Genomic DNA, 72,089 nt, shown 5'->3' with positions numbered 1-72,089 from the left:
ACCCCCTTGGGACTGCCACCTCATGTGCTGAGACTACCTCTGAGTTTATTTTCCCCGGTAGCTTGGGACTTCAGTACCCTGTCTTGTTGAGCCAGACACACTAGCCTGCTACAAACAAAGACCCAGGTCTGAACCATGTCCCCCAAAAGCTGCAGGCTTAACTGAAACAGCTTAAGAAGTGCTCCTGTCTCTAGCACCCAGATACCCATTTCCCAATGGGATCCAAACCCCAAATAAATCAGTTTTACTCTGTATAAAGCTTAAACAGGGTAAACTCATAAATTGTTCACCCTCTATAACACTGATAGAGAGATATGCACAGCTGTTTGCTCCCCCAGGAATTAATTACTTGCTCTCAGTTAATTAATAAGTAAAAGGTGATTTTATTAAATATAAAAAGTAGGATTTAAGTGGTTCCAAGTAATAATAGACGGAACAAAATAAATTACCAAGCAAAATAAAACAAAAAACACGCAAGTCTAAGCCTAATACAGCAGGAAACTAAATGCAGGTAAATCTCACCCTCAGAGATGTTCCAATAAGCTTCTTTAACAGACTAGACTCCTTCCTAGTCTGGGTCTAGCAATCACTCACTCCCCCATAGTTACGGTCCTTTGTTCCGGTTTCTTTCAGGCATCTCTTTGGTGTGGAGAGGCTATCTTTTGAGCCAGCTGAAGACAAAATGGAGGGGTTTCCAGGGCCTTATATAGTCTCTCTCTTGTGGGTGGAAACCCCTCTGTTCTCCTGTGTAAAATCCCCTCAACAAGATGGAGTTTGCAGTCACCTGGGCAAGTCACGTGTCTATGAATGATTCAGCTTTTTGCAGGCCGATGCCATTGTTTACATGTTAGTTTGAATGTCCCCAGGAAAGCTCAGATGTGGACTGGCATCTCCCAAAGTCCATTGTTAGTTAAGTGCTCCCTATTACTTGCATAACCCCTTCACATTATGTTGACCAAATCTACCTTATGTGCTTCCTACGGCAAACATTTTAAATACATGCAGAGTCAATGCTCATAACTTCAGATATAAAAATGATACACGCATACAAATAGAATATATTTAGTAGATCATAACCTTTGAAAAGATATGTTACATGGCATATCTAGCTTAAAACATATTTCAGTTATGTCATATTTACACTCATAAGCATATTTCTATAAAGCATTATGGGGTGCAACGTCACAGTCACCACCTATTTGTCTTTAAAATGTGTTATTTTCTTTCACTCATTACTGGTGAAATGAAAATTTGTAAACCACCATGAAAAGTCATGATTATATATTTCAGGGGGGTACACCAAAAATCCCATGGGGCAAAGAGTTCTGTTTCATGGCGCTCTCTCTCTCTCTCTCTCTCTCTGTAATACACCCATCATTGCTGCATCGAGGCTGTATCATCAAATATTATAAGAGTTATGGTTGAGACAACCATGACCCAAAAATCCAGCCAGGACAGACACACCAGTGAAATATTGCTCCTCCCTCCCCCCGCAAAATAGGACTTAAATCTGACAGTTTGTTCATCTTTAACCAACAGAACTGCAATATGTAAAGTTCCCTAAATCAGTTGTATGAAGACTGCCTGCATCATACCTGATGTTGCAATCCCATCACCCATGACAAATTACACATAACTGTTGTGAAATTAAACTCTAAATAAATAAAATGCCTGGAAGTCTTTTTCTTGAACAAACAGAATCTTACATAAACTTGCAGATGGCAAGAGGGAGAGAGTGTGTGTGTGGTAGTTTTTCTAATTAAAATCTTGTGTTAGCCTTTGAGTATGTAAAGCACATCACAGGAACTGCTCGGACTAAGCCTCTGATTCTGCAAACACCATTAACTTCAATGGGCTTTGAAGCGGACCCTTAAACATGTATAACTTTACTCAGACGAATAGCATCATTAAAATCTTTACTTCGATTGTAAGCTCTTCAGATCAGAGACCATCTTTTTGTTCTGTGTTTGCACAGTGCCTAGTAAAATGGGGTGCTGATCCATGACTGGGCTCCTAGGTACTTCTGCAATACAAATGATAAATAATAAATGCTTAAATATTTGAAGGATTGAAGCCCAAATTTGGCCCTAAATCTCTCTCATTTTATGATGCCATTTGCACCCTAACCTTCAGAGAACATTCCCTTCTACTAGAGTATTTTGTTGTCCATGCAGAGCAGATTTTATATTCGAATTTCATCAGGAACTGACCTTAAATTATAAAAATCCATTTCTCACAGAATTTAAGCAGGATTTAATCCAGCTTTGAGGAAAATGAAATGTATTAATCTACTTCAGCACCACAACAACTGTGCTAGGCAGATAATCTATTAAGCATAAATGAAAACGATGGCATGATTTTCTTCTTATGGCCTTAATCTGAAAAGGTCACCTAAAAATTCCACAAGCCTGGGTCTCATTTGTCGTGTTAGATGCTTCTAGTATACCTTGAAGTAGCAATGTCAAAAATGCAGTTCAGTGTGTTTTGTCAAGAATTTTTTTAAAACCTTTGCCTTTCAGTTTTATCCAACATACTGCAATACTCATTAGCAAGTTACCAGATATATGAGAGCTGAAAGTACAAAGACAGAGCAAGGAAGGATTTGGGAAGATCTTGTTTTAGAGCTGCTTCTAACTTTCAAGGTTTAGAAACAGATATGAGCAAACAGGTTTGTAAAAAAGAAAAATACATTTCTAGAACCAAATTCAATTTTTTTAAAGTTCTGAAATGTTTGGGTACATTTACTTGATTCCCCATTTCTGGCTAAATATGTGCTAAAGTATCAGGAGAAAGGCTGTTGTCATAATATTTTCAGTCATGAGCCATGAGATTTCCAGTAAAAAGCCAAGATCCAGAAACTGGATCCAGGTGGGTAGCAATGGAGTTTTCTGCTGGCAGAGTCGCCCTCCCACATAGATACAGCTGTTGCCTCAGGATCTAATTTTTCATACATGAGAGGTTTGGATAGGCATCAGAAACAAGCCTTGTGATATTTTCCCCCATTGCCATTTAGAAACCAGCATTGTGGTTCTTGCAGCAGGAATCTGTACTGCAGACACATCGCATCATACATGCCCTCTTACTATGTCCAGCACTTATAAACCAACCCTACATACCTTAAGCAGAGTTGCTGATTCCACTTGTTAAATAGTGTACTGTATTATACATATGAACTGTTTAGACCTGTGGGGTATTTTCCTGGGTTGTTCGCACTATGACTGAGGAACCCTCATAAGGAAGCAATTGATATGCATGTGAGCAGGTCTGGGAATAATTTGACTGTTTAAAAATAAACATTTTAATCTCAAATAAAAATGTGAAATTAGAGGAAAATATTGTAGTATGGGCAGATTTGCTGGCATCAACATCTATTTTTTTGTAAAAGATGACAAAGAGTCCTATGGCTCCTTATAGACTAACAGACGTATTGGAGCATAAGCTTTCGTGGGTGAATACCCACTTCGTCAGTACCCACAATCACAGTAGGAAAAACCCAGAAACTAGAGATTCATGTAAATTCCTCTGTTACTATTTAGGGAATCCATCAAGCTGAATTGCAATCTGTAGGCTTTAGACACCTTGGTTAATAGCTTTTCTGAAATAGCTAACTTCCAGCCATACGTCTAGCATGTCCCATTAAATCTGATCCTCAGGCCTCTCCCTGTGGCACCAACTCCACTCTCTCCTCTCCATCCTCTTCAGTGTCACACAACCTGAGATTGTTCTTGCACTTCCAGTGGTGTAGTCAATCCCCTGAGTGGCCACAAGAGCCTAACTGGTTCTGGCTGTCTCTCTCTCATCCCGCTGTTATAGTACTGCCAGCCTGTCACCATTTTATCATAAATCTTGCAGTATTTTGTGTGTTTTCTTAAAGTCTCTGCACCTGGAGTCAGATGATTGTGAGAATCTCAGCTTTTATTTGGGAAATAAAAGTTTCTGGCCCTTATGGTTGTGGAGAAAAGCTCAAAACTCAGAAGATGAATAACAGACCCAAAATGTATTATTTTTTAAAATCTCATGATTTGGGGGATGAGGTGGCTAGGCTCATTAGTTTTGTATGCTTGGGGTAGGCCATACTGCAATTGCTGCAGAATGCTTTGGGCTAGTGTTCTTGTACTAGTCAATTGTAACCTCATCTCCCCCACAATTGCTAGAGACATTCCGGGTTTTTCACCCCTTGATTACTGCTGTATTAGGCAAGAGACAGAAATGCAATCTTGACTGGTTCTTTCTCTTTGCAAGATCGTGATGTGCCATCACCATCATGGTTGGCAACCTTTTTGGCAGTCACAGAGCAAGGATGAAAAGGTGGATGGGGTTGGACACAGAACTTTTCTCTCAGTCTTAGTGCTCTGCAGGTAGGATCCTTTCAGAGCAGTGTTTACAAAGAATGTTATATTAAAACAACAAAAATACAGTCATACCTTGCAATTTCATTACATCTTTGAAGTACTACCCAAAATGCCAGCCTAGAGCAGTGGTTCTCAACCTATTTACCATTGTGGGCCGCATATGCGTTTTATGTGGGCTGCATCCAATACTACCTGTATGGCCCTGAGGATTTGACATGGGCTGCAGCTCTGTGCTGATTGGGCCGCAAGCGGCCCTTGAGCCACAGGTTGAGAACCACTGGCCTAGAGTCACCATTGAAAGTGTATCACAACAGAGTTGATGTACATTGTGAGGCCAGTGTCGGGACAGCCTGCATTACCCTTACTTGTTGTTGTACCTTTGTAGATAAACAACTAGAAGATTGCGATTTCTAGAGTTCACTTCTTGCATGTGATGTTGTGGTGATAGATACTTTCGGATCCCTGACCAAGACTTTGGAAAAACTGCTCCACAATAAAACATATATACCTCTCTAATGACCCTCAGCTGATTTGGTTTAAGGAGCTCCCAGTCACTTGGGACATGCCATTGAACAAGCACCAAAACACACAAATTAAAAAAAAAAAAAAAAAGACATGAGCTATAGCCCCTTTAGAAGTCTTCACTGATACTCAGTCAGCTGGAAAGAAGTTGGTCTTACCTTAGGATGGATGGTGGGTGAATATTTTACTGAGCGTGCTCATTCTAGTTCCCTTCTACCCCATGGTCTTCAAGTACAGCAGGCTGGGCAGAGTCATATACTTAACATTTGGGAAAAGAGCAGGTATAAACAGGAGCGGCGCCAGGGTTTTTGCTGCCCTAGGCGGCAGTGCTCCACCTCTGAGCATTCGGCGGCGGGGGTGCTCCCACTCCGCGTCTTCGGGGCACTTCGGCGGCGGGTCCCGGAACGAGTGAAGGACCCGCCGCCGAATTTCTGCCAAAGACCCGGAGCAGAAGGACCCCCCGCCACCGAATTTCCGCTAAGGACAGCAAAATGCCGCCCCCCAAATCCTGCCGCCCTAGGCGACCACCTAGGGTCGCCTAATGGAAGCGCCGGCCCTGGGTATAAAATATCTCTTTGCATAGGCACAAGTTGAAGGGCTTCCCCTTCCACACACAACAGCTTCTATGACTGGAGAGCTCAGGAAACAAATGGAATTTGTTTGCCCACCATAATAGAGGTTATTTTTTGGACAGACTGGTGCAGCAAGTTATCAGAGAGGATTTCAGTCTATGAAGTTATATTATAGTTTACTGATCTGAACTTCATCAAGTTACCCATCAGGATTTCAATATGTTATTTTCTTTAAAATATTTTCACTACTTCAATTTAAACTTAATTCAGGCTTCGTTGGTGCTCAGAGAACTTCAGAGTGGGGCATGATTGGCCAGGTTCTGCCAAAACAGGAATTTAACTAGAGCAGTGGGTTGGGTGAGCAAATTGTTGCTATTTAATAGCAGTATTAGTGTGCACAGTATGCTATGATCCAATGCAACAAAGAAAACAATTTCTCCCTGGTAGTCCAGTTTCCTTGGGCAGGGAGCATTGAAGTAGATGGCCAGTTTTCTTTAAATGCCTCAGTCAGATAGAATGAAGCCCTATAAGTTGCTAAATATTCTTAGCTCCCATTCAATTTGATGGGAATTGAAGTTACTCGGCAAGTTATTCAGCACCTTAGCATGGAGCCCTTAATCAGGGAATTTTAAGTGCAGGTCAACCGCTTGTCTAGCACCAGCAAGCAAATTTTGTGTGTGTGCGCGCGCGCATTGGTTGGTCTCAAGCTGCTGAACCATAGGATTTTCCTAGGCTGCAAAGACTAGTATACTAATTTGAAGATAAAAAAAGAATTGCCCCAAACCACTTTTTGGAAGATCAAAATGCAATAACGGTTTTGTTTTTGTCGTTTGTTACACAACTGTTTACTTTCTGTTTCTAGCCAGGAGTCGCAGCACGAATTTAAAATACAGAACAAAAGGGTATTCGTAGGGTGTTATCAACATGATCAGGAGTTGGGAGTACTAGACATTTTATAGACGACCCTGCTCTCATATTTCCTGTCCAATTGTGTAGACTCCAAGTTATGCAAGATGTTCACATTTAACCTGTTTAAACTGAACCTGTGCATATTTTGCCCATCTCCAGTTACAAGTCACCATTCAAAGAAAGCTTAAATGAGTGGTCATGTACAGGAGATACTGCACACATGATAGCTATGAATGTTGAATGTAACCTGTGCTATCTTGCCTTTCTCAGCCTTTTGATTCCCCCCTCCCCAAGCCACTGTACTCCTGTAGCAGAACACATTGTCTACAAGAAAACAGTCTTAGGGCTCAAGCTCTCTTTTAAACCATGAGACATGGCATGTCAGAATGGCACAGCCGTTCTAACTTAAAAATCAAGGTTAATATTCTTTTCTAGTTAGTCTCCTTCTAAGCTCATTGTTCGGTAACATCTTATGTACAATGCCATGATGCTACTAAAAAGCAACCTAAAGTAAAATACCTGTAAAGGGCTGGGCCATGTGTTTAGGTGCTTATTTCCCTCTTTCCAGCAAGGAAAATAACTTTACAGGAACTGAAGTTTGCTTTGGTTCTCTGTATTAAGTCAGTATCCTCAGCTATTGGACAATGTTGGCAAAACATCCTGTAGATGGCACCTGGAATTTTGAGATGTTTTGTGGTTGAAATCCTGGCCCCTCCAAAGTCAATGGGAGTTTTATAACACTTTCGTGAAGCCAGGATTTCAATCCCAGATGTTTTGTAAAAACCACAAAGTGACCTGGTTTCTTCCCCCTCCTTAAGTTAAACTCCAAAACACAGTAGAAACTTTCAGGAACATTTTTTAATTCAGCAAGGTCCCATTGACAACGTATTCTCTCAGAACTTGATTCCAGATTTGCAGAAATGGGTGAAGCATATCTTAAGCTTTTAGAAGGGAGAAATCCACCATGTTCATGGATAAAGGATGAGAGATTATGAAAAGAACAGCTTAATGTTTTATTCTCCCTGCCCCCCACTGTTTTTATCAAGCTTGTCCCCTTTAGTACTACTCATCTGGGTAAAGTTAGGCATGTGCTTAAGTATCTTGCTGTACTACGACCTCAAAAGTAAGGAATGGTGGGGTTAGGGGAGTTACAGGATGGAAGACAAGTGGCTATATAGCAAATGTTTAGTAACATGAGACAGCTCCAATTTTAACATCTCTCATGCAATGTTGCTCTTTCTGAAGCACACACACTGATGATAACCTTCCTTTCATAGAATCATAGAATATCAGGGTTGGAAGGGACCTCAGGAGGTCATCTAGTCCAATCTCCTGCTCAAAGCAGGACCAATCCCCAACTAAATCATCTCATCCAGGGTTTTGTCAAGCTGACCTTAAAAACCTCCAAGGAAGGAGATTCCACCACCTCCCTAGGTAACGCATTCCAGTGCTTCACCACCTTCCTAGTGAAATAGTGTTTCCTAATATCCAACCTAGACCTCCCCCACTGCAACTTGAGACCATTGCTCCTTGTTCTGTCATCTGCCACCACTGAGAACAGCTGAGCTCCATCCTCTTTGGAACCCCCCTTCAGGTAATTGAAAGCAGCTATCAAATCCCCCCTCATCCTTCTCTTCTGGAGACTAAACAATCCCAGTTCCCTCAACCTCTCCTCATAAGTCATGTGCTCCAGACCTCTAATCATTTTTGTTGCCCTCCGCTGGACTCTTTCCAATATTTCCACATCCTTCTTGTAGTGTGGGGACCAAAACTGGACACAGTACTCCAGATGGGGCCTCACCAATGTCGAATAAAGGGGAACGATCACGTTCCTCGATCTGCTGGCAATGCCCCTACTTATACAGTCCAAAATGCCGTTAGCCTTCTTGGCAACAAGAGCACACTGTTGACTCATATCCAGCTTCTCATCCACTGTGACCCCTAGGTCCTTTTCTGCAGAACTGCTACCTAGCCATTCGGTCCCTAGTCTGTAGCAGTGCATAGGATTCTTCCGTCCTAAGTGCAGGACTCTGCACTTGTCCTTGTTGAACCTCATCATGGTTTTTTTGGCCCAATCCTCTAATTTGTCTAGGTCCCTCTGTATCTGATCCCTACCCTCCAGCGTATCTACCACTCCTCCCAGTTTAGTGTCATCTGCAAACTTGCTGAGAGTGCAGTCCACACCATCCTCTAGATCATTAAAAAGATATTAAACAAAACTGGCCCCAGGACCGACCCTTGGGGCACTCCGCTTGAAACCGGCTGCCAACTAGACATGGAGCCGTTTATCACTACCCGTTGAGCCCGACGATCTAGCCAGCTTTCTATCCACCTTACAGTCCATTCATCCAGCCCATACTTCTTTAACTTGGTGGCAAGAATACTGTGGGAGACCGTATCAAAAGCTTTGCTAAAGTCAAGGAATAACACATCCACTGCTTTCCCCTCATCCACAGAGCCAGTTATCTCATCATAGAAGGCAATTAGGTTAGTCAGGCACGACTTCCCCTTGGTGAATCCATGCTGACTGTTCCTGATCACTTTCCTCTCCTCTAAGTGTTTCATAATTGTTGATTCCTTGAGGACCTGCTCCATGATTTTTCCAGGGACTGAGGTGAGGCTGACTGGCCTGTAGTTCCCCGGATCCTCCTCCTTCCCTTTTTTAAAGATGGGCACTACATTAGCCTTTTTCCAGTCATCCGGGACCTCCCCCGATCGCCATGAGTTTTCAAAGATGATGGCCAATGGCTCCGCAATCACATCCGCCAACTCCTTTAGCACCCTCGGATGCAGCGCATCCGGCCCCATGGATTTGTGCTCATCCAGTTTTTCTAAATAGTCCCGAACCACTTCTTTCTCCACGGAGGGCTGGTCACCTCCTCCCCATACTGTGCTGCCCAGTCCAGCAGTCTGGGAGCTGACCTTGTTTGTGAAGACAGAGGCAAAAAAAGCATTGAGTACATTAGCTTTTTCCACATCCTCTGTCACTAGGTTGCCTCCCTCATTCAGAAAGGGATCCACACTTTCCTTGACTTTCTTCTTGTTGCTAACATACCTGAAGAAACCCTTCTTGTTACTCTTAACATCTCTTGCTAGCTGCAACTCCAAGTGCGATTTGGCCTTCCTGATTTCACTCTTGCATGCCTGAGCAATATTTTTATACTCCTCCCTGGTCATTTGTCCAATCTTCCACTTCTTGTAAGCTTCTTTTTTGCGTTTAAGGTCAGCAAGGATTTCACTGTTAAGCCAAGCTGGTCGCCTGCCATATTTACTATTCTTTCTACACATCGGGATGGTTTGTTCCTGCAACCGCAATAAGAATTCTTTAAAATACAGCCAGCTCTCCTGGACCCCTTTGCCCTTCATGTTATTCTCCCAGGGGATCCTGCCCATCTGTTCCCTGAGGGAGTCAAAGTCTGCTTTTCTGAAGTCCAGGGTCCGTATTCTGCTGCTCTCCTTTCTTCCTTGTGTCAGGATCCTGAACTCGACCATCTCATGGTCACTGCCTCCCAGGTTCCCATCCACTTTTGCTTCCCCTACTAATTCTTCCCTGTTTGTGAGCAGCAGGTCAAGAAAAGCTCTGCCCCTAGTTGGTTCCTCCAGCACTTGCACCAGGAAATTGTCCCCTACACTTTCCAAAAACTTCCTGGATTGTCTGTGCACCGCTGTATTGCTCTCCCAGCAGATATCAGGGTGATTAAAGTCTCCCATGAGAACCAGGGCCTGCGATCTAGCAACTTCTGCTAGTTGCCAGAAGAAAGCCTCGTCCACCTCATCCCCCTGGTCTGGTGGTCTATAGCAGACTCCGACCACGACATCACCCTTGTTGCTCACACTTCTCAACTTTATCCAGAGACACTCAGGTTTTTCTGCAGTTTCATACCGGAGCTCTGAGCAGTCATACTCCTCTCTTACATACAACGCAACTCCCCCACCTTTTCTGCCCTGCCTGTCCTTCCTGAACAGTTTATATCCATCCATGACAGTACTCCAGTCATGTGAGTTATCCCACCAAGTCTCTGTTATTCCAATAGCATCATAGTTCCCTGACTGTGCCAGGACTTCCAGTTCTCCCTGCTTGTTTCCCAGGCTTCTTGCATTTGTGTATAGGCACTTAAGATAACTCATCGATCGTCCCGCTTTCTCAGTATGAGACAGGAGTCCTCCCCTCTTACGCTCTCCTGCTCGTGCTTCCTCCCAGGATCCCATTTCCCCACTTACCTCAGGGCTTTGGTCTCCTTCCCCCGGTGAACTTAGTTTAAAGCCCTCCTCACTAGGTTAGCCAGCCTGCTTGCGAAGATGCTCTTCCCTCTCTTCGTTAGGTGTAGCCCGTCTCTGCCTAGCACGCCTCCTTCTTGGAACACCATCCCATGGTTGAAGAATCCAAAGCCTTCTCTCCGACACCACCTGCGTAGCCATTCGTTGACTTCCACGATTCGACGGTCTCTACCCAGGCCTTTTCCTTGCACAGGGAGGATGGACGAGAACACCACTTGCGCCTCAAGTAGAGAAATGAGAACCTGTGAAAGACACCATTATGATAAGATTTGACTATGCTGTCATTGTCAAAGGACCAGGAGGGATAAGAAAGGCTTCAAAAAAACCAAACCAAAACAAAAATGTCATTAAAACAAGATCTAAGGAAACTAAATGTTTCTTAGAGTAGCAATTGAATAACTAGTAACACTTTATGTCACCTATCAACCAAAATATTCTGGGAATACAATAGAAAATACAACCCAACACATTAAAACAAGGTGGATTTGGAGCTATGCCAGATTACAACAGTAGAGAATTTGACCCCCCTCCTCCCCCAACATTTAATGGCTTTTCCTCATCTTTTTCAACTGTGGTATTTCTCTCCCATACCCCTTTTTCTTCTGGTAGCAGGAACTCAATACATATTTATTACACTCTTTCAAAGTGAATGTTGATAATACCACATGCTGAGGTGATCAAGATATTTTTGCCTTTTTAAACAAAAAAGTTTATAGAATACTATTAGAAAAAAACCTTGATTCATCATTTCTGTAATGGAACATGTGAATTATTTATACCCAAGACTGAATTATTAAAAAAAGAAAATCACAGTTGCAAACTCCTCAGTACATTATTGGCTCCATTCTTCTCCTAAGACCAGGCTTATTTGTATTTTTCCACAGTATATGTGATAATTAAACACAAATAGAACACTTTTCAAATAAATTCTTAACCCTGGAAGCTTTGAATGATAATTTTGCTTAATAAATGCACAGCTTTCCTCCTGTGCAAGCAGAATCAAAGTTTACTGAAGCAGAACATTCTTAGCAGTCAGCAGCAGCCTGCGCTTAGCAAAAGAATGAATGATACAGGATAAATACAGACACCGCATTTAAAAATGTACAGCCCTGAGCCATGTTATAACTACTGTATCTACATAAATGTTTATTAAAAACACTGCACTCTTTATAGGATGGTCTCAGCTGAGCCATTCCTATAAGTTTTCAAAAAGGTATGCTGAAGCAATGCCAAAGGCAGGCAACAGTTCTTGTGTCTCCCCCACTGTGTGTAATCTCCTGTGACTCCAGCTGAGTTCCTCTCCCTTCACCACGATTCCCCTTCCCCTAGTTCAAGTCAATTAGCCTCCCTCATTTTCTTGCTGTAGAAAAGGCTCTTATACACCCTGCATTCTCCTGTTTCTTTACTACCTCTATTGGAGGTGATCTGCCCATTCATAACAATGGAGGGGGATCTTATGGCACTATACCTTTTGTGCTGTTTCGAGGACTGGCTCTGTTTTTCCCACATCCCTTTCTGAGGGGGCCTTCTTCTACTCATAACCCCGCCTGATCTGAGTCTAGGGGAGCAAAAAATTTGCACCTTTTCCAGTGCCTTCTCCTTACCTGCATTGAGAATTTAAAAGCCTGAGAGTTTCCTCTTGAGTGAACCCCACAAATTCCAATCTGTGCTTTTGCTACCACTCTGTATGTACTCCTGGAATAAAAGTGGTCTCAGTAAAGGACTCTACAGAAAGGGCACAATGGTAACTTAGTCAGCTATTGATTTTCTTTAAAAGAAATGGGAGAAAATTCTAAGGGCTGTTATCAATGCATCGAGGGGAAAATTAATCTCCATTTTCCACAGCTGTAGAACACTCTGTAGGAAGAGAACCATTACAGCTCTGCTGTGCAATGGTGCATGGGGAGGAGAGAGGGGAACAGAAGATAGGGGGCTGAGGATTCATTGAAAGAGGACCTGACCATGAATGTCTCTACCCAGATCCTGGTGTGGCTTTTCAGGGTCTGTGGCCTGCATTTCCCTTTCATAGATAACCAGGTTGGGGAGACCATCCAGTGTGAAAGGTGCCTGCTGGTGGAATCTCTCAGGAACCAGGTGGGGGAACAACAGGAGGAGGTGGCTAGGTTGAGGTGCATCCATGCCCATGAGAAATTCATAGAGTGTATTCATATGGAGACCTCCAAGTCTGAGGAAGTTATCCACCTAGAGAGGGTTGCTGTCAAACCACCCAGGGAGGAGGGTATGGCTCTGTCACAGGGAGGACATTGACTTCTGGTGGCAGGCAGTGCTCCACCCCAGCTCCCAACCCACTGACCATAGTGATGAAGAACTGTAATGCTATCCGGGCAAGGAGGGATGAGGAATCTCCCCCAAAGTTTGAGGAGGAGGAGGAGAAGCTCTGTACTTCCAAGGATGATCGCAGCCACCACTCCCAAGAGGAAACAGAGTAGTGCTGGTCAATGACTCCCTTCTGAAGGGGCATAGGCACCTATCTGACAGCCTAACCTGGCATCCTGGGAGGTATACTACCTACCAGGGGCCCGTGTCAGATGTTACAGAGGGATTGTAGAGGATTATCTGACCTTCTGACTACTATCCCATGGTGCTCATCTGTGTGGACAATAGTGATACTGCGAGGTTTGACTAGGGATGTAAATACCATTTAAAAAGTTAACTGTTTAAATGATTTAAAATATTTCATTTAAACAGTTAACCAATTAAGCGGTTGGGGCTGATCCTGCCAGCCAGCATGGCTGAGGTTGGAGCTGCTCCAGCTGGGGCCAGCACTGCTCCCACCAAGAGGCGTGGCTGGGCCCACTCCGGCCAGTGTGGGTTAAGGCAGGTTAACCGGTAAGACTAATGCTTACCAGTTAACATTTTACATCCCTAGGTCTGACCCTGAGCAGATCAGACCTGATCACAGGACTCTGGGAGTAAGGGTGAAGGAGCTCGTGGTGCAGGTGGTGTTCTCTTCAATCCTTCCAGTCAAGGGTAGGGGCCCAGGCAGAGACAGATGCATCCTGGAGGTGAATGCCTGGCTGCAAATATGGTGTTGCATATCATATATGTACACACTTGGACTGAGGTTGAGATGGAAATAGGAGACAGACTTGTTGAGAGTCTCTGCATAAGGACAAAAGGGGTAAAAAACCCAAAAAGGATGTCATGGCAGGTATCTATTATAGACCACCTAACAAGGAAGAAGAGGTGGATGAGTCTTTTTTTTTTAAACCTAACAATGTCATCCAAGACTTGATGGTGATGGGGGACTCAATGACCCAGACATCCATTCGGAAAGTAATACAGCAGGGAACAGATTATACAATAAATTCTTGGCATGCATTGGAGACAAATTTTTATTTCAGAAGGTGGGGAAACCAATTGGTGGAGAGGCTGTTCTAGATTTGATGTTGACAAATAGGGAGGGAAATGGTTGAGAATTTGAAAGTGGAAGGCAGTTTGGGTGAAAGTGATCATGGAATGATGAGTTCATGATTTTAAGGAATGGTAGGAGGGAAAACAGCAGAATAAAGATAATGGATTTCAAGAAGGCAGGCATCAGCAAACTCAGGGAATTGGTAGTAAGATCCCATGGGAAGCAAATCTAAGGGGAAGAACGGGTCAAGAAAGTTGAATTTTTCAAAGAGACATTAAGGGCATAAGAGCAAATTAGCCCACTGCTTAGAAAAGATAGGAAGTATGGCAAGAGACCATCGTGGCTTAACCAAATGATCTTCAATTATATGAAATGTAAGAGTCCTACAAAAAGTGGAAACTAGGCCAAATTACAAAGGATGAATATAAACACATGTAGGGACAAAATTAAAGAGGCAAGGGGCAAAATGAGAATAAACTAACTAGAGACATAAACCATTCCCAGAGAGTAATTATTTGTGGCTCACAGTCATAATGAGTGGGACCCCTCAGGGATTGGTTCTGGTTCTGGTTCTGTTCAATTGTGGAATTTCCATCATTAGCGGTTTTTAGGAGCAGGCTACAAAAACACCTGTCACAGATCATCTAGTTATTATTTAGTCTTGCCTTAAGTGCAGGGGACTGGACTAGATGACCTATTGAGGTCCTTTCCAGTCCTACACTTATGAGTCTATGCTTGCTACAAGGATGTAAAAGCCCTATGTTGGTGTAAAAGGATGAGGATACCTTCCTTATAGCACCCTCCTCCTACCAGGACAAGCTTTGCTCTTTCTGAGTCAGCTCACTCCCTAGGTTAATTCTGTCTTAGCATTCTCAAGGAAGCCAGGAAAGCAGTTTCCAGCAGGGTTATTTGTTTTATTTAAGCCTTCTTAAGAAAAAAATCAAAACCTTAGAGACTCTTTCCTCAGAAGTCTGTGCAGGGCAAGCACCCCCCAACTCTGTCCCTAGTAACACTAATAACCAAAATCCCACCCAAGTTCCTGCTGCCCTCTTTTATAAGGGTCAGCTAATTAAGTTCCAGCTCATTCTCAGGTGCAGAAGGTGGGCCAGTCAGCCAGGTGCATTCCTCTGAGGCTAGAGGAATGGTATCCCTGCACAGTAGGCTATTCCTAGACAGGAGTAGCCTCCATGGTACTGCTCTGCAATTGCACAGAGGCCTGTAGGGGACAATTACTCCCTCCCTTCTCATTACCCAGCTGCTCAAGTCAGGTATGCAGGGCTGGATTTGCCCCTAAATAGTTGTGTGCTACCTTCTATCTTTGAAGGTGACCAGGAGCTATGAATAACATTTTAAGTTCAGGTATTAAATAATATGGCCCTAGGTTTGGCTCTGTGTAATGCTTTCTGAAATGTTCTGAAAAGAACTGAGGTTAAGTGAAGAGTTAGGCTGAAGTCCAGGAAGGTGAATGCATGGCAGAAGTGATATATAATTTTCCCTGATGTCCTAGTGAAGCTGGCCTTAGGCACCTATTAGAGAAGGGTGGGCTGGTAGAGCACAGATGCATCTTCCTGCCTCTGCCTAGCCCTGCTGGCCAAGCCATTAAGCATGTAGAGCAATCACTATGGTGTTAATGTAACTGGTTGAGAGAAAGCCACATGCAATATCTCACATCCAATCTCCCTGGCTCCATCTCTTTTCAGTGTTGGAATTCAGCTGCCTAAACTGGAATGTGATGGGGATTGGATAACATGTTTTGTCCTGGACATTTGGGGCTTTATTCAAAGGACATTGAAGTCAGTGGAAACACACACAGGCACTTAGAGAAGAGTTGGGCAGAAGGGTGTAGAGTAGGATTTCATGGGTTTACTTGGACTATGATTTACTTGTGAGTATCTTCGTAGATTTTTATTTTGACATGAGTTTTAATTGTTGTGAAAGCACCTGGAGCAACTGGATGGGCACCTGTTATTACAAATCTGAATAAATAAGGGCCATTGACTTCAACTGGAGTTGAGTGTTCTCCACCCTTCTGAAAATTAGACCCTAAGTAAATAATGTTAAAGCAGCATTGATTTGGAGATGAAATCACAAAAGCAAGGAAATTGAGTGAAGGCAGTTTAATCTGTTATGCCTATAGGCACTGAAATGTAAACTTGGGTCAGATTGGAGTGAATTGGCCTACTTCCACTGAAGTCAAGCAAGGTAGTCTAATTTACACGAGTTGAAAATCTGACCTGATGACTACTCTGTTATTTTGTTTGGATTAGACACTTATGATTAAACTTTCTCATGAAAAAAGGGGAGATATAATATTTTTGCCCATGTACGTTTACCAAAATATTACACCCAAACTCAGACTTTGACCTGCATTAGATTGATTTGTCATGTACGGATGGTGATGTCACCTTATCTCTTGATATATAAAGACAGCTACCTCACAATTTCTTGTGGGGGCAATCCAGAGATATATGCTGGCTTTAATGAGACAATGAATAATCCCTTGAGCTGACCTTACCACATGCCTGGAAGAGGGTGAAGAACCTTCACAGACGAAGGAGAAGCAGAAGTGCGCAGGGGGACAAGGAGCAGATGTGGGGTGGTTGGGGCAGTATTAATTGTATCTGGGGAGAAACACAAAATTCATGTGGGGGTGTATAATTGATATAGCAGCTCACGGGCTGAAATGGCATCCCTCCCTACAAAATTGTGAGAGTTGGCAACACACACACACATACACACACACACGGCGGGGGAGTTAAAATAAATCTGAAGACAGGCCTGTGAAAGGGTTTGCCTTCACACTGACAGAGGGGACTAGCAAGCTCCTCTAGGCCTGTTCAACACCAATGAGGTGCACTTGCAAGGCTTGTGTCCCCTGGAGAATAGGGAGCTTAAAAGGAAAAACCTACCACAGGCAGGGGTGGTAAAGAAGGAGAAGGTTACCCTGTGTCAGACAGGCCTGCCTAGAGGGAGACAAGAACAAGCCTCACTGCTCCTGAAGCTGTATGACCCAGCCTCAGAGGAGCATGCCCTATGAGAAGGGGCTGGAGGTGGATTCCATGTAGACTAATCACAAAGGGCTGACCCAGGAAGATGGCCTGAGTTCTAGGTCACCCTTGCTTCTTTTCAGTTTCCTATGGACTCTCTCTCTGATAAGGGCAGAAAGAGGAGAGAAGACTTTTCTTTTCACTCTAAGAACCCCTTCGGTGTCTTTTGGGGGGGGGGCAGAGAAAGACAGTACAAGGACCTGAAGTGGGGTCTGGAGGAGATTTGAGGGGACCCCTGTCACCCACAACGCCAAAAACTATTATGTAGTATATTAAAACCATCTCAAGGTTGTTCGGGCCAATCTCATGATATTGTAGAGTCTGATTCTGATTTTTGAACTTTTGGGGCTGGGAACACAGCTGATGAGTTTCCCCAGCTAAAGGGCCTAGGAGGGATTTTGGACAAGGGGAAATCACGCTGAAGAAGAGTGGGTGTTTAGGACTAAAAACCCGAGACAGCTTGGAGAGAACAGTAGCTGCTTAGGATTCTCCACTAAGGGGCTGTGTAAGAAGCTCACTGGTAAAGGACTGCCTGTGAGCCCCTAGACCAATGGGTATGAGCCCCTGCATTGTAGAGTAGAGGGTTTGGAATTGTTGCTTACTTGGGAAAGGAAGACATTTGAGTTGGGCTGGAGGCCTAAAGTCTCTCACTGGAGAAAGAAAAACAGAAGCAGCATCCACACCTAGTGCTGGAGAGGTAAGCCACTGCTATTGCATCGACTATCCAAAGGGCCATTCCCCTTGGAGGACATTCCTGTTATTTAAAAGTAGCTTATTATTTGCACACACTTGCTAAAGGCAACATCTGAGTCATGTTTACCCCCCTCTCCCAGTGTCAGTTTAGCACATTCAAATGAAAGTAATGCTGCACATGTGTACAATGCGAGGGGATTGCCATGGCTTGTTTTTCTTTACTTTGAAGTTTGTAAGATCACCACAATAGCCTTGTGCACAAAACCTTCAGAGTTGATTCTGTCACTCAAAAGGGGGAATTCCATATGCACGGACAATAAAAATCACATCCCACATCTCATTCACTAACAACATTGTCTGTGAAACAAGTGGTTGGCTCTGAGAGAATCCACCATAATGGAATCATGTCTTTGAATATCATTTATGGAATCTGAGGTCTGAGACTTTTCTTGTCTAGGCAAAATTCTGAGCTCCTTATTCAGGCAAACTCCCTCAGCAAGGATCTTTGGAACTGGGCCATGTAAAAGCCCTGTAGAATTTAATAGGAATGAACCAATAGTGTACTATAGAAATCACTCGAAGCTTACAAAACTCATTTCAAAACTGTTTCTCTGATATACAATTGTATAGGCTGAATTTAAAATTCTGTGGAAGGGATGTCATTCTATGCTAAATTCTGCAGGATTTTTCCCTAAGGAGCACAGAGTTAGAACTCTCTGTTCTGTGTGCATCCTCATTACTTTTTAATGTTTGTCTAAATATAGTGTGTAGTTCACGGGCACCATTATACTAATTTAAGCCCTGATCTTGCATTTAGATCTGCTAAGACCCCTGCCATGATGCACAGCTTCATTGATTGCCACTGCTCTCCATGCTTTGTGCCATCAATGGGACTGCATGAGTCCAAGGTCAGCACAAGCTGGTCCTGCTGCAAGACTGAGGCCATGATCAGAAGTGACTTAAAATCTGCACTGTGTTGCTTAAATCCTGTAGTCTGCAGATGCTGAAGTTGCATATTAAAATGGCAGTAGTGTCTTTTGTTATAGAGGCGAGATGAGTGGGAATGTATAAGTTAGGCATGAGTAATGCAAGTGTAGGTTCTGCATGTATAAAATATTTGGCTTTAATAGTGATACATTTTAGAAAATGTGTTCCCAGCTGAACCATTCTGTTTTATTTCATGAGCAATAAGTGAGGCTATGGCACCTTCTCCTATTAGTTGGTATTATGTTTCTTTTAAACGCTTGCATATTATTTAGTGTTGATTAAAAGTCAGTAAAATACATTGGCACACACACATATCACACTCAAAGAAATGAGCCATCATATGAGGAATTGAGTGACTCTAAAACCCTCCAGCAGATTCTTGTGTAAAACATACCTGAGCATAGAACGCAGTTGTTGCATGACAATGTGGTTGTGTGGAATGCCATTTATAAATATTTATACCAAATTCCTTTATGTCCCTGGCACTGGGGAGAGTGAGCACATACAGGGCTAAATACTAGGACTCAAACACACACAAAATTGGGGCATGCCACCCTCTAGACCCATTAATCTCTGGGAGCTGGAGACAGGAGATTTGCAGGAAGACTTGCTTTCACTCTGCCCCTCAACCCTCCATGCAGCCCCTGAACTGCATAATTTTTAGGTCCGTTTGTGTGTGTGTGCGCGCGTGTGCACAACTTCATGAAGAGGCTTAAAGGAATACCTGTCACAGAAACAGCTCTCCCCACTTCTGTACCTCTGTAGCCTGATGACCTTTAAGTGTGTATACAATGTATAGCCCAAACCATGACTCTGCTAGCAGCCCTGTTGATGTGCCTCAACTGTAATCTGAAGAGACCACCTAAGGGTGAGAAACTATTTCGGTCTCCATGCCAGTTTAGTCATTGGACAGTCTGCTCAGATTGCTACCACCAACTGTACATGAGTTTGCTTGTGCCATGTGGGCCATTGATAGTTCAGAGCTTAAAATGCCAATTAGTGCCAAAGGTAGTGGCGTTTGTGGTGTGGGCCCTTGTCAGTTGGGAATGGAATTGTGTTAAGAACAACTCAAGAGATGGACCATCATTGTAGCCAGCTCAGTGAAGGCTCAACATGCAGCTGTGATCAAAAAAGCAAACGATATTAGGTAGCATGAGAAATTGGATGGTGAATTATATGGAGAATATTATGATACCTTTATAAACTCAGTGGCGTTGTCTCGTCTGGAATATTGTGTGCAATGCTGGTCACTCATTCTCAAACAGGATAGTGCAGAACTAGAGGGGGTTCAGAGAAGAGTGATAGCAATGATCAATAGCTTGGAAAAACTCTATTAAAAGAGAGAGAGAATCCCAGCCTTTTCAATCTCTTAAAAGGAGTGAATAGGAGGGGATATGATAAAAGTATACAAAATAGTGAGTGGTCTATAGAAAGATTGGGAATGTCTGTTCTCCCTGTCATAACATTAAACACAAGGAGACTTTCAATGAAATTGAAAGGTAGAAAATTCAACACTGATAAAACAGTTTTTCCACACAAGGCACAATTAGACTGTGGAACTCATTACCACAGCAAGTCAAGGTCAAAAACTTAAGATTCAAAAAGGTATTGGAAACTTATGGATAATTAATAACAAAATTTGTGTAAAGGAGGTTAAGCCTTATGCTTCAGGGTTTAAGCCAATCTCTAACTATTAGAGAACAGAATGAAACTGTGTGTGGGGGGGGGGGGGGGGGGGAGGCGGGAGGGAGGGGGGAGATTACCACACATCTGCCTACTACAGGGTTCATTTTCCTCTGAAGCATCTTATGTTGGCCATTGTTGGAGACAGGATAGTGGTCTAGCTGGACCTCGGATCTGATCCGGTCTGTCAATTTCTATGAGTCCATCCATTCCACAAAGGCAATCAAACAGCCACCAGATGAAAATATATGTAATCTTTACTCGCCTTGGCTGCATTAAAGTTTGATCTAATAATAGGAAAACTTTTATTATGTTTTAGTGTTGCAAATTGCTGTTTTTTTCCCCCTGGGGGACTATATTTTTGCAGAAGGCAAAAATGCACACAAATGACACTCCTGAGAGGATAACAAAGGTGCTGTTATGGGATCAAGCTTTAGAGCCAATAAGGGGTGGGTGGTCTGTGTGTATGGAAGACTGATACAATAATGACTTACATTAATACTCATCAACATCAGCCAGGAACACCAGATGGTCACCAGCTGGGAGACAAAAACTCTTCATTTCTAAAAATGTGCATCTCTTGTAAAATATCGTAATCACTATCAGCCCCTGTAAACTCAATTTTAACAGTCTGCTGTGGTGACTGAGTATAACACCGCATAGTGTACTGTGTATGGGAATTATAGATAATGCTGCAAATCTAGCCAAGGCATAACTGGACAGTCATATTTTAAGGTCAATCATATTTTGTTTATGACTAAAATCACAACTGAAACTATGCACATGGGGATAAAAGTTCACTGTAGTTACGTGCTCTAAGCACACAGAGGTATGAGGCAATGCTAGGCAGCATTTTGGAGTAGATAATTTTATCAGGGGGTTATTCTGTCCTTTCTTATCATGGAGGAAAACTGTTAATATTTCCTTTATGCTTAACTACATTGCAGTGGCTAACATGTTAGGAAAAACAAAGTAATCAGAAATTGGGTGGTACATTCCCCAAAGTAAAATAAAGAGCCTACAATGGAATAGTAATAAGCCATGTGATGGAAACACTAAAGGTTAGGAATGTTTTTGAAAATAGGAGGAAATTAGCTTAGAGAGACTTGTATTGTTGACACAAGATTTGAAACGACATGGATTGTGGAGGCTCAGGAGCAAACTGATGGTATAAATGTGACTGGTTGACTCGACACAACAGGCCAAATTCACTTCAGCTACAAGTGGGCCCAGCTTCATGAACTTTACTGAGATTTGCTCTGGTTTATGTCAGTGATGGTTTTGACCCATGAGATCCAAATATAAAAGGAGTTTACCTGGTAATCAGAATGTGAGCATGTGGCTGAGCTGCTATGCGTAAGCTCAGTTTTTTTCCCTTTTATTCCTTCCCTGCTGATATGTGATGACACTGGCGATAACCATGAAGGGAGCAGCTCGCCCCTGTTTAATTATAAAACTGAAGTTACAATTGCAATCAACAGAAGATGGGACGGAAAGGAGTAAAATACATAAGAATTATGAGCCAGATTACTTTCCCCAGACCTGCTTATGGAGGGCACTCTCAGCAAATGGATCTGTTCATACTCATGTGGAAGAGCAGGGTTCAGCTGCCCCCATCTCCTCCTCCTTGGACCCCACAGAGAGCTCTCCATGGGGTCACAGGAATGGGACAGTGGAATGGTTGGGACACACATTGTCCTTCTTTCAGCCCCATAGGGAATCTACTCAGGAATTAATATTACCTGAGGAGGAACCTCTCCATACAATGGGATCTCATTTTAAAGGAAGATTCCAGGGCCTACTGCCTTCAGAAGAGGCTCTGTGGCCTAGGTGCCACAGGTTAATTCCACACTGGAACCATACCGACAGGAAGCTGGGGTCAGAGGACCCAGGGAACCCGTGAGAGCATAGATCTTCCGCATGAATGGCTCCTGACCTCAGCCTCCAATGGATCCACTGACATATAGCCAGATAAAGGGGAATCTGGCAAGTTTCTTGGTTGAACCCCCTGCTTTGTTCAAAGAGAGCAAATTTTGTTGCTTTCTTGGAAGCATTTGGAAAAACATGGAGGGAATTTATTTAGGTTTTCCCTGCAGGATGAAGCAATTGGGATCCATAAAAATAAGGTGAGAAGAGACCTACAGCACTGGTTTAATATATTCAGATCTAGATTAGGTCAAGAATGACCAGAGTTTAGATATTCCAATATATTCAGCAATAATTATGTAGCCATATTACAACACAAACAGTCTAATACATTTCAGAACAAGTGACAGTCCCTGCTTAGAAGACATCTGGTAATAGGATGGAAAAAGGTATTACAGATCAGGACAGAGGTTTGTTGGTAAAACTGTGTGGAAAAAAAAAATATTTACCATCACCAGCAACAAATTTTTGCCCGTTTTTTGTGGGCAATGAGCCCCAGCTTGAAATCTATCTGTATGTCTCAAGGGTTAAAAGTGTTTATTAACAAAGCAGAGTCAGACAGATAAAGCACAGCTTCTGTCTAGTCATGTCCTTGGAAAAATTTCCTTTCATTTATGACAATTATAAGTGAATGCTAGACTAGAGTTTGTCTATCCATAATGGATTTGAGCTGCTATCCTCTGTTATAAAGGACTGTTGCAATAACATACAGTAATGATGCAAAATGCTGCACCTTTGTTCTGAACAATTAGGTTTCCTCAGTTTTCATTTAGACCTTGCTCAGACAAATTCCAATTGACCTGAATGAGAATTCTGTCTGAGCATGGACCTGAGGATATTGCCCTTAATGTAAAATACTGCACCACTGTTTTTTTATAAAGGGCTGACTCACACTGTACTAGTTCTGTTTTTCATTTTCAGCCATAAACTTCAAATACTTCCCTTGACAAGTTTTTTTTTGAAAGAAAATATAGTGCACTTCCCTTCCCACCCCTTTTCTGTATATATAGAAAGGCTTTTCATGATTGTCTACTCCCCTTTTGCAACAAATCATTGTGCAATAGAAAATTAACATGTCCAGCAGTTTGACTTTGACATAGATGGGTTGGGAGTGGTATTTGTCTGAAAAAAATTACATTGATTTGCTTTTCCCTTGCCAATGGGGATTGCAAAAGATCTGCTCACTTGTGGCGCTGAGTAACTTCCAGTCCCATTAACGTTAATGTAAGTTGAGGATGCTCTGCAACTTGCTGAACTGGTGCCTCAATTAGCCTAAATGGTATTGAATAGGTATGTGTTTTTTCCCCCTTCACCAGTTACAATCTTCATGTGCCAACTAGGTTCTTAAGTACACCTCTACCCCGATATAATGCTGTCCTTGGGAGCCAAAAAAATCTTACCGCGTTATAGGTGAAACCGCATTATATCGAACTTGCTTTGATCCACCAGAGTGTGTAGCCCCACCCCCCCTGGAGTGCTGCTTTACCATGTTATATCCAAATTCGTGTTATATTGGGTCACGTTATATCGGGGTAGAAGTGTATATAGTATCTTCAATTAAAATTAACCAAACAGAAGAAATATAGAGATCAATGTTAAATATTTTCTTTTCCCGACTTTCCCTTTAAGGGTCATATGTATGAGTGAATGTAAAGTGACTGCTAGGAGCCTTGTCCTGCAGGGCCGGCTCCAGCATTTCTGCCGCCCCAAGCAAAAAAAAAAAGAAAAAGAAAGCCGCGATCGCAATCGCGACCGGCGGCGGCAATTGGGAAAAAAAAAAAAAAAGCCGCGATCGGCGGCGGCAGTTCGGCGGCAGGTCCTTCGCTCCTAGAGGGAGTGAGGGACCTGCCGCCCCCGAATTGCCGCACGTGCCGCCACTCTCCCTTGGCCGCCCCAAGCACCTGCTTATTAAGCTGGTGCCTGGAGCTGGCCCTGTTGTCCTGGCCCCACTGATGGATGTGGAAAATCCTGTTCATTTCACAGGCACAAATTGGGTCTCAGGTTCTGATCTGTGTAATTCTAGTGATACATACTTTGAGTTGAAATCCTTGCCAATCAGATTGTTTCCTTAGTACAGAGCATGTTGTAAAAGATTGTAATTGGATGTGCTTTGCAATGAATTATGGAATCGACAATGAAATTCATTGCTTTCCCAGCTACTCAATTTCATACCTACCAAACATTAATTTTTTTAAAATTCAATTGTAATACTCTAGTCCAAACCACATAGGATCCAGACACAACCACCATGAACAGCAACTTACTAGTAACATCATAATGATAATGCCACATTTACAAAAAGCCTCTTGCTACTTAACCAACCAATAAAGCTGAAAGGAATCCCTTAATCTGGCTGGCTCAAAGTTGACACAAGATGTAAAAGAATAGTTAAATAGTATTTTGTAACTTGGGCTTCCAAAGTGCCTCTTCCTTTACAGTCCATATTCAACAGCATATGTCAGACAGATGTTGCATTAAATTTGATGAGTTTGCATATGGTATTGATGCTCTGTAGATCATCAGAAAATTCTTGGATTTAGTTAACCTGTTAGGTCCAACTAATGTCTCTGAATATTCAGTAAATGTAATTCAGACTGATGCAGCATATGCAATTTGAATAATATTCTGTTTTAGAGTCCAAGTTTCTAAAATGTCAACAAGTAATTACTTTGTGTGTTTCGTTTTAGATGTCTCATTAATTAAATCCTATTTTCAAAAAAACATTTTAGAAGAGAGAGTTGACAAAGCTGTTTAAAAAATAATGTAATGGGTCTTTTGTTTCCCCCCAAAACAGTCAAATGTTATAGCTATTACCACTGTTAGGTATTGTCCATGGTGTTTTTTTAATAAAAATGTGTCATTCATTTTTAAATTTAATTTTAGAAATGTGTAACCTAGTAATATGAAAATGATTCCTGTGATCTTCTGGCAGACACGACAGGAACAATTAAAGCTGTAAGTGTACAGTAAAAAATGTGTTTGTAGAAACTCTTGCAACGTACTGATCAGGGATGGCTCCCTGTAGAATGTCTTTCAACCTGGATTGTGGAAGGTAGCATAAGAAAATACAGCGTGGTGGGTTAGTAATATGTGGATTTGATTCACTTGTCACATGGAGCAACTCTTTCAAGAATTCTATGGTTGCCCCAGTTTTGACTAAACACACAAATGTAAAACACTGAAAATGTGTGTGTGTCTCTCTCTCTCTCTCTCTATATATATATATATACACACACACACAGTATTTATTAAAAGTAAGGCATTGTGTGTGTGTGTATAAATAAAATGTTATACAAAGGTCAGGAGAAAATGCCTTACTTTTAATAACTACTGTATTTTTCTAATATTATTTCATAATTTTGGTGCAGTGGAATGCAAAATACAACAGCCATGCATAGTTGTTTTTCCTATTTTCCTATGCTTGCCATCTGGACAGGGCAATTTTAAGGCATTATGTTGCAGACCTTACTAAGGCAAATCTCCTGTAGGACTTCTGGGAGAAGTAACATTACAAAGGAGGATGGATACTGCCTGTCTAAGTTACTCTTATGGCCCTATCACAGGGTCCACTCACCACTGGTGGTGCCTCCTTGTGGCAGTCCCAGGAATAGCTTTGGCCAGGCATTGCCCCCTCCTCTGGTAGTGTCTCTCTTGGTGCTCTCTCATCCTGTGGTCCCTCTGGCTCCAGGAATTACAGCCTTCTTTTCATGACTCAGTTCTCCAGCAGGGTTACCATACATATTTTCCTCTTCTAAAGAATACTAGCTCTAACTTCCACCACCCTCTTCCCAGGGACTGACTGCATCCTTTCCCTGCTTATATAGGCCCCACCTGACCTTGACAGCTGAGCCTCCTGTCTAGTTAATAAATCCCTGCTCCTTTCTCCTCCTTCAGGTGCATCCTGGGCAGTTAAGTGGGCCTAATTTACCCTCTCAGGGACAGTACAGGAAGTACACTCCAACACAGACCTCTATTACCACTGTGTCTGAGCATCTGTATGATGGGATATTTACTCTCCCCCCTTCCCTCCCCCCCACAATAAAAGGGTTAATCTGGGCCTAACAGCCAATTAACTTGCCTGCTTCCACCTAGAGGATGGGCTGGGACTAATTAGTAATAAAACCCAGATGGGAGAAACTGGGTGAAACCTGTTGAGGAGAGGAGGTGGAGAATTCTCTCTGTCTGGAAAGCGGCCTGGAAGAAGGCTGAGAAGGAGAACAGAGAGGCTTCTTCTGGTTGAGCTGGAAGCCTGACTGAGGTAGAACCCCCTGGTAAACTGCTGTCTGCCTGCACACCTTAGTGAGGGCAGGAATATGTTAGCTCTGGGCAGTGGGGTTTTTGGAGAGCCTGGAATGAGATGAGGGTAGAGACCATAGCAGTTGAGATGTCCGTAAGAGGTGGCCTACTGCGCCTGGCTGTGCTGAAGGTTTGATATTTTGGTTGCACTGTGATAAAAGTCTGAGGCCCTGGAAGGAGCTGGACTCTATAAAGTGGTCTGGCCAGAATGCTATTCTGGCTGGAGTAGGCCAAATGACAGTGCGGGAAACTGAGGCAAAAATTGCCACAGTGCCATAGCCAGCCAGGAGGAGGTGTGTTGGGGCGGCCACAACCTCACAATATTAAATGTACACCTCTACCCTGATATAACGCGACCTGATACAACACAAATTCGGATATAACATGGTAAAGCAGTGCTCCGCAGGGCCGGCTCCAGGCACCAGGCAACCAAGCTGGTGCTTGGGGCGGCACCTGGAGGGGGGCGGCGCGGCGCTCGGGCCGCCGGGGAGAGCGGGGCCACAGCCGGGCTCGCCGCCCTCCCCCTGGCGCTCTGGCCGCCCTCCCCCCTGCGCCATCCCCCCGGCTGTCGGGGCTCGCCGCCCTGCGCTCTGGCTGCCGGGGGGAGAGCCGAGCCTCAGCCGGGGCTCGCAGCCCTCTCGCCGCCCTGACCCCGGCGCTCTGGCCGCCGGGGGGAGAGCCGAGCCCCCGCCGGGGCTCGCCGCCCTGCCCCCGCCGGGGCTCGCCGCCCTCCTCCCAGGGCTCCGGCCGCCCTCCCCTCCGGCGGCAGGCCGGGGGGCGCGTCCCGCCGGGAAGGAGCCGCAGCCGCAAGCGGGAGGGAGAGGCGCAGGGCTCCCCGGCAGCAGCAGAGATTCGGCCCACGCCCCCGCGCTGCCCACTGGGCCCCTGCCCGCTCCGCCTGGACCCACCACGCTGCCCCACGGGCTGCAGGGCTGGAGCAGCCTCTGGGCTGCGCTCCCGGCCCCAGTGTGCAGCGGCCTGGGCAGAAGCCCTCTGGTGCGGGGGGAGAGCGGAGCCCCCGCCGGGGCTCGCCACCCTCGCCCCGGGGCTCCGGCCGCCCTCCCCCCGGCGGGAGAGCGGAGCCCCCGCCGGGGCTCGCCGCCCTCCCCCCCCGCGCCCTGCCCCCGGCCGCCGGGGGGAGAGCGGAGCCCCGGCCCTCCCCCCCCCGGCGCCCTCCCCCCCGGCGCCCTGCCCCCGGGCTCCGGCCGCCCTCCCCTCGCCGCCCCCCCCAGGCTCCGCCCCCCCCCCCCCCCGGGGGGGGGGGGGGCGGCCGGAGGCTTTTTTGCCTGGGGCGGCAAAAAAGCCAGAGCCGGCCCTGGTGCTCCGGGGGGGGGCGCGGGGCTGTGCACTCCGGTGGATCAAAGCAAGTTCAATATAACGTGGTTTCACCTATAACACGGTAAGATTTTTTGGCTCCCGAGGACAGCGTTATATCGGGGTAGAGGTGTACTTCTCACAGCTATTATCCCCATTTTACCCATGACGAACTGAGGTACAGAAGGACTAAGTGACTCACCTAATGTCACACACAGGCCAATGGCAGAAGAGGAATTGACCGCAAGTGTTCAGGTAGATCCTGAACCACTGGACCATCCTTTTGCACAGCATACACAGATCCAGGCTCAGGGCTAGCTATGCTGCTGTGTCCCTCTTCCAGAGAGCGAGGGTGCCATCAGGGAGCAGATTACAGCTCCTCAGTTCCTGGCCTGGCCTTCTGAGCTTTTTAGAGAGCAGGGTCTCTATGACATGCACCAGCTGTCAATGGACGTAAGGGACTGTCCACCAGCTGTGGATTACAGAAATGCAATGCACTCTGGCCACTTCCCTGCCATATTTTTGACACACCCCTTGCAGTATCTGACCAGCCATCCTTAATCTCCACTGTGCACCTGCTAGTGCCCATAGGCCAGCTGTGTGTGAGTGTGAGAGAGAACAACCAGCACCTCTTTCAGAGAGGTAAAAAGTACTGCTGCTCAGAACACTCAACAGACATTTTCCTTGACACTGATATGTAGGGGAGAGAGCCTTTAGCTACCTTCATTCAACTGTTCTGGCTTCACAAACTCTCTTAGAGGTATTAAAATTGAAAACAATGAAACAATTAAAATAGAAATGAGCAAATAATTCTCACGAGTCACACACTTCACAAAACTTTGTTTGCTCATGGAATGTGTTCAGGCTGATCAGTTTTCACACATTTATTTATTATTTGTATTTGCTTGATACATTCTTTTGCCAGTTTATTTTCACGCTATAGAAGGCATCATGAAAAAAATTGCTATGAGTACTTGCATTCAAAATCTGAGCCATGTTGGTTGATTGTGGTTGGTCACACTTAGTCCTGTGGGATTGCTTCCATTGAGGATAACTTCTGCAAACAAGAAAAAAGCAGGGCGAAATCACTGAGGCATCAAATTTCTCAGGGTGGGGTACCTGAGAATAAGAAGAAATTGATTTGGAAAAAAACTTCAGACCTTTTCTTTTCTAAGCAACATAGGCTTTGCCTGCAGCATAATTCCTAGAAAAAATAGGCTACTGTAAGATTTATTGGTGAGGTACAGAGTCTACATTTTAGACACATTCCCAAAAAGTAATTGCTTGTACATGTGGGGCCCCTAACTGACTAGTGTACAGTTGGATTCTCTTATAACTCTAACTGCCTTTGTGCAAGGGTTTTTTGGAGCCCTGTTCTACTGTGCCTAGAAGCATCCCATTCCATATCAAATATCAGGGCTGCCCGGAGGGGGGGGGGGCAAGTGGGGCAATTTGCCCCGGGCCCCGCAGGGCCCCCCCGAGAATATAGTATTATATAGTATTGCAACTTTTTTTTTAATGGAAGGGGCCCCCAAAATTGTTTTGCCCCAGACCCCCTGAATCCTCTGGGTGGCCCTGTAAAATATACAATTGCCAGTGCAAATATCTGTACTTAAAATCTGCTTTCTGTGAGCATTTGTGCAAGTAAGACCCAAATGTTCCTGTAAAACAAACATGTTCATGTAAATGGATCCAAAACAAATACATTTTAATATTTGTGTAAATACTTGTACAATACTTTTTGTGGTATTTGCTGAGCTCTGTTTTCCTTAATGGACGAACAGTTGGCTAGTATGTTGCTTTTGAGGCCAAATTATTTTTAGTTGATATGAATCTTTTATATGATTAAATTTTTTATTAGTCTAAATAAAAATATTTATGTTCCATTACATATTTATAATCCTATTCATGAAAAAATAATGGTCATCTCAAAGCAGTAATTCCTTGGGAATTATTAAAAAGGCTTCACTGCAGTTTGCTTCTTCCAGCCTCTTTCTTAGAATGGTGTATGCAGGGCAGCTGATGAGCAATGCATGCACATTTGTCACCTCTGGCTACAACACAAGTGACTAGAGTGATAGATTAACACTTTCTGTTGCTATGAGTGTGACCTAATTTTTTTCCTAGTCTTCACCAAAAGACAGGAAGTAAAGTTACCCATTAGTAGCCTGCTATGTCTACTGTGGCTGTGGCACTGGTGCTGTATTCTGCAACAGTCAAATCTTCAAATATATGCAATATTGCATTGCATGTAGAGGCAACTCCATCCCTGCAGCAGTGTTATCGGAACCTTAGACCCTGAGTGAGCAAAGCATGTAAGGAAGTGTTTAAGCTTTAATGTGAGTAGTCATGTGACTCTTTGCATGCTTCAGCTTAAGTATATACGTAGGTTCTTTGCTGGCTAGGGGGATTTAATATACAGTACACTGATGCTTTGCAATGTAGGCAAACTCTGTGAAAAGCCCATGGCATTGCGTCTCTGAGCCCAGGTCAATTAACTGGGGCTCACAGGACTAAAAATAAGTGTAAACATTTGAAGGGGGAGGGTCTCAGAGCTCAAGATCCAGTCTGAGCAGGAACATCTACACTACTATTTTGAGTGTTGACATGACGCAAGTCCATGTCAACTGAGCTGGGCTCTGATACTTGGTGCTGTGTTTTTTCTTTGCAATGTAGACATACCCTTAGTGTCTTAAAAACCTGATCCAAGACTGTCATTGACTCTAGTGGGCTTTGATTCAGGCCCCAAATGATCTGACAGCCAGCCAGGGGACAATAGCAAATGCATCAAGTAGAAATACAAATGGCATTAACATACATGAGGTGTCCTTTTCTCCCTCTCACTTAAGAGCTTTTGAAAATCCCACCCATAATCTTTTGGCCTCCAGAGACAAATTTTGCTCTGAGTTATATCCCTGCAACTTCTATTAAGTCAATGCAATGGAACTCTCAGCAGTAAGAGTAAAGCTTGTTCATGCCAGAGACAAAACCTTCTCCAGGGGCGGTCCCAGGCTGTGGAATGAACTCCCTCAGGAACTAAGGACTATCTCAAACCACACCAATTTCCACTCCAAGTACAAGGCATATTTCTTTGACCTTGCCTTCTGTAGTATAAACACATAGTAATAGATATATTTATTTAATGATAAAAACCCCTACCAACACAAGACACTCCACTGCATATACTGATTTCTGGGGAGAGGGTAGAGAACATACAACATGTGGTAGTTGTGTAGTCACATGGCTTATCGGAAAGCAGTCGGATATTACAGTGATGAGCATGGTATAAAAACCCACATAGAAGAGAATAGAAATGGTTGCATGGATATCCACCTAAACTGCCTGCTGCAGCTCCCTCTGAAATCAGTGGGAGTTTTACCACAGATTTCAGTGAACCATTTACTCCCTCCTAATCACCAATGCAAATAGCCATTCAGAAGTCACTGGGACTCTGTGCATGAATAATTCTCACTAATGTGAATAAAGACTTCACAGTCTGGCCAAATGAGAGCTGGATTATGTATTACGTGGGATTGATTGGCCTTGTAATCTACATAAACCATGATAGCCATGCCATATGTCATTCAAAAAGTCACTTCCCCTACGTTTGCAATTAGGCTATGGGCCAGATCCTCAGGTGGTGTAAAGTGGCATAAACTCCATTGACTACAATTGACCACAAACGCAATGTTGTTTATTAATGATCTTCATGCAGGTAACATACAGGCAAACAGATGATGCATGGCTATTTTTTGATGGATACCATGAAATTTAACTTGCACTAACTGAGTTTATATCTGTAACTCAGTTTCTTAACTGTAATTTATTTACACTGAATATATTAGAACTGGTCAAAATAGTTCATTTTTTTGTGGTGGAAAAAAGGGGGAAAAGTAACTCTTGCCTCATCCACATTTTCTTCTTTTTCAACCAGTCTTAGGATGTACCTATTCCTCAAATGAGTAGTTCCATGACTAGATTTTATAAAAATGAATCCAAGAAATACACTTTGCCAAGCAATTTGTTTTCTGTTTCAAATTAGAGCTTCAGGATAGAAAGCAAAAGAGAGGGGTGGCAGGGCGGTGGAGGGGTGGGGGAGGGAGAGGGAGAGAAGGAGTGACAAAAGAAAGGTTGGATTGAATCTGTTCTGTGGCAAACTTCCCAAATCTTTACTACACCAGGTTTATAAAATGTTTCTTCCAAGTCTGATGTCTTTGCAAGCCATTGTGAAACAATATAAATGTTATGTTGAGATAATAGAGAGAGACCGACCATATGGACATATTCTTAGCTTTACAGCAATGCAGTCCTGAGCATCCATTGCTTGGATACCCTCTTAACTGGAGTCTTGGTGAACAAGCCCCCGAGAATTCACTTAATCAGCCTGAAACTAGAATTAGTACACCATGAAAGTGCAATCCTTTCTCTCTGCCTTCAGGAGAATGTCTCCAAGCTGCTTTTGTTCTGAACCTGCACAGGAAGTTGAGTAATTATTGTTTAGGTCATGTCTTTGTGCTTTCAGAATCATGTGATATTTTTTTTGATAGTATCTTAATGATAAGGGAAAGTGGGGTTTATGGTGATGATTCTTTTTTGACCGATCAGTTTATGCACGCTAACTATGACATAAAGAGGCCATAATCATGTATAGAATGTCTCCAAGGAGTTTACAATCCCAAAGCACCTCTGAATTTTGTAGTGCATCTTTTCTTCTCTGTCCATAAATGCTACAAGGCAAGGACAATCTTTATATTTCTGTCCTTCACGTTACCAAGCAGATAGTCTTGTTTAATGAATTAGTAGTAATGAGAGTATAAAACTCCGAAGTCTTTTCCCAAGTCTGGAAGTGACCCAAACTGATGCACCTTTAAGACTAACAGATGTATTGGAGCATAAGCTTTCGTGGGTGAATGCCCACTTCGTCGGATGCATCCGACGAAGTGGGCATTCACCCACGAAAGCTTATGCTCCAATACATCTGTTAGTCTTAAAGGTGCCACAGGACTCTCTGTTGCTTTTTACAGATCCAGACTAACACAGCTACCCCTCTGATACCAAACTGATGATTAACCCATCCTTCTTCCTGTCTCCAACGTGGGAGAATTGCACATGAGTGGAAGAAGGTGGAAAGTGTTCAGCAGTGGCTTTGGATGTAAACTGTAAAAATGGCATTATGGGCTTCCATGTTTCTCTCTGTCTCCATAGTAAATGTGCTTAGTTTATAAGTAAAAAAGTGTGTTTTTACATTTTTTTTCTCATTGCCAGCCCTACAATCTCACTGTGGGATCTGGAAGTTATAACTTCCACAACACAAGTATGTTTTTATCTGGGATTACTGTGAATACACAAAAAGAATGGATTTACATACATACTGGGCCACCTCACAAGAGTAAATAGCTTTCTGGGTTAGGGTTTTAGGCCCTGATGCTGCAAAGATTTACTCGTGTGCTTTATTTTACAGATTGTAAGTAATCCCAATGAGATTAAAGGGACTACTCAGTGTGTGAAGTTAAGCAGATGCATATTTTTTTGCAGGATTGGGACCTCAGTGTAACATTATAGCTCATTACTGTGGCCAGTATGATGTGATTCTTGGAAATACCGGATACTTTTTCTTGAAGTGCAGCCTTTCAAATGTCAATACTGCACCAGGCACAAAATTCTGCACTAAAGTGTCAATTGTAGCAGCAGGGACTTTCACTGAAGAAGCAGAAGCTCTTATCAGTCCAGGATTCATGAGGCAATTTCCTCTAGAGACTATTATATGGTAGGTGAAAAGTCAAGGGAAGCTGTAATAGCCTTCAGGGAAAGTATCTTTGGCATATTGCATACATATATGCTACTCTTAACCTTATGCTGAATATAAACCATGTGCATAAGAATCTGATCATCATAATCTAATGTAGAGAGAGATTTAAAATTGCATTTAAAAATCTTTTGTGTGATAAACATGCATTTGAGGAAATTGCTATTACCATTTAAAAAATAGCTTTTGAAGGAAAAAAACCCCCAAACTATTTTTCCAAAGGGCAGTGTACTGTAGCTATCACAGTATCACATGCTTTCTTTTGTTTTGTAAAATAAAAGTGTTGTTTTTAGGGCCATAATGTCCATCTAAAAAGAACATTAACTTGAATACAATAGACTGTACTGTTTGTGCCCGAGGGATTTTACTCCGTTTAGGCCTATATATAATATAACATTTATTTATTTATGCAGTTTTCCCTAGAATATTTTATTCTTTTGCATCAAGTTTACATATATACTGTGCTCAATGTTAAAATTACTGCAGTGTTACTGTAAAGTAATGAGTATTAGCAAGGCAAGAGTGGTTGGCAGTGAGATGGGCACTTAGTATGAAGTAAATTAAAGAAGAAAACCAACAAACTGAAATCATAGGATGAATGTGAAGAATATTCTAATTATTTGCTATAGGTTGGACTTTCTCCATGGGAGCTGCAGCTTCTGAGCACTTTTGACAATCTGGCCACTTCACTTAGGGTACATCTGCACTGCAACAACCTCCCCTCCCCTCTCCCACAGCACCAAGTCTCAGAGCCCAGGTCAATTGACTTGGGCTCATGGGGCTCCGGCAGTGGAGCTGACAATTGCAGTGTAGAGATCTGCGCGCAGGCTGGAGCTGAGCTCTGAGCACCGCAGTCATGGGGTTTCTCTTGTGGTTTTTGTTTGTTTGTTTGCTTGTTTGTTTGTTTTGTTTCCCTTTAAGATTCTATCCATTAAAAAAAGAAAAAGAGACAAGCGACTGAAACACTTTCACCTCTTCAGACATCTGAGCTGGCAATGGGCAAATGGCTGGGTTTTTTTCATATTCGATAAATATAAATAACACAGTGTGAGTGCTGCTGAGCAGTTAGGCATGAAATCCTGGACCCATTGATGTTAATGGCAAAACTCTCACTGACTTCAGTGGGACCAGGATTTCAGCCTAGAAGATGATTATTATCTAGGTCCTGTGAGGTACTGAATACCTTCAACTCCTATTGAAGTCATGTATTGATGTGAAAATCTCCACTTTTATTTATTTTGTTTAAAGTTAGTTTCTAGCTCTTATGGTTGCAGGGAAAATCTAGAAAACTTGATTCCCAAAGGCTCAAACCCCAGAAGGCAAATAAAAAGAACCCCAAATGAATTTCTTCTTAACAGCTCATGATTTAAGCCAATCTCATGATTTTTGAATGCGTGTGTGTGTGTGTGTGTGTGTGTTGTAACTGTAAGCATGGGGTAGTCCCATTAAAACTTGTGTGGGTGCTGTGAGGAGGAGGTGTAGGAGACATTTATAATCACTGAAGACTTGGTTTATACTCCCTTTGCGCTGCCTGAGCAGGGGAAAGAGAGGGGAAGAACACAGGAAATCTGCCCTTGTAAGAACAAAATCATAATCAGAACTAGTTTAGCCAACCAACTAGTCTAAACCTCTCTAAAACTGCTGATAGAGATGCCTGAACAAGAACATAGAAGTTAAAAGAAATGTTTCCTAGTTGAAAACATAACTAATCTAATCTTTTGGATGATACAGATAAATCCCAGTAATTTAGCTATCATATTGGGTATACAATTATTGGCATCAGACTCCATTGCACAATTAGATTAGGACTTTGCTTCCTGCCTTAGCCAGAATATTTGGTAATGAAGCAAGAGACAATTCATCTTTGACTTCTTCCTGTTCTACAGAAGCCATGCAAGTTAACTATTTGTATATATGGATTAACTGTTTTTATGGGACATGGAAAAAGTCAGCTCCTATCTGCTAATATATCAGCAGGACTTTTGCATTTTCCTCTAATTATTTTTCTTCCAATTTCTTGGGTAACTTTTTTTTGTTTTTGCTGTTTCCCTTCATTAAGGGAAATCATTTTTTCCCAGCTGCGATAAAGCAATAACCAAGTAGTTGGCTCAGTGTGATAATCCAAAAATGGATAAAGCACTAACCATGTGTCAGTGCGATGGTGACTGAATGTTTTTTGGCCACATTTTCAATGCACAGGGTGATAATTATTTAGTCTGGTTCACATCAACATGTTTTGAAAGGAGCTAGATCTGGCCAGATGAAAATTCTTCTGGCCTGGGGGAGCCAACACCTCCATGTGACCCCAGCACTGGGAGGCCTGTTGGGGTGGTGAGAAGGAGCAGCCAGACCATACTGAGTCCCAGCTACAGTCAACAGGGATATGAGCCCTCATGGGCTCGTGTGAGTTAGAGCAGCCCGCAAGCTGCACAAAAGGCCCAGAACTTGACCCTATGTGTCTTCTGCTACACCTCCGTCTATAAATTCAGGCTACATATTACAACATGGGGCACTTAGGAAAATATAGTACCTCTTTGCCCTGCTAATAAATTCTTAGTAGCATTGGCCTTGGGCTTAGCCTTGAAGTTATCAGCTTTATTTCTTTGCTGTTGCCTGCTACACTTGTGCACATTGTACCACAATCATAGGAGGAAGCTGGCCCAGTATGGGACTTGCACCCATGTATAGTGGAATCACTATGGAATCATCATGGCATTAACTTAGTGCCCTGTGTGTGAGAGTCTGGGATTGGTATGTATGTAAGCGGGGGAATGGTCCCGCTATTGTGGGGAACTTTCCTGGCTTCTGCACTACCCCAGTGAAGTGGGCTAGCGAAAGGATCTGAGTCCTCGCTCCCACTCCCTTTACCCAGAGGCCTCCCTGCCCTTGAGGGCTCCCCTTCCACTCTCCTGTCTGGCAGAGTCCTCGTAACCCCAACAAGGCTGGGCCCAGGATTCCTGGGGGGCTCAACCCCCAACCCTGCTGTGGTAACCTAGGACAGGGGCTAGGGTGTCCCCACTCCGGGGTACTCTCTCTGAACTGGGCACCTCCCTGACCCACTGATTATTCCATACAATTTAAAGCAAATACAAGTTGTTTAATTACCAATTAATCTAAAGAAAAGAACAAGGAAAAATGGGAAAGGGTAAAGGAAAACACATCACCCCGCTCTGTGGCAGGGAACATCACAAACAGTGTCTCTGGACATCAAGGCACTTCGCAGTCTGTTCCTTGTAGGTCCCAGATTTCCTTCTCAGGCCCTGGCTGTGCTGCAGGTATGCTGCGGGTTGGACACTTGCAATGGTGGTGGCCACACACCTCCAGGCTTTGAGTGGTGGGACCCTTCTTCCCAGCGTCAGCCCCCCGTCAGGTTACGGTCCCCCTCCCGGTCTGGCCTGCAAGGGCCCTTGGCTAGGGGTGTCTTTCTGTGCTGGGCCCTTTGCCCAAGGTCCCCCCTTGGCTGGCCCCACTTGCTCACCACACCTGGCTCTGTGGCTGCGGCTCTGCTCCCAGCACAGGATCTGCTCTCCCTGGGCTGCGGCTCTGGCTCTGTGGCTGCAGCTCTGCTCCCAGCACAGGATCTGCTCTCCCTGGGCTGCGTCTCTGGCTCTGCTTGGCCCCTGCTTTCTCCTTAGCTCGGCCCCACTCAGTCTGACCCAGGCAATTCCAACTCACACGGAGGACGGGACCCACCCTGGCCTCCTGTCATGCTGATTAGCCTGCCCGCCCTGTCAATCAGGCTGACCTGGAGCATTGGCCTCTCGCCATTGTTCCTGGGGACTGTCAGTCTCAGGGTCCTGATTTCCCATCGACCCCTCCCCTTTTAGTGCTGGGAGCTAGCCAACCAAAACACCCCCACTGAATGTTAGTAAGGGGCAACAGTCCCCTTACATGTAGGATTAGGTTGCGATTTATATAACCCTTGGTTAACTTCTGAGCGGGCAGTAACTCACTGGTTGAAATTTCACTGATGCATAGTATACTTGCTCAGCCCTCATTGTATGCTTTTACTTCTTAAAGTAAATAATGAGAATTAATCTAAAAGGGAGACAAGGCACTGGACTAAGAGTCAGTGAATTTGCCATTAGAATAATAACACGTGTGGGACCCTCAGCTTTGGCCTGCTGGCTGACCTTGGGCAAGTCAATTCTCCTTTCTGTTTGTACCTGAGTTTCTCCATCTGTAAAACAGGGAAAATGACACTTACCTTCCCTTGTAAAGCACTGTTGAGTTCAAAGGATGAAAAGTGTTAGTGTTATATAAGAGCTTGGAACTATTACTATTAAAAGCTGTGACCCAGCAGAGGGGAGGATAACACTCTATGCATGTGAACTGGAACAGGACTAGATTATTATTAGGGATGGAACCATGCAGCAAAATTCAGATATAAATAGTGAACCTGCCCCTCCCCCAATTACCTCAAAAATTCAGGGATGGATGGATAAAGCATTGTGATTTCTAATTCCTAGAGTTGGGAGCAAGTCATTCCCTGATTGGGGACTTTGGATGCTACCATAATATAAAGGTTTATAATGATGGTGATCCAGGTTCATGTTTGGTTTGTTAACTTTTTGGGATTCCCAGAATTCAGGGGTTGGATCCAAGGTTTTGGGTTGGGCTTATCTATATTCATTATTCAATAGAAAGTATTCTTGTTAGGTGCCTCACTTTCATTAAAAAAGGAGGTAGAAACTAGAATCACCTACACAAGCATTAGAACTCTCTGAATCGCCTTGTAGGTACTACCAAACTTGTTTCCACCTCTTGTTGCTTATTCACTAATACATTTTGCCTGGGTGAGTACTATGGGCAATTTTTTTCCTCTGGGGAAAGCTTTGTGATCAGTTTGATCAATGCCTGAACATAACATCAGTGCCTAAATTACTGCTTGCAAGTATTTATAAATATTTGTGCTTCTAAAACCTTTTACCAAATATACTGTATGTGAGGCAGTATGATGCAGTAGCTGCAGATATGTCAAGGTAACACAATTATTATTGCAGCATCCATATACTTTATCACAGCCATTTACTGATAGTTGAAGCTGGGAACTGAATGAGTAGTAATTTAAGTGACCCATCCTTTGTAATTTAAAGCTTCCTGAGTGAGGAAGTGGGGAAGCATTACTGTCTCCAGATTTAGGCCTGCTGAAGACTTTCAGATTGTCAATGCAGGAACCTGAGGGAGGGTAGAAAATTTGAGTAAGCACATTACCACTTCCTCTGGAGGAGTTACTGTTCCAGTGGTATTGCAGCCACTAAATGTCACAGCCATCTCTCTGGGTCCATCTCGGCAAGCTCATGTTTTTACAGTCTCTGACTCAGCTTTATGAGTAGCTTCGGTCCTTTTTTTTTTTTTTTTTTTTTTTTTTTGAATGCTGTAAATGAAGGTGCTTTATAAATAAATAACTGTCTTCTACAGCTAACACACTTTATTTATTTATTTTTGTGTAATGATTTACAGTTTGCACAGTTGGGCTTTTAAAACAAAGTATATGAAACAGTTTTTGATTCTTAATGTAGTCTTCTTGCCCATCACAAGCAAGCAGATCAATTCATATATGTTGCAGTAATAATTGTCACTAAGGATCAGTTTGGACAATAAGGGTATTTTGTAGTAGCTGGTTCAGGCAACCATCTGATAGGTATTTTAGTCTGGAAGGCTTTTTGCTATGTTTTCTTTTAGAAAAATGTGTGATTGCACAAGTTAGGTATGTTTTTTTCTGATTCCTGCTCAGGATTTCACCGAGTCCTCAGCAATATGTTTGACCATGTCTGTGTTCTTGCTGCCATATTATCGGCTAAACCTGACGGGTTTTCCTCAGTATATTCTATTTGCAAGATGCAAAGTAAGGGAGTTGGTGTCATACACTGGAGGGAGAACTGGGGCGAAATCCTGGCCCCATTGAAGTCAATGGTAGAAATCCAATTGACTTCAGTGGAGAAAGGATTTCACCCCAGGCTCTATTCTCAGCTTTGGCAAGTCATTTAATCTATGCTTCAGTTTCCCTGTCAGTAAAATGGGAATAATTAGACTTACCTTCCTCTTGAGAGCTATAAATGAAAAACACCAAACATTCTTAATAAGCAAAAACATAGCCTCTGACTGACAAAAAACACCCATGTTACTTAGTCCATGGTCCCTCCTGCACAGATTTCAACATAAAGACCATTGTTGTCTCTTCAACTTAGCAGAGAAACACAAATAGACTTAAACAATCCCCCCCACCCCTTAGTCCCTCTACCTCTTTTACAAGAGGTGTCTCTAGAAATGATTGCATGGAGGGTGGGAGTTTGAACAATGATACAGCCAGAGATCCAGCTGCATGATTTCAAACAATATTGTATTAGAGCAAACAGAAACATTTTTTTTCTTACAGTTTATTTAAAATGTAGATATATTTAAAAATACTGCTGGAGTTACAGGAGGTTTGCAGTGCTTAGAATAGAAAAGAGAATAACTGCCTTTTCTCTTTCTGCTGTTTTCTCTTATCCTCCTACTAAGAGTGTCTCGCTGGACTCTGAAATAGTCATTTTCTCCAGGATGTCAAATACATTAAGGGGTGGGGGGGTAATGTATCCGTCTCCATCTCCCACTATTGGCTCCCTGCTGGTGCTAATAGTAATTACAGGGAGCAGCCATTGCAAGTAATAGCATTACGGAATGAAGACTGTTTAGTTGGGTGGGTGTAGTCTGTTTAGCCCTCTTCTGTTTAAGAAGTTCTCATGTGCTTTGTACATCTCCCTGTTCTTTAAAGTATGTCAGGATGAGCAGTCCCTCTTGACCTCTATGATGTGATTAAATCCTAGCAGGTTTTGCTGACTTTGTTTATTTTTAATATGCCTACACAATTGTATGGAACAGACAGGAAAGGAGATATACCAGTGAAATGATTTATATCATAGAAGTTGTAATAACTTTGACTTAATAATTCATCAAGAAAGTTATTTGCATAACCTAATGGGAAGCCTAGGACTCGAGGTGTAGAATGTGGGCCTTGCTCCAGGAAAGCATTTAAGCATGTGCATAATTTAAAGCAGGTGTATAGTCCAACTGAAGGCAATGAGTACCTATGAGCACCCCCATTGCCTTTAATGGGACTACTTACCCACTTACAATTATGCATGTGCTTCAGTACTTTTCTGGATCCTGGCCTATATTCCTTGTGAGATGAATAGAGCATGAAATTGACTATGAACTGAGACTTTTCATTTTTGAACACATCAGCTGCTCCAGTTTTTCTTCTCAAACTATAGCAAACACAGCAATTTTCCTTTTTCACCTTACACTCTTTCCTTAGTCCCTGTGCAGTCTGTTTGGAGCTATGAACACCTCCTTTTAACCTTACTTCCGTTTCAACTCAGCAGGCACCACATTTTTTTCTTGGTTCTAAGTATCTCATCTTATCAGACACCATGCTTTTAAGCTGGCTCCCTGCATCTGTACTAGGTATTTCGTTAGGCTATCAGGGAGAACTAAAAGCTTCCAGCTTTCCTACTTTCTCTTGTCTGCCAAATTGGCTTTCCTAGAAGAAAAAAAAAAAGGCAAAAAGCCCTTACGGTGAGTCATCTGTAACTTCAGTCCTTCCCATACTCCTATAGAAGTGTTACTTGCTATCTTTACTGTGCATGAAGATTCAACACCTCACCCTGCACTGCAAAAATTCCTAGACTCTTTGATAATACCCTATGCTTAAATAGAAAGTGTGCTCTAATGATGAACTGCAGTCAGCTAAAGAATGTGCACTGTCCTACCAGATTGGGTGTGTGTATGTATGTGTGTATGTGTATGTGTGTGTATATATATATATATATATATATAGCAGTTGTAGTTAAGACCCGTAAGCAAACATCTGTAATATAATTTCCTATTTCAGACTGGTGATCTAGTAATACAAGGAAATGGTCAAAAATTGTTACATTTATGTTGCACCTTTCACTACTGTATGCTTAATTACAATTATTACCTATAACAATAATGGCCCAGAACCAAACTACTTGTACACTTTACTGTATTCTAAATTTAATAGAACAACCCAGGAATAATAATGCCTAGGTCTTACACGGTGCTTTTCATTCATCAACCACAAAGCAGTTCAATATTGTTATCTCTATTTTACAGATGGGGAAACTGAAGTACAAGGAGAAGTGACTTCCCTGATAGTCATACAGCAAAGCAGGGGCAGCACCAGAAATTGAACACAGGTCTCCTGTATCCTAGTCCAGGACCATGCCCACCAGGGTATATCTTCATCCTGTATTAAAAAAGAAAAAGATCTGGGTATTACTGTGCAATCAATTAAGACCTATGCTCAATGTGCAGCTGTGGTGAAAAAAGCAACCAAGATGCATAAGGAATGGAATAATACTGAAAATATTATGCCAATGTATAAGTTAATGATATGACCTCACTGGACTATTGTCTTCGGTCCTGATTACACTGTCTCAGAAAGGATATAGCAAAAATATAGGGAGTTCAGAAGGAGGCAACAAGAATGATTAGAGGCATGGAAAAACATCAGTAAAAGACAGATGGAAAATGTGATTTACATTAGAGAGGAAATAAATAATATGGAACGAGAGAGAGATACAAAACAATTAATGATCCAGAGAAGGCAGATGGGGTGATTTCTTTTCACCTTTTCTCTCAGTGCAAGAATAAGGGGACATTCAAGGACATTGAAAGCAAATTAAAAACTAATAGAATTTCTTTTTAACACACTGCCCAAATAGCCTGCAGAACTCACTGCAACATAATATCATTAAGGTCAAGAGCACAGATGGATTAATAAAGAGGATTGGTCATATGTGGATAAAGAAGAGCATCCAGAGTTAAAATCATAAGCATGAAAGTCTTGAAAGTATTTTCAGATCATTTCCTGTTGGTTGGTGACAACTCAAATCATTTAAATTAATGTTCATACTGCACATTATTAAAATATCCCACAGAGCAATGTAAACTAGGTTTCAGCTCATATATCTGAAAGCAGCTGAAAATAGTTAAAATACATATATTTGGCATTAAATACTAATTTATATTATGCATTTATTTGCTCAGGATTGTATGGATCTACAACTCAATTTCAGTTTTATTAGCTTTGGGAGTTTTTGCTTTTTATCTTTTGAACAAACAATAAAAAAATCCATTCTCTGTTTTAAAATGACTCCAAACTCTTCAAAGAGAACTAGAGAACCAAAGTTAGATAACTGCTTGACCCTCTATTAGATCTTGATTGTGGTTAAAAGTAAATAAGTCAAATTCTAATGGGATTATGTGGTTGGATAATAATACAGAGCTATTCATCTAATTAAATCACACTGCAAGGTGTATAGCATCTCATAAAGCCACATCTATTACCCCAAGGAAAGAAACCATTTTATATTTCTTTTATTTCAGTTGGTCTTCATCTCTGTTTCTCTCCTGTGGTAGGATTATATTTATCAGTTTGTCTCTTTTGCATTATTTTTGTTGTGTAAGCATAACCAAACTCTCATTCCTATTTTTGTGTCTATAACTGCAGAAGACTCCTGATCTTCCTTTACAAGAATTACAGTATTTCATATCTGTTTTCTCCTTCATTGTCTCCTCTTTAACATTACCTAGGCTTCCACGCTCTGGGCCAAATTCTGCAGATTCCTGCCCTAAGTGACCTTATTGAAGTCAATCGGTCTGATTCTCGACTCACTCACACTTATGTCGATCAGGATTTACTTCAGTGGAGTCAGTAGATCTACACCAGATTAAGAAAATATAGATTCTGGTACCGTGGGATTATACAGGCTGTAAATTAGGCCAGGATTTGGCCCTCTGTTAAAATATTTATAGTATCTTAGCTTTAAACATGTCCAACCCTACTTCAGCTTATTCATGATCTCCAAAATGTCCTTCCCTTTGTTTCTTCCTTTACCCATTTGTTGTTTGTTCATTTTTGATGCCACAATTGTATCCCCATGCTTTGCTCTTTTCATTCTGTTCCACTTTCTTCATGCCTGTCTGTATTTCTGTTTCATGCTTCATTTAAAGTGGCTAGCAGTACACAGGTATCTGAAGTGTTTAGCTAGCTTACTCATCATGCTGCAATGCAGGTTTCCAAAGACACTCTCTCTAACCTGATTCTTCTTTCCATCTCTTCCCTTTGCACTGGGGAAGTAGACATAGTCCATAATTTTAAATTGTCCTTTTTTTATCCACTGCAATCTACACACATTTATATTAAACATTGTTAGATTTAAGACCAATTAATAAATAGAATCATGCTATAATACCTTTCAGATAAGAGCATGTGTCCATTAGCAATTAGTCTGAGAACACCAACTCAAACACAGAGGTCATTAACATCCCTCAGATGATTACCTCTTCCAGTCACTACCATTTCAGGGCCAGATGTGAACCAACGGCCTAAGGTGAAATTCATCCCCATTCACAGTTCCATCACATCACTTCAGTCCCACATAAGCCCTGTTTTGAATTTCACTGCTAGAGAAGGAGCCCATGACAAATCCCCATGAGTAATGTAGCTCCCCACCTATAACAATGCAGGTAAGCAGCTATTCACATTGCAGCTATGAGAAGTGCTGGATCTATAACTCCCCTCCCCCGCCTAATTTTTCAGTTAGGGCTTTTTGTAATATTCACAAAACTAAAGAGGAAATCCCCTGTCTTTAAGGAGGTTCCAAGCTAAACCACATTACACCTATTATAGGTTTGGCCTCAGTCTAGTTTCGACAGCTACTATAAATACATAAATCCTGCCATTTTACAGTCTTTGAAAGATGCATGCAACACATTGTTCATGAGAATGGAGTGGGCATGTTTCAACATGCAAAATGAATGCTCAGACTCCATCAAGTATTGCTCAGTGGAAAGCTAAAGCTTTTTCCTTAAGTCAAAATATCTTCCAAAGCCCTAGGAAAAAGTGTGTATTTTGGGGGGGATCCAGATGTTTGATTGCAATAACTCTTAACTCCCTATTCAGTCTGTGGTTTTTTTATTAAATATCTTTTTTAAATAACCGGGAGTTAGCAGCTGCAGTATGTGTGGGTGGAGAACAAGATCTTAGCTCCACAGGAAGAAAAAATACAACAAATGCAAATCGGAGGAAATTTTTTTATTTTTAATAAACTAGGGGACTGTAAGCAATGGATTTTCAATAAACGATGTGGGTTTTAAATTGTACCAGTTGAAGTCTGGAATGTTAATATCATTCTCATTTGTAAGATAATTTGTTGGTTAACTTTTGGAGGCTTACTCCAGATGACAATTGCTGAGAAAACAAGGCTTCTAGCAGCCTATTTCAAAAATGTGTTTCAACATTTTATCATTTAATTAAAATTAAACTTTCATTGCAACAAAGAGAAAATATTTGCCACTAGCAATAATTTAGCATCAGGGAAACAGATTATTTAACCACAAACGTTTGCCTTTTTGCTTATTTTTATTTAATGGTTAAACAAATTAGGCTGCATCATTAGCAAGGAACAAAAATTCCTTTAAAAAATTTCAGCAGTTTTCTCACTAATTCTCTCTAACCTACCTCTAAAGTGATTTTCTTTTCAATATCTCTGTGTCCTACATACCCATTTATTTATATTTAAGCAGATCCTTATTTGATTTCTCTTCTGTCTCCCAGATCACACCGACTCACTCTCCTTCCTTCTCTTGAGATCTGGGCAGAGGGTCTTCCATGGGCAGATCTGAGCCCCTCCGTGCACAAGCTGAGTTGGCCAGGGTCAGGTAGGGCGGTCATTTCTCTCTAGTACCACTGTCTACCTCCCCAGACCCTGCAGGGGTCCATGAAGTGCAGGGTCCATGCTGAGCTAAGGAATATCACGAGGACAGGACAGCAGTGAGGCTGGCTTTGGGAGGTACACATCCTTCTCCCTCCCCAATTTGGATGAGTTTGCAAGAAGAGATGAATATAGCTGTAACTTTTCTGCAGGATACCCCCTGTCTTTCTCAGGGAACCCTGGTCAGAGGGGGTCCCTGGCAGTGTGGCCTCAATGGACCCATGCAGGCAGGGAGCCAGGAGTGCTGGCAAGGGTAAAACTACCCCTGGGATAGAGAGGATTTATGCAGATGGCCCTGGCATCACATGAATTTTGGAGGATCTGCTAGGCTTTGGGGCAGCTTTTCTGTGAACATACAACACGCCCCCCCCCCCCCCCTGCTCCTAGAACATCTCCATGAAGAACTCTAAGGGACGTTTCCCTTGTAAAATGGGTTATTCCATGGGAGGGGATGATTTTGTCTTCTATCTCCAGGATTTTCTTCCCTCTGCCTTCTCTTCCCTTTCTCTGGGTCCTTCTCTCTTATCTATCACCATCCCTATCGAATACTGCTGTAAGATAGGGCTATTCCTGGGGGGAGAGGGGGAATCTTTAGTGAAGATGCAGGGTGGGCATCTTGATTTGAATAGGGTCTGGCTGGGATCAGGATTTTGAATGCAGGTCAGAAGCAAACAGGGAGTACATGGAGCATCGGAGAAGTGCACTGATGGTGGACTTTTAGGTGCAAGCTGCTGCCTGCTTTACAAGTTGCATTCTTCTCCTCCAGGTAGTGTGAACTGCGGTTGGGTAGTCTGGAGGTGATAAGACGTGGTTCACAATGGCAAGGTCTTCATCAAAGAGAATGAGGCAGATAGGGCAATATTCAATTCTCACCCTTCTTGCAATTTGTGGTCTTGAATCTTCTCTCGCTTACACTGTTTGTTTTTTACACATGTGTAACTGTTGGCTTTAATGGAGTTACTCTTGATTTACACTAGTATGAATGAAAAAAGGATTAGGCATTGGACATCTGATTCATAAAGACTACTCTGTCTTTGCAGACTAAGGCCTTGGCTACACTTGGGAATTCACAGCGCTGCCATGGCAGCGCTGTGAAGCGCGAGTGTAGTCGCGCCGCCAGCACTGCAAGAGAGTTCTTGCAGCGCTGTATGTACTCCACCTCTCCGAGGGGAATAGCTTGCAGCGCTGCGAGCGAGCGTGCAGCGCTGCAGGCGCTGATTACACTGGCGCTTTACAGCGCTGCACTCGCTGCGCTCGGGGGGGGGTGCGTTTTCACACCCCTGAGCGCAGCAAGTTGCAGCGCTGTACAGCGCCAGTGTAGCCAAGGCCTAACATGACAATCAGTCTGAATGTCCTCAGCTGATGGTTAAGTTAACATTTTGGGAAGCTTCCTGCATGTATTTCACTCCTCCTACTACTACTTTGGAATTAAATTTGCGTCAGTTACTCTTCATCCATTTACTTTTTTTCTTCAAGGCATGGAGGCACTGATGGTGATGGAGGGTGCATTTTTTTGCAGAGCTGCTTGTTGTCATCTGTATATTAGAGCTGGTAGGGAATTTTTTGATTAAATTGTTTTAGTTGGAAAATGTCAGTTCATCAAAACCAAAACTTAATGAGAGAGGGTCATTTCTAATGAATTTCTTGATTTGAAAAAATTTGGGGGGAAATTTTTTTTGAAATTATCAAAATGTCCATTTTTTGACATTTTCAAAACAATGTTTTATTTGTTCAAAACATCTGAATTTAGAATTTTTGTTAAATTATGTACAGAATTATTTTACATAATTGTAAAATGTTGCAATCCAAAGCAAATGTTTTGAAATTATTGAAATGAAATATTTTGTCCATACCAATATGATTTTTGTATTACTGATTCATGAAAATTTTGAAAATGTTTGACTTGTTTTGGGATGGGGGGGGGGGGAAATGTTGACCACTAAAACTCTCATATTTCTTGTCCAGCTATAATATTAGATACGGATACTTCCTTGGAGGCAGGTTTCGTCTCTACCTTTGCTGGTACAAGGTTTAGGGGGGCATGGTAGGGGTATGCACTCCTCTATGGCATGGAGCTCAGCTCTTTGGGAGCGAGGTGAGGAGAAGAACAGGTGCATCAAAGGATCTGCCACTAAGCAGACCTTCTGGTTCTTCCTCCCCATGGAAACAAGGGAACTACTTAGCCTGGGGATAGAAGATACTTCTACCCACTCTGTGGCAGAGATTTGCTGTGCCTAGCTGAGTTACTCAAGCTAGGTACTGAGGAAACTGGAATCACCCTTGATGAGTGATTCTTGGCTACATCAGTGTTTCTGTGCTGTGTATTCTCTTTAGCCTTTTCAAGGCCTACCGTATGTGACTGTGCAATCATTTTCTGCTCTGCTTATCTGATTGGGTTCATTTTAAGCTATTTGTAGGCAGCACAAAAAGAAACCAGATTAAAATCAATGTAGACAGTGTGTTCCTACACATGCCCTGTATTTATAGGTATTAGAAATGGGAATGAGTCATCCAGCAATACCGTTAAGTACTGACAAATGGTTGTCTAAGGCTCTGATAAGTAAAATCTTTCCGACTTATTGCATACTGTCTGTCTCCACATACGGCTGGCTAAGACAAAGGGGCTGTTTTACTCTCTGCTTCCCAAAGGACACGACTGCAGTCCTTGCTCAGGCACACTTTCCACTGAAATCTAAGGGATCTGATGGGACAGGAGGACTAGGCTTCAGATCATGTCTTGGGAAGGCAGGGGAAATAAAGGTATCTTACTTGCCTGCACAAGTGTAAATGTTTGGGTGCCTTTGTTTTCTCTCTAGTTACAATGATATTTTTAAAACCCTGTGTCTGTTCTAGCTCTTCTAAAATTCACTCAGTGTTTTATCTTCCAAATCATTCTGGGTTTACAAGATGTTAGCAGTTAGAAACTGAACAATAAAGCACAGAATAGCAACAATTATAGTGGAAATGTCACCTGAAGAAAACTGAATGTGCTATCTTTATTGTTTATCTGAGACAAATTTCTAGGGAACTGTGGTTATGTACCCAGAGGGTCTCAGTTAAAATCATTTTCGCAATAGAGCAAGTGCAATTTATGATATGATGATAAAAACAGAAAAATAATATAGTATTTAAGTGAAACCAGTGCATGCATTAATAGTAAATCTTGTGCTTGGACATTCAAGATTGTTTTTGCGAAAATAAAACATACTTAAAAAAAAGTCAAATTCTGAAACTTGAATGTGTTCCTGTTGAAGTCAATGGCAAAATTATCATTGACTAAACTGGGAACAGAATTGAGCTCTGTTATGATCTACCAACTTTGTGAGTAATGTTTCCCTCTAATGGTTGTTCCACAGAAAGGATACGGGATCTGTCTCTCCATTTTGCTATAGCAATCCTCTTTTTAGTTCAAGAGGGAGAATGCTCAGCTCCAAAAGCACAGCTATCAGAGTTCTAGGCCTAGAGAGAGGGATAGACTAGATTACCTAGTAACAGTGTCTAGATTTGCACATTATGCCTTCCTTTCCTTGGTCTGTCCCAACCATTTAACTCTTTGAAGAGTTTTAAGGAAAAGAGAGAATCTGTATGAAAACGTGCAGTATGGAAATAGCAACCTTACCTTTTAATCGAGGGCCAAATTCTACCCATGTTTACTCATGATGGGTAGTTCCTTACCAGATAGGTGGTCTCATTGAAATCAGTGCAACTGATTTGTGTTATAAGGTGCTAGTCAGGATGAGTGATGTTCACAGAATTAGGCCCTGAGCAAGGGAAGATAGCACATGGGATGCTCTGTAGTCTAACTACAGTTTACATTTTGTTCACTTCCTGTTCCAGAAATCTTCTTGATCCCTGTTTTTCAGCTACAAGTGCCTGAGATTTTTTTTTCGTTGTATTTATAATGCCTGCGAGATATTAGGAAGGGTTGCCTTGGTTTGAGTCAGGCACTGGTGTGAGTGTAGGCAGCCAATGGGCAAACATCCGCTGGCCACTCTGCCAAAGCATTTCACTGCAACACCTTGTTGGTTTTGTACTGGACTATCCTCAAACGGAAACAGCAAAGTGTGCTGTAGGTTGGATGTCACAAACTGGGGATTAAGAGGAGTCCAGAAAACTCTTTTCACTTTGCAGCACTAGATAGGATTTGGATTTGGGCCATGGAAGGTGAAAAGGTAAGGCCTGATTCTGCCAATCCTGGAAGATGCTCAGACACTATGGTGATTAGTGCAGCATAAGAACCTATAGAGAACAGAAAAGAACAGAATAAGTGGTAATCGGGATTCATCTACTAATATCTAACCAATTGCATATTTTGGCCTTGCAAGTTCCGGTTCCCAAGAAGGATCCTGAGAAAAGATATAGGAAGAAATCTTTCATAAACATGAGTTGTGTGTATTCTCCCTAAGCATGTTGCATAGGCTGAACTAAGTTATTGCTTCAAGGTCTCTTTGTCTTGCATTTACAAAATTTGATTAGTGATTGTTTTACAGACTCCCAGTCTGTGTAGCATACCATCCCCTGTATGTAATGTGCACTGCTTCCCAACCATTCATATTCAGGATTCAAAAAATAGAAATGGACAAATGAAGTTGACCTCTGGGAACTAAAATAGTGTATGTTGCGTGTTTAGCCTCTGGAAATCTGGTCTTTTGGAACAAATGCTCAGTGGATGCTGATAGATTTTAACTGCTTTATTTCTACATCCAGTAAAATCCCTCTGCAAACTTAAGCATCCACCAAGCTCTGGCTAAGTCGATGTGTTCTATGTCCAAACAATGCCCATGACCAGATACTGGGGTGGTTAGGATGCTTGCTAAATATTGGGAGACCTGTGTTCACTTCCATGCTTTGCTACACACTTTCGGTGTGACCTTAGGCAAGTCACTTAGCGTCTTTCGCCTTAGTCCCCCATCCATAAAATGGTGATAATAGCACTTCCATACCTCACAGGGGTGTTGTGAAGAGGCAAACATTCAAAATTGTGAAAAGTTATGGTAATGGGGACCATATAAGCACCTTACACAGACCCAAATTAGCAGGTCCATGAAAATAAAGTAGTTTTTCCCTTTCTTCTGATGGTAGCATCGCCTTCTGCTGAATGGTGGTAGAATTCCAAGGGCTTGATGGATTATTACAAGAGCATGAAAAATCAGTGAAGTGAAATCTCAGTATATTCTAAGTGCAATTTATTTTATTCACACTCACAGTTCTGAAACAAAATGGTTAAACAGCATGCAGGGCAATCTCCCCACCGCCGCTTTCAGAAATCTCAGCCCAACATGAATGTCTGGTTCCTAGAGGGCAACTCTGCCTCAAGAATTTACCTTAATCAGAGATTAAGGAAGAGGGCAAAATCTTCCACTGCTTCCCCTCCAGTGCCTTGGATAAACCCAAACTAAACAATACAGTGCGCCTTCCAAAACTAAAAGTGTGCTCCGCAGGCTAAGAAAAAAAACTTGGAAAACTGTGGCTACATTTACGCTTGGACCTGGGGGTGTGATTTGCAGCTCGAGTAGACATACTCATGATAGCTTTCATTAAGCTAGTGAGCTACAAACAGTAGTGTAGATGTGGTAGCATGGGCAGTGGTGACAGAGGCTAGCTGTCCCCAGTATGTAGCCACGAGGTCCGGGTGGGTGTGCACTCAGTGTGGCTAGCCTGTGCTGCCACAGCTGCACTACTATTTTTAACGTGCTAGCTCAATGAGAGCTAGTGTGAGTATGTCTACTGGAGCTGCGAATTACACCCCAGCTCCAAATGTAGACGTAACCCATGTGCAACCTGGCGACATCTCACATAGCAATATTTTCTGAATAATGTGTCATGAATGAGAAGTCCATGTGGTGCTTTTGGAATCTCTGTGGTTTTACAGATATGCAGCCCTTGTACTTCCTTCCATCATTTATTAATTTGCTTAGCTTGTAATTCTAAACAGCGACTGATGCTGGACTACTTGATGCTGTCTATCAAGCCCACTCCTGCTATACTGCTGTGGTGAGAAGCTGCTACGCTGGAGACTTCTTTTAAGGGTTCCTTTGCTTTGATCAAAGTGCATCTCAGATCGTTGCTGCAATAAGTGGAGGCACACTGTTCATAATGCTCTGACAATATCAGCCTTGATGCCCAGTTTATAAGCTGCTTTCATTTCCAGGCTCACTCTTTTCCTGGTCTCTTCTCCCCTTCCTCCCCTCCCTCCCCCCCCATTCCTGGTCTTCCAAACTACTACTCTCTCCTCATTCACTTCTTTACTTAGGACTCCCTTCTGCTGTGATACCCACCAGGAGTGAGCCAGTAATGATTTTTTTTAAAAAATCGCAACAAAAATACATTTTACTGCCCTGGCCAAATATGTGCTTGCCTTAAATGAGTAACCGTGATCTTCTTGCTGTAACCCTTTTCCTTCCTGCTGTTTATTAACCTCACTCATCCTATCTAATAATAGATTGTAAGCTCTTCCTCTAAAGCATCTTGCATAGTTTTGGGTGCTGTAAACATAATACGTAGTTGTTCTTCATTTGCTGCCCAACCTCCCCCACTCCTCCATTGCAGAATCCCATACTAATCTAATTTCTTTGTCCACCTCACTTGTCAAGCATATTGAAACGTCAGTTTCTCCTGCGCCTCTTCTAACCTGACTGTGGGATTTCACTCCTTCACCTTGGCCACCACAGTGTCGAAGGTATGCATGAAGGTCGCACTTCCTGCTGGACATGTGAACAGTAGAGGGGGGCCTTCCCATCAGAATGTAAATTCAGCTGGGCAAGTTGCTGCAGTTCTCACAAATGCGTCTTTTAATCACTCTTAATATCAGGGTACCTGTTCCACAGCAAAGATTCCCACTAACTTCACTGGGCTTTCAATCAAGTCCTGAATTAATAATTTTAATATTAAAATGGTGGTAAAATAAGATCAATCCAAGACACGTTAAAGTGTAAGTCAGTGTCCCCCGAGGACAGGGACTCTGAACCTGGGGGTCATGAAGAGGTGTCATGTGGTTACATCTGCCCTGTCTTACCCCTCTAACTAATGGCTGTGGGGTCCTGGTTAGATGGGAGAGGGTGTCAGAGGGGTCCTGCTATGGAAAAGGTTAGGAAACACTGAGTCAAGAACCCTTCTTACTCAAAAGAATGTCAGCTAATGAAACACTCAAGCCACATCACGGTATTGTTCAGATCTGATCTAGTCCTGTCAACTCCAGACTCAAGAAAAGTTCTGAGTTGGAACTGAACATTGTGGTTTGGGCCCATCTCTCATTAACATGAGTTATTATTGAATAGTTACTATTTAGTGGCTATATGTGGGAGAGAGGAGTGAAAGGTCTGTGTGGTGGGGGCGAGTTTTCTTTCTGCAGAGATGTTGGGAAGGTGAGAAATGGACTGCATGTAATGTTTAAGCTGAACTCCTGTTTGAGAAAGTGTGTAGTGTCTTTTTGCTTTTATGTGTTAGTGTGGCTGAGGATATAAGAGGCCCTCTGCTTTGGCTCGTTGCACCATTTCTTCACTAAGCAGTTTGCAGCAAACAGTAATTTTAAGATGATTAGTTACCACCTTTAAACATAAGCTCTTATTTACATTTTCATAAATGTATGTCTTTATAATATTTGGAATACAAAACTAAGGGGGGGTCATTTTATTGTTCAGACAGGGAGGGTATTATTGGCTGTTGTTTTAGGGGAACAAAATACCTAGTATCACTGGAGTAGAGCACAGTTTGCTGAAGAGAAATGTTTCTAACACATGCAAGCTACCTTGTACAAACACTACCTATGTTTTTGAAGGAGAGGTGGGACAGTCATCAGCCCATTGCATGTGACAGGTTTCTGAGTAAATAGCATTGCGGGTGGTTGCCCTTAATCACCCAGTTGGCAGACCCAACAGCTGGCTGAGGCACTGCAGTATAAATCATGTGCAGAAAAGGAATGTATTGATATTATCATGGGCCAGAACTTCAGCTGGTATAATATGGCATAGCTCCATTGACTCAAACAGAGAGATTTATGGAGATTTATGCCCTCTGTGGATCTGGCCTATGGCATACTAGCAAGTTACCTGTCCTATCCTAATTAATTAATATTAAATTGATTTTCAATTAATATAGTTCATTTTTCTTCCTTTTAAACAATGGGTTGGGTGTGTCTTTGCCTGCAAATATCCTTTTATGAGTGACTTCTGTGACTCTTTGCTAGGGCTCAGGAAGGTGCTTCCTACCAATATATTATCAAGTTGTCATAAAATGGGGGATTTGTTTTTTATGGGCAAGTCATCAGCTAACACCAACTGTGGTGCTGTACGTTTGTGTGGTTTTTTTAATGTATGTTTCTCAGTCGGAACTTACAGCCCATTGCAATGGGCCATGGGTTTCTATGGTAGGTGCCAGTTGGACAGAAAGAATGTATCATTCTTCAAGCAGAGGAAGTTAGCAACTGGCCTGTATTATTATGGAATTACGTTAAGGTTCTGATCTTGATCTCTGAAGCCCTCAAAGGGTTTGGCTCAAGCTATTTCAGGGACTGTGTCTCCTTTCATAATCAGTAACCACTAATCTCACTGCTTTCATGCCAAATGCAAGAGTCACTTATTTGACTTCTTTCCCACCATAAATAATTCAGTAAATTGTAAAAGAGAATGCGGGGGAGAGAAACTTGAGATAGACAGACACCTAACAACCGCTCCCTCCAAACCCCCAGCTCTTCCCCAAAAAACCCAACACAGCAACACCAATTTGTAAAGCACTCAGACACCACAGCTGCGAGCCCACTTTGAGAATTTGGGAAGAAATTCATACCTGACATCAGTGGATTCACACCAAATGTGAATTTGATCCACAATGTTTTAATGTTATGTCTTGCTTTGCGTTGAATATAACAAACCAAATTCTGCCCTCTTTTTCTTGCTTTCAATCCCAATGGGGATGCATTGATGTGGAACAGAATGAGGCTGGCATTCTATTTACGTTTCCATTTGCTGAACCACCACTCATTCATGGCACCTGAGCACAGATTCATCTCTTCTGTTTTTAAGTTCTCCATTTTTAATGCTCACATCCTGCAATGCACAGAGGTGCATCAGATATGTTGGGTTTTATTTATGTTTTCCTCATAACTTATTAATGATGCAGAACACACATAGATGTCATTTAGACTCCTGTATTTGTCCTTCATGTTTTGAAATTATACAATGTAGTCTCACCTGCTCACTATTATTCTATTCTATTCAGTTTCTGGGCTAAAAAGTTGTTTTTTCCCCCCATAAAAGTCATTGGGAATTCTGCCATTGACGTCAACATGACAAGAATTAAGCCCTAAATTATAATTGTCTCCCAATTCTGTTTTCCCCTCTGTCTCTTTCATTAAAGTATTTCCTCTTCTGACTAGTAGTGCTCTTTATTCTGTGTTTTAAGCTTTTACATTGGATATCACCACTGCCTCCAATAGCCCTAGTATAGTGTGAATGCTTTTTAAAAAAAACTTTATCTATGAATCCTCAGAGTTTCTGAAAATGTTAAGAGATTACTTCTTGAGATAAAGTCTTTAGAGAAACCTAGCAGGTACTGAACACCCTAGACTACACATACTGCAGATTCTGTGGCAAGAGACATGATCCCATTAGCTGTGCCATCTTTAAAACCTATGAACCAAACACCCACACTTTTATACCCATGCAGTTCCAAGCCACAGTCCCAAATGCTCAAACTTAAGTACTAAAGCCATTCATAGGCACTTAAATAAATGACTGGATTTTCAGAGGTGCTGAACACCACAACTATCCATGATTCCAGTAGGAACTGTGGGTGCTCAGCACCTCTGACAATCAGGCCACTTACTTACAGTCTCAGTGAAGTCAATGAGAGCTGCATGAACTCACTGACTTTCAGTATTGTGACATTAAGTGCCTAAAATTAGGCACCTCATTTAAAAAATATTAGCCAAACTCTCCAGAGAGCTACATGGCCGCAACTGAGTACAGAATTTAGTCTGCGAGGTTCATGTGCTCATTGCCACTTGGGGATGATTTACGCATATAGACCTTAATAACAGTAGTAGGAGTTAACCATATCTATCTCCCATGTATCTGTGTGAAAAACAGATCCCCTACCCCGGGAGTTTTCCTTTTAACTTTTTGTTTAATGGATGTTGTAATATGCAATAACAATTTGTTACAGAGAGCAATGACACATCCTGTACCAGAACAGATATGAACACTGACATCAGAAGAGAGAGATCTTTGTTCATCTGTTCTAAAAACAAATATCCACATTTTTTCTCCCATTGCTTGAAAAACAATTCTGTGCTCCAATACATCCACCGTGTGCGGTGAGTGGATCTGGCCTGGAAGCCAAAACCAACAATTTCCACATGTTGAACCAGAAGCTAGAAGAAAGGAATAAGATAGGTCTCCATTCTCAAGTCTGCATGTACATATGAGGGTTTTGAATCCCAACTTTTCTCACAGATGGCTCACTGAAATTATGCTGCCACCAGGAGAAAAGATTAGATGAACCTGTTGCTTAACCTCTTTTTTCCCCCCATACCCCCACACTGATGAAATAGAGTAAATCATTAGGAAAGAGCAGGATGTTTGCTAGTTACCCTGTTCTTCAGAACCCAACACTGCAGATTTTCACTTTTCTTTTTTCTGCAAAGTCTTTGCATTATTTTTATGTCTCCAAAAATAAACTGTGTGTAACTGTACTAGGGTCAAAGATTTCCTAGCTATCCGACCAACACTTCACTCACATCCTTTCCCAGAAGAATAAAGCCCCACTTTGGGTCTGGCTTCTTGGTCCCAAATGCAGGGAAATGAGCACTTTCCCCCCCATACGTATATCAGCACTCTGATTTTTCTGGGCCTCCATCAATATTTTCATGTTGTCTCTGAAATTCACAGAGCAGAAAATTACAGAATCTCTCCCTTCTTTAAAATATTATTGGATGCATCTTTTAATATTTTATTGGGCTCTGCCTCCTAAAGGCTTGTTTTATAATTGCAGAGTTTTTCACAATAGTACCCAACTTATTTGTCAGCTAACTTTAATAAAGTAGGAAAAAGACCGGGGGCGGGGAAGGGACGTTGTCTTTGCCATCTTCTTCCTCTGCAAGACTCAGTATTCGTGTGTCAGCTTCCCTGATTTTAAAGAGTTTAATCCAATAGCTAAACTGTTTGTGTTGCTAGCACAGTAAGATGGTTGTCTGTTTGAGGCTGTTCTCCATGTGAATCCAACTAATACTGCAGCCATTCAGTTTTGCTGTCACAGTTCTGGACTTTGATGGCAAGCATCCAAGCTATTCAGGAGTCAGGTTCATCTTGTGCAAAAAGCTATGGCCAAGCCCTTCCTGCATATTATACTGAGCTGCACTCAGATGCACATGGATGTGCCTGCAGTGTTGCAGGCTTCATGCTAACTGACATTTATTTCGCTTTTTAACATTATTGAAACAAAAACAGATGTCCCCCAAGAATTCCACTTAAGTATCCCAAAATTAGGGGCTGATCCATTGGCCATTAAAATCATTTGCAGTCTTTTAATTAAAAGCAACAGAGAGTCCTGTGGCACCTTTAAGACTAACAGATGTATTGGAGCATAAGCTTTCGTGGATGAATACCCACTTTGTCAGATGTCTGACGAAGTGGGTATTCACCCACGAAAGCTTATGCTCCAATACATCTGTTAGTCTTAAAGGTGCCATCTGACGAAGTGGGTATTCACCCACGAAAGCTTATGCTCCAATACATCTGTTAGTCTTAAAGGTGCCACAGGACTCTCTGTTGCTTTTCACAGATCCAGACTAACACGGCTACCCCTCTGAGTCTTTTAATTGACTTCATTGTGCTCTGGATCGCACTGTTAATGAGCATGTAAGTTAGCAATGGGACAAATCTCAGATTTACATCCAACAGCTGTATTCATACACAAATCATTAAAAAACTTATTTTATTTTGACTGTGTAAAATGGCCACCCTCTCACTCTCTCTAGCTGGCAGACCCCATTGCAATGTGCTTCCCATTCCCACTGTCTACCCCACCTTCTCTCTTCCTTGAGAGGAAAAGAGGGGAATGAAGGGCAACTGCAGTCAGGGGAGAGTTTGTCATTCTTTGCAGGAAAGTAGGAAGGATGGCTATTTGCATTCACATTTACTATTTGCCAAATGTCAAATCTAAGTATTAGGTATGTGGGGTGAAATTCACTCAGGTGGAGAAGGTCAGCACAAGGCTGATGTATCGCTAACGTTCAGGTGGGGTTCATGCATGCGTCAAAATGTAAAGGCCTTGGATGGAAACAAACTAGAACTAAAATATTATAGAAACATCTAAAAGTAACAAAAAGTTTTTCTATACATAATCTCGTTCTGCTGTTAAGGTCAATCTTTGATGATCTACACTAGTACCAAAAGCCTAATATCATTATAAAAGTGGGGGAGATGTCATGGTATTCTGATGATGAAAGTCCCAATTCTAGCCCTGATGAGTCATGAGATATCAGTATGTGTGCTTGTTACTGATCCAGCTGTAAATACTGCCTGTCCTGCTCCACCGAACAGCGAAATTTTGGGGAAAGAAATCAAACAATATTTCTCTAGTTGGTTATATTTAAAAAACCCCACGAGTCATAGCTGTAGATGGCAGGCACCTCCCTTAGGTTTGCAAAGGCCTTAATTAGACTACAAGCTGTTTGGGGCAAGGACCATCTTTATGTTCTGTGTTTGTACAGCACGTAGCCCAATAGTGCCCCTAGGCACTACTACAGTATAAGTAATGGGATACCTTTATGACTTCCATTACTATAGTACCTGAACATCTCACAGTCTTTAGCATGTTTCTCTTTGTAACATCCCCGTAAGGCATGGAAATGCTCCTGATTAACTCCATGGGAAACTGAAGCACATAAACATTAAGTGTTTTATCTAAGGCCCCAAAGGAAACCTGTGGCAGAGCAGAGAACTGAAGACCAGTCTCCTGAGTCCTGGATTAGCACCTTAACCACTGGACCATCAAACCCCTCTCAGCCAGCACACGTACTTTACAGTGTAGTGTTTTTTCAGACACCATTGCTGTGGGCACCAACCTTTGCATATTCTGTTAGATTGAAAGATATGTTTGCAGTTGGAAAAGCATATTTTTTTACTCCCAAATATGTTCGTTCTTCCTGCTTCAGAATAACTTGCCTTTTTCTGGTGAAGTGCTAGAAATAGTTGCTCTGAAGAAAACTGTCAGGAAGCCAAAAATTGCCAGATTCTCTTTGGATGCAAAAAAAAACCAACTGTTCACCCAGTTCTATTTCTAGCCAAACTTTTAAAGTCTTGGCTACTTCAGAGGAAAGTACTGCATAAGTCTGCTAATAGGTTATCTCAGTGAAAGAAAAGACTCATGACAAATAACCTTTCTCTCTTTCTTTTGCTTTAGAACATTTTAATTGTGTTCCAATTATTTCAGCATATTTGATATACATCCAATATGTATTGCTACAGTCTGCAGGAAACTGATTTTCTAAGGCCTTATACAATATAGTGAGTCATAACTGAGTGCAGCTCCTTCTCCCCCCCCAAACAAGTGTGAGTCATCAAGTGGTAAAATCTCTCACGCTACAGTGCAGAATGAACTTCACCTGGTTGCAGAAGCCAGTACAAAGCTGACATAGAAGTTGCGGGTGAGGGTTTACTGTCTGAGTGGCCATGAGGCTGCTGACACGTCCCCTACACTCTGTGGCAAATGGCTCCATGCCAATCCATCAGAGGCCATATTATACAGATCCCTTGGCCCCAGTACCCCATGCAACTGGCAGGCAGGGGCTGTGGCTGTTGTTCCAGCCCAGCTCTGCACCTTGGTCCTGGGTAACGGGGGTGGATTTCACCTTCCCAACTGCTCTGTGTCCATTTACACAGAACCCAGATGCTCAGGCTCTTTGCAGATGGAGTGGATTCCAACTAAATTCCTCACTTTACAATTGTTCCCTTTTCCATTTCAAATACAACAGGCCATATTTATGGCCGAATGTAACTTACATTGGGGTTCAATTACTTCAGTAGGGTTGCACCAGCGTGAGAGCAGATTATGACCATTGTTTATAATTTTGCATACACAAAGCTTCTAGTCTATTCCCCATACTACCTCATTTCAAGTCCCCTCGTATTTCAGACATATTACCTCAGTTCAAATCCCCTTGACGTTGGATGCCTCAAGAGGGGGAAAAAATCTGTTGCCTCATGCCCTGGAAAAATAGAACAGTTCTTTTTCCAAAGGAAGACTATATTTCTTGTTTGGAGTATAGATATTTTGCCTTTGAAAGGTGACTGCAGTGGCCTTGTTAACAAACCATAACACTGCTATGTTCTTCTAGTGTAGAACTCCAGATACATCCCAGGCAGATGTGCATTTTATTGCACTAAATCTTTGGACCAAATCCTGAAGTTCTCACCCAGGTTTTAGGCCCAAATCCTCCCCCGATTGAAGGGAAGGGCGAAACACCCATTGACCTCCATGGTGCATGATCAGACCCTCAGTGAGGTTTTTACTCCCATTGACTCAAAGTATTTCAAAGAATAAGCTAACTAAAGCCAAACCAGGACTTCAAGATTTGGTCTCTTGTTCTGAAATATATTAAAAACTTCAAAAATGCAAGAAACTGCATCTGGTATTTTCAAATTTTTCAGGGAATTGAAACCCCCAGTATAATTCTCCTTCCTGGCTGAGTCTAAATCTAAATGAGGGCATATACTGAGGTGGAAGTTGTGCATCTTCCCTGCTATCACTTGGGGGGTTGGTCGTATGAGTAGAACATTTTGGTAAGACCGTGGGGTAAAGGTGGAGGTGCAGGGACACACTCAAGATGCTGTCTTTCAGGTCAAACTGGATTATTCACTTCACTTCCTCAGAAAGGCTTCTGACTCCTGCTCAAGTTAATTTAATTATCAGACCTCCTATGGAGTATCTGCTACTCCTTCCTGTCCCATGAGTCTCTGCTAGCCCTCTGTGACATCCTGCTTGGTGTACCAGAATTGTGAGCCACTGTGTTACCTCACTCTGCCTCAGCACGTGAAAGTTTTGCTGTTCCTCAGCTTTGTGGAGCTGTCTGCCTGTCTGCCTTGATAGCAAACTCTTTAGGACTCTGCCAGGCCAAACCTTGCCTTGCAGGTAACAATCACTGAACCCCAATTCCTGAGTTCCCCAGAGATGTGTCTTTGCAGTGTCCAGTCCCTCTCCTTGTGACACTAATGGAAATGTTCATGATTAGCAACACCAGTGTGATACTATGGGCATTCACCCAGATAGTAAGGGGTTCTGTCATCCTGCCCTGTCAATTTGTTCTTTTTATCATCCATTTATCATTGTGTTATGTGGTGTTACGGTCAATTCATATGCAATTTCATATATAATCAATGTATGATAAATAGATTTAAACTGTAGGATTATAGAAGTATAAGATTGACGGGTATTTAAGAGTGATGAGTGTATATTAGGTATATAAGTGAAGCATGGCTGGAATGCAAAGCCTACAGGCTGAGGCCTGTAAGATTTAACTTAGCCAGACTAGGCCATAGGCTTAAGAACACTTGACACAAGTGGGTGACCTAGGAATAATCCTATGCCAGTAAAGTCACAAGATTACAGTAAAAGATGTAACGTTGCAAAAAACTAGATTGCAATAAACGGCAATGTTTAGTAGACACCTGATTGTAACATCATGGAATGTCCTATCCTGAAGGCAGAGTGTATGTTGTGTGTAGATGCTAATGAGAATAAGAGGAACTAAGAAACAACCTATGAAAAACAGGTCACCCCAATATTCATGGTGTGTGGAACTACAGATAAGCAAAAGAGGGTTGAAACACTCACGCATATGCTAAGGTGGTAGGTTTCCTGGTTGGGTAAAAGTGGGAAGACCTAGCAGGAACCATCCCTGTATTGATGACTGTCTGTTGAGAAATCCATGGGACCCTAAAATATCTTTGAGGATATGAGCATGACTACAGTCTTAGTCATTGCATGGGTTTTTGTTGTATTTATACATGCATGGGTATTTGTAACTTTACTCATTGCTTTAATAAAACTTGTAGTACAGATGAGACTTTGTACTTGTGATTGTGGTCACTATCCTTGGACTTTGTGCGTTTCTGGAGTCTCCAAATCTGAGAAAAACACCAGAGGTGATTTTCACGCTGCGCTTCAAACTGTAGCATCAGGAGCTGAACCCATGGTAGTTTAGTACTAAATTACTAAATTCTAAATACCAATAAAAAAGGCTACACCTGTAATCCTGGGTGCTTCTGTGTTGTGCAGCCTTGGCTCGAAGCCCTGAACACAGTAGCCTGATCACAGCACCATGGCTTCACCCTGGCTTCCACCAGCCTGGTTATTCCTTGCAGAGTGACACGAAGAGCCCTTCCAGTCATGGGTCTCCTCAAAACCGTCTCCCATGCAGTGTCCAGTCTCTGTCATTGTTAAGACAATTGTTAAGTTTGCTGTCTCCAAAGAGAGAGAGCACACACCCAGCCTGGTAATTTAGCTGAGGACTTCACCCTTCAGCTCTGAGAAGGTTTTGTAATAAAACAAGAATAAGTTTATTCACAAAGAGCAGATATTTAAGAGATAATAAGTAAGAATAGAAGAGACAGAGATATGGCTACAAGTAAAACAAAACAAAACATGCTTTTTAATGACAAACTCAATTTCAGCACGTTACAACCATTCTCTAAGCAGGTTTCTCACCTAGTTCCAGGTGCTCTTGGTTTTCAGACCAAGAGGATCCACTTTTTGTGTGCTCATGGGGTGCTGCTCCCCTTCATTCCTGATATCCAAATAGCTTTTTGCTTTGGCTCATTGTTTTGGCCCCAGAGGCAAGATGACCTCCTTCTGTTCTTACCTTCCCATTGACTTCTCATCCCCCTGCTGATCTGTATGTACATGGACCCTCTGTTATTTTGATTCTGTAATGCTTAATTTACATTGGAGACAGGCAGATAGCTGCCTTCCCTTCTGTCTGGGAGAAAACCCGCTTCTCCCTTTTGTTTGGCCACAAACTTTAAAGCCTAATATCAGTGAGTATACATAATTCCTCATGTGGAGTCTTCATACATACATTTCACAATGATATTAATCACCAGTGTCACCAGCTTTCATAAAAGACCTTACTCAATACACTTTTATAGCACAGTCATATTGTGTACAATCAGTTGATTTAATTGCTTATTCTTTGGGGCTCAGCCCCCCTGTTCTCCACCTGGGGTGTCTGGGCTGATGCTGTCTTCATTTCAAACTGGATAAGATTCAGCTCACTTCCTCAAAAAGCTCTTGACTCTGGCTCGAGTTAAGTTAATTATCAGGAGTCTCTGCTACTCTTCCTTGATTCACGTTATTGCCTGCAAGAAGAGAGAGTAGAGCGCTCCACTGATATGATGAGAGAGCTGTACTAAGAGTGTGGAAAGAACATCAACCTGAGGTGACATCTCTTTTACCAGTATTTCTTTCTTAACTCTGGGCTAGTTTAACTCTGCCAACTAGAAGAGTATTTGGCGGGGAAGGGAAATGAAGTCAAGGCAAGTCTAGGATACTCATTTGGGAGGCCCAGGTTCTAGTCCCTATTCTGCCATAGACTTCTTGTGTGAGTCCCTCTGTGCTCTCTGGAAATAATAGCACTTCCCTACCTCACAGGGTGTTGCCAGGATATATACATTAAAGAGCATGAGGTACTTAGTATAGTGATGAGGGCTGCATGAATATCTTGATAGATTTTTCTAGCCACCTGTGTTAACAGCTAATTACTTTTTTCTTATTTTTTTCACAATGCTTTCCCAATATTGCCATTTGCAAGGTTATTCTTCTAACCACTGTGTGAGTAAACAATGGGTACAACCTTTATATTTGTTTCTTATATGAACAGTTCATTTCCCCCTACTATTTTTACTTGATTTAATAACATTTCCAAAAAGGCAAAAATAAGTAGGGCTGGGTGAATACTTCAGCTAAAGCTGGTAAAAAATGCTGCAGAAAAAAAAAATCCATGGATATTTCAGTAAATTTTAAAGCAGCCTGTTCCATTATGTTTTGTAACAGTCCAGTGTCCCTGTCTTCACATTTTTTGCAAAACCCTTTTTCAAAATGGAGTTTTTCTGTTTCCAAACTGGAAAAATCTCAAAATGGAACATTCTATTTTGAAATAGAAAAAAAAATCCAGTTTTGAAATGAACTGATTTTGGAAAAATATAACTTTGATGCTGTCCTGCAAAAGACTTATGCACTTGCTTAATGTTAAGCATGTGAGGAGCCTGAAGTCAATGCAGCATAAGGGTCCATATGACTAAGTTTTTACAGAGACAGTAGAAAACAACAAACTGAAAAATAGAAATTGACAAAAATCATTTTTTCAGAAGTCATAGTCTGATATTTTTCTGTTTTAAAGTTTCCATTAAAATTTTGAAAGTCTTGAATTTTTTGTAATATTTTTGAAAAATCATATTTTTATTGATCTTTTTGTGCAACATTCCATCAGATTTGACTGCACAATCACATTTGTGAATATATATTCAAGTTCTGTACAGCTGTTTGCTTGGAAATGGAGGTCTATAAAGCTATTACTTTTCAATTCCTTGTTGGTTTCTTTGGGATGTTCATATCTGTCCATGTATATCTATAATGGTATACTGGTAGCTATCTCTAGATCTATCTGCATAAATGTAGACAGATCTGTTTACGAATGTAATGATATAGATAAATTTCCTTGGGCTGAACATCTATATAAGGCTTTGTCTTCACTACCCGCCGATCCGGCGGGTAGCAATCGGTCTATCGGGGATCGACTTACCGCGTCTAGTGAAGACGCGGTAAAATCGATCCCTGATCGCTCTGCCGTCGACTCCGGAAATCCACCTCGGCAAGAGGCGGCAGCGGAGTCGGCGGCAGCGCGGCAGCGGTCGACTTTCCCGCGTCCTCACCGCCAGGTAAGCCGACCTAAAATACGCAACTTCAGCTACGGTATTCACGTAGCTGAAGTTGCGTATCTTAGGTCGGACCCCCGCTGTAGTGTAGACCTAGCCTAAGAAACCAATGAGGGAATGACCAGTGGTATCGCAGCTGATCTGTATTTTCTTCTCTTTCTGTAAATTTGCTCTCCTGTTATGTAATGGGAGCTAAGTACATATAGTAATAAATATATTTCAGTTTGACGAAAGCTTTCATCCTCATCTTGGGAACACACATGCAGTTGTCTATAGTAATTACCTCTCTTGCGTTTACCTTCAGACTACAAAAGTCAGTTCAGACCTATGAGCCCAGCATTAATAAAATGACAGAACCAGCATAATTTAATGTTAAAACTGTGGAGGTACTGTGACAGCTGTTGCTTGTAAATATAATTAATCATTTTGCTATTAAGACTGTTTAGAGCTGCATGAAAGCAATTCTCAACCTTTGTCATTGATTATGTCACCAGTTCCACTCCAGCACTTTCAACAGGTATTGTAGATAGATTAGAAATAGAGCCCCCAAATGCTGTTGCAAAGGCTGATGCTATCTTGGCATGATTGGCCCTTTGGAAAGACATCAGCGTGATGTTCACAACATTTGCTGGGCAAAGTCTCTCTACATGTCCCCTCTGTCTGGTTACAAGCTGGAAAATGCACTTCTCATCAAGCTATCAAGACAGATTTAAAGAAAGAAATATAGTATTCAGGCTTCTTTTAATGCCCAGATTATTCACTGGCTCATGCAAATATACCCCACCCCTCCCAGTCGCCCTTATGAGCAGTCTTTCTCATTGCCATCAAAAGAGAGGCAGGGATTCAGGTCAGGGGCTTGTGCACCTGTTGGGGGTAGTTATACCATCCTCTTTGCACTGAGCAGCTCTTGGCCCAGTATATTTTTGTTGCCAGCTGGAAGGGAGAAGTAACATTGGAAATGGATGGAAGAAATGTGAAAAGCTAGCCAACTTCCATTAACAAAAGCTATGTCTGAATAACAATCAATGTAGTTTTTAACCGCAAAAGATTAAAATGCCTATACTCTATTAAATAAGAGCTTGTGAAATTCTTTTTCTTTTTGTGTCTCATAAAGAAGGTATGAGTGGGAGAATGAATGTGCTTTCTGTTGCTTGTCTCGTACAGCCAGAGGCAAATTCAACTGGCTTTTCTAATCACATAGACACAAAGTCTATGTGATTAATAAATAAAATTATTTATTTATTTATTTAAAGGGAGTAGTTTCCCAAACAAGAAAACCACCTAAATTACTCAAAATGCTTCTCTCTGTCTCTCAAATATTTTCATTCTTGCATGTTCAGATAAGTAGGAGTTTCAACTACATTTTGCATGATTCATCCAAAGTAGACAGTGGGACGGGGACGGGGAAGGGAGATCCACTGGGGACAGCTTCCCACCATTCCAGTTTGTTAGCCAGGGTCACATCTTAATCCATCTGAATTGTATCTGAACCATTCATCTGAACTATTCCTGAAAGATTTCATTCATTATGATATATTTTAGTTAGTAGCTGAGTTAAGTAAATAATTAAGTGCTTAATCCTGAAAGGCGCTGAGACCTCTGGCTGTAATCCAGCAAAGTATTTAGCGTGTGAATTAGCCCACTTCAATGGGACTGTACACATGCTTAAAATTAAGCACATGCTTAAATGTTTTGCTGGATTGGGACTGGAATGTCCAGCAATTTGCAGGATTGAGCCCTAGATTAGTCTACACGTGTTTTTTTTTAAACAAACAAACAAACAAACAAACAAACAAACAAACAAAAAACTATCCTGCCTAACAGAAGAATAATCTCATTTTGATTTTTGCTGGGGAGCTAACTGAAACCAAAGATCTCTTCAAGGTGGCAATTAAGGATTTAAAATCAGATGTGTTGTTTTGGGTGATAGTTTCTGTGTGTGCTTCCAGAACACACCCTGGTCTGTTTTTGACAGACTCGCAGAAGCAACACCACATTATAGGCATAACACATAGCAAGAGAGATTGTTAACATATGTAACTCAAGCCAAAAGTCAGCAGATTTAAAATGTCAGGAATTTAGATGAAGCAACAGAGCTGTGAGAAAAATTGTACAGCATCACCTCCTGGCATTGTATCTGAGTTTCTGTTTGCTTCCAGTGTTAACTTCCTTTTCCAAAGCCCATGATAAGAGGCCATTATTGATTGGTTGATTTACTTATTTATTTTATTATTGTAGCACTTAGGAGCCCCAGATGTGGTCCAGGACCCCATTGTGTTAGGCACTGTACAAAGATAGAACAAAAAGACCATGCTGCATTACACAATTGTGATTAAAAAGCTGTAAGTCTAACAAGAAATTAACATTTATGAATATTAATAGAACAGATAGATGTTAAAAGAAGGTTTAACTGAGTACGTCTTGCATTCAAAATCAATGTGGTAAAATGTGTCTAGATGGTTTCACTGCCTATGCCTCAAATTCAGTGTATTTAATTAAAAAGTAGTAAAGTATCAGTATGCTGGATCAATAGCTCATGTCATTAAGCTTTTCCATTATAAGACTATCATGTACTTTACAGAACCACTTGCATAATGTTGGAGCAAAAGGTCTAATCCAGTGCTCTCTGTGTACAGCACAATACCTCAGTGGTGAGTCTCTCAGTCTGATACCAGTTATTTCCCTGCCAGACTGAATGATCTGTTCCAAGTATTCAGCAGCAAGGCACATCTTGGGGGGAGGATGGGATTTTATATTAAAACCCTTAGGCTATTCTGTGTATAAGAATTCTGATCTGGGAGCAGAGAACATCATTTTATCCAGGTATAAAATGTAGGACCGTAGTCCTTAATGTCGCCTAGTCCATCGGTTCAATGATGACATTTTCATGCTCTCTCTTTTCATGGATTCTGGAGTGACTCTGAAGTCCAAAGCGTGACGCGCATGCTCGTGAGCAAATTGGGTAGACAAAGTCATTGGTGAGAGTCTTGGTAGCTATAGCAGTGGTATGGTGCTTTTCCCTTGCAGCTAATAATCAATCATTTCTGTCCTCTTCAAAGGCTTGTAAAGCTCTGAGTGCTGTGTGTTGCCAGGCTGATATATTTGATGCAGCCTTCTTGAGATCATCTGGTTTTATTGCACCAAAGTGTATGCTGTTCTTGATGCTGTCTTTGTAGCACTTTCTGGGGGCAGCCTTGATTCCGATGTCCTTGTGCCAATTCTCCATAGAAATTTTTTCTGGGAAGTCGATGTTCAGGCATCCTAATGATGTGTCCAACCCAGCATAGTTGGGCTTTTATCAGCATGGCCTCGAGGTTGTTGACTTTTGGAGAACCTCCAGATTGGTAAAGTCCTTAATATAAAATGTGAAGAAAAGATAGTTCGTTTCCACATAATCAAAGGCTTCTTTGGTGTCTAGACATAATATCGTTTCTGAGGTGCAGTTTGATCTAACAGAATGTATAGCATTAAGCAATCTTGTGATATTATCTGAACCTTTCTGTTTCATACCTGCATCGAGTCTCTCTCCAATAGCTATTAGGAAGAAAATATTCAGGCTTGGTAGCTAGTACTACTCAGAGTGTTTTAATACTTGTATTAAGTAAAGGAAATGAGACTGTAAGAGGCACCTGTGACGTTGCACTCCATATGTTTTATGGAAATATGCTTATGAGTGTAAATATGATGTAACTGGAATATGCTTTATGCAAAAGGTCTCTTGTAAGGTACCATTACAAAGCTTATAATGTACTGAGTGTGTTCATTTGTCCTATTTGTATGTATGTATCATTCTTGTCTCTGTATACTTGCAAACCTCCCTGGGTACATGCGGGCCAGCCCTGGAAGAATGAAGAATGAGGTCTCACAGGACATGTGACCATGTCACAGGATACTGGAATCCATCTTAAACCTGGTGCTTTTCCATTTAGAAGGAGGGGTGAGGATCCAGAGAGACAAAGGGTTCCCATCTTGGGCCAAAGCTATGAAAGGGGGTGGAGCAGAACAAGGGGAGCCCAGTCATGAGAAAGCCCCTGCTTTTCACCTAAGATGCCTGCTGGAACCAACAAGGACTGTACCAGGGGAAAAGATTGGGCCCAGACTCGGAAGGAGTCTAGTCTGTGAAAGAAGCTTATTGGAACACCTCTAAGAGTGAGATTTACCTGTAAACAGTTTCTTAATGTATTAGGGTTAGACTTGCGTGTTTTGTTTTATTTTACTTGGTAACTTACTTTGTTCTGTCTGTTATTACTTGAAACCACTTAAATCCTACTTTTTATACTTAATAAAATCACTTTTGTTTATTAATGAACCCAGAGTAAGTGATTAATACCTGGGGGCGCAAACAACTGTTTATATCTCTCTAACAGTGTTATAGAGGGTGGACAATTTATGAATTTACCCTGTATAAACTTTAAACAGAGTAAAACAGATTTATTTGGGGTTTGGATCCCATTGGGAGCTGGGTGTCTAGGTCACCTGCTGAGCAGTTTTTGGTTAAAGTCTGTAGCTTTGGGGGCGTGGACCAGATCTGGGTCTGTATTGCAGCAGGCTAGCGTATCTGGCTCAACAAGGCAGGGTTCTGGAGTCCCAAGCTGGCAGGGAAAACAGGCTCAGAGGTAATTCCAGCACGTCAGGTGACAGTACCAAGGGTGTCTCTGTGACCGAATCCATCACCTTTCAGGACCTTTACCCTTATATATCAGAGATAAGACTGGACATCATAATCTGAGGTAATTGGCCAGATATCACAGACTCATTCAGGGTTCTATATCTATATATACCATCTAAGTTCAGACACAGGAAGTCTCCTGTCTGAAAGCTAGCTTCATTTGAATCTGTGTATCTGGTGTGAGTGTCACAAGAGAGTTAAGATAGGAAGAACTGTATTGTTCAGGCTGTCCTGTTGCACTTTGCACTTACCTCTTAAGCTGAAGTTTTGTCCAATGTGGCAAGTGGCGTGCAAAACTTTGTAATTCTTTGAAATTTCCTGTGGACTGGAAATCCCCCCCAAAATTTATTTACATGGCTGCCTATGCCAGAACCATAGACCCTCGAAGACCTGGTATCCGGGGGTGGGGACAGTCTGCATGGCAGGGCTGCCTCAGAGCCAGAGGCCCTGGAAGACTCAAGATCCCTAGCAGCCCCCTAGTGAGCTAGGAGGTTTCCCAGGGAAACCTGTCTGACAGGCAGGATCCCATCAGAACCCTGCCTTTGATTCCCTGAAAATGTGTCAAACCCAAGATATTTCAGGTTTGATTAATTGCCATTTTTTAAATAAAACTCTGTTCTGATGGGAAAATTTCTGACCAGCTGCAGTTCTGAACACCTACTAGTCCTTACCAATAGCTGATCCATGCATAGCAGCATGAATCAAATCACAGGCCTGGAGCCTCCACTTGCACAGCTTCTCACTGACGTGGAGAAAGGAAGGACGCCGCTCACAACTCACTCTTTCAGTACGTTTACATGGATTACCCTTCCTTTTACAGGAAGGAGTTGTGCAATCAGAGACTCCAATCCTCCTTCCCTTGAGGCTCTCAAGGCAATCCAGGTTCTTCCCACACAACATCCTCCCACCATTGCAATAAGCAGCCACACGCCTGTTTGGCTTGATGCCAAATGCCCTACTGTACCTTGTCAGTCATGCAAGTTAGGAAAAACAGTGCCTCTGGAGCCGGCATTCTTAGTTTCAGAGCAAATATCTGAGGTCATCCCTCAAGGTTGGCTGCACACACTAACAATCTCAGCTCTGTCACAAAAGCATATGTTAAAACGGTGATTTCCTGAGGGGATAAAAGAAACGTTGCAGCCTATTGTTTTGTAGTAGGAATGACTTCTGGTATCAATGGCTAATGAGAAAAAAGAGGCTCAATTGTGTCCCTAAAGGCACAGCCCTGTGTTAGGCATGGAGTGGTTCTGGTCTTCCATGGGGGGATCACTGGGCCTTCCTGAGGGGAAGGCGATGCAGCTTGCTCTCCTCATGCACCATACCCCTCTTCAGGTCAGGGATATGAGGGCACCATGGCACCACCTCTTCCCTGCCCTTTTGGAGCACCATGCACCTATTATGGAAGCACAGAAGGAGCAGTCTCTGTGCTCCTTTGAGTGTAAGGACTGCAGTTGACCTTGACCCATACCTGGGCTGTGCAAATGGGGGAAGGCTTCTTACACCCTTATCATTTACTGCACTTCACACCCATGTATGGGCCAAGCACAAACTGATCCAAAATGAGATAATAGTGACCATAATATAATTAAATATTACATCCTTCCTGGGGGTGAGAAATACCAAAGAAGCCCACCATAGTAGCATTTAACTTCAGAAAGGCAATGACACAAAAATGAGGAAGCTAGTTAAATGGAAATGAAAAGGTACAGTCACAAGAGTGAAATGCCTGCAAAAGCTGCATGGAACCTTTTTTTAAAAATGTCATAATAGAGGCTCAAATTAAATGCACACAACTTGCAAACATGCTAAAGTTGAAGTCACCAGTATTTAAAGAAGCTTTTTTTCAATAAACATGATAGTGCTGCAATGGAGAAATCACATCCTACAATATCTGGAAAGAACCCAGTCCTGCAATCCATTGCTCATGCCAAGTAGACCTTACCTTATGGAAGAAGTCTCATTGACTTCAATAGAACTATTCACGTGAATAAGGATTATCCCAAGTGAGTACATTTTGCAGGATCAAACCATAAAATTGCAAAAGGAGAAATGAAGAGAATGGTAGCTTATGGGGTTAATTCACAAATGGTTATATGCTTTGCAAGAAGCTTAAAGGGATGAAAATAGAACTGATCCCTAAACAAAGAGTCAAGAGTAAATTGAACCTGTGAGGTCCTGAAATAGAAAGCTCTGGGGTTGGCTGTGAATTTACATTTACAGGTAGATTGAAAGGCCAGCAATATTATGCACAGAAAGTAGAAGAACAGGAGAACAGGCTACAGTATATAGCTTGAGACTTCTAGGCATTCCTGAGAAATTTAAAATGGCATCTGGGAGCTCCCATAACTAAATGGATTGTGGATTTACTTGCAATAGAGACTTTTTGACTGTCATCTGCTAATCATTTGACTGCTGGTAAACAGAGCATGCCTCCACTTGTCCTGATAACACGGGAAAGCCTGGAAATGAGAAATTCCACCCTTAAGGCTGCCAGAGTGACTGAAAACTTGATGTATAAAGGATCAAAGGCTGGGATATTTTCCAGATGATCCCCAGGTCCTTCTGAAAAGAAAGAAAGTTTCTGAGGTGTTTCACCACATTTGTGAAGCATGGGGATTCAGTGTGCAATTTTGTATCCTGCTAGGATGAGACCTAAATTTGCTGGTAAGAAACAGTTTCAGATTGTTCAGATGTGGCAACTTTTACTACAAGCAAAAAACTCTCAAACACCAGAAATTACAGACCTTTGGGCATCTCAAGAGGGTACAGACTGAAACCTTTTTTTTCCTATTTAGTTTTAGTGTAGGGTGACAAGACAGCAAATGTGAAAAATCGGGACGGGGGGGGGGTTAGCCTATATAAGAAAAAGACACAAAAATCGGGACTTTTCCTATAAAATCGGGACATCTGGTCATCCTATTTTAGTGTCCTGAGGTATTACTAC

Source organism: Emys orbicularis, chromosome 3 (assembly GCF_028017835.1).
Source record: "Emys orbicularis isolate rEmyOrb1 chromosome 3, rEmyOrb1.hap1, whole genome shotgun sequence".
In the NCBI taxonomy this organism is placed as follows: domain Eukaryota; kingdom Metazoa; phylum Chordata; order Testudines; family Emydidae; genus Emys; species Emys orbicularis.
Note: the sequence above shows the minus strand (reverse complement) of the source record.